Source organism: Falco rusticolus, chromosome 12 (assembly GCF_015220075.1).
Source record: "Falco rusticolus isolate bFalRus1 chromosome 12, bFalRus1.pri, whole genome shotgun sequence".
NCBI lineage: Eukaryota > Metazoa > Chordata > Aves > Falconiformes > Falconidae > Falco > Falco rusticolus.
Window position 1 is genome coordinate 30,236,474 of NC_051198.1, and position 71,480 is coordinate 30,307,953.

Consider the following 71,480-nt stretch of genomic DNA (forward strand, 5'->3'; position numbering starts at 1 on the left):
CCATCTGCAACCTTCAGAGCTCAGCAAGATCCTCAAGGCTGCAACTTCTCCCTGCTATCTCTGCTAACATGACAGGACTACTCAGACAGCAGAAGAATAATGATGCTCTGGGTATGCACTATTCCAGACAATTTCAAATGAGCACTGTGCTTAAAAAACCACATCTTATTATTTAAACTTTCTATAAACAAAGCAACATGGCTTGCCTTTTCCTTGTGATGATGCAGGGCATACAGAACGGCTAAATATGCAACTGCTGTTTAATTCAAGACCCAGACAGTGCCATTAAACATATTTTGTTGTGGAGCAAAATTACTTCAATAGCAAATTGCATTTGTCTCTCATGAAAATGCAACTTACAGTATTATTATGGATGTTGCTTCCTTTTGTTGTTGTTGTAGGTGTTAGTCTAGCTATATAATTAAGGGTCTGTCAGTCTTTTCATTAAAATCTTTCCATTTTTCAGGATAAGTCAGCCTTAAAAAGCTTAATGGGTGAGCCTCCTCCTCATGAGCCAAGTAGCACTGTAACATGCATAGCTACCTGAAAACGGGAAAAGGAGATGGTGTTTCTAGGTTCTCAGAATCATCAGGACACCACCAATCCACGTACAGACAGAATGTGTATAGAGACCAAAGTCTATATTCTCCTACATATATGACATTAATGAACATTTTTCCAGATGAGTAACTGCTAAATTGGTAAATCTGTATTAACATACAAACAGATTGCTGCAAATGTAAGCAATGATTTCAGTAGTTGTAACAGATTGCTGCTATTTAAGTGGTAGCTTCAGTAATCTCCCTGTTTATGCGGTAATAATGACTTCAGAGTTTATCAAAATAACATGCTTTTGTTGCCAGCTTTCCTAGGTGCATTTTTGCACTGTGAGCAGATCTCCACACACAGCCGCCTCTCCCTCCCCTCTCACAAGCTGAAGCTTCAGGCCCCCGCCGCAAGGCGGGCCCCTGGGCAGCCCCTCAGGAGCCGGGAGCACCCGCCGGGTTCACCGCCCGCCCCACCTACGCCCCCGCGCCCGGCGCGGCACCGGGCCCCGCACTCGCACGCAGGCAAACATGGCGCCCGCTCGGGCGGGGCCGCCGCGCGCCGGCCGCGTCCCCATGGCAACGGCGCCTTAAGGCGGGAGGGCGGGCTGGTGGCGGGTGCCGCCATGGCTCACGGGAGCCCTGTGGTGAGGGGGAGCGGCGGGGCTGGACCGCGTCCCCGGCCCCATCCTCACCCCACCACCCCCCCGCGCCGGCGAGACGCAGGGAGGGGAGGGACGGGATGGAATGGAATGGATGTGCCCGGGCCGGGTCTCGTCGCCATCGCCTCAGGCGGTGTCGCCCCGTGGGGGCCGGGGAGGAGCGGCCGCTGGCCGTTCCCTGCAGCGGGCAGCACAGGGGTTGCTTTAAAGCCACTATTTTTGGCGGGCTTGTTAAGCAAAAGCCCCTTGTGGGTAACAGGATTGCGACAGGGCCTGGCGTGAGCCCCTGGGGAGCTCCGGGGGGCAGGGAGGCTGTGTGGGCCTGGCGGTGGGGCAGTGTGGCGGCCCCGGGCCGCCCTGCTGCCGGGCCCGGCCTGACCTGCCCCCTCAGGCCGCCAGGGGAACGCGGGGAGGCCTCGGGCTGCGCTTTGGGCCTTGTGGTACCCTGGAATGGGGCATTGCTGACCCCCTCCCCGCTGCCTACCCTGGACTGGGGCATTGCTGACCCCCTCCCCACTGCCTGCAAAGGAAAAAAAAATTTCCGATGGGATAGTCTGGTTCATGGCAAAGGGGCCTGTGTGTTAAAGGGATAAAACTGGAGTGTGGGCGTCTCAGAACTGTAACCATTCCCCTCTTATTTGGGAGCGTGTAGTGGGATTTTACAGTTGCTGTGTACAGTTTTTATATAGGATAATAAATATTTGTGCTTCTTGTAGCTTGGCAATCCTGGGGAGGGGAATAGGCCTGTTGAAAGATTTAAATTCAGTTTCTCTTCTGGATTAACAATGAAGGCAAAGCATTTGACATATGGGCTAGTCAACATCCTTTAGTGTCATGGTACAAGAGTCAATTTTTTTTTTCCTTGTCTTCTTAGTGTTCTGAAGTGTGGTAGGGCAATTCTTGGAGATCTCAAACCTCCTGTGAGAAATCATAAATGAGTGTGGTTATTTCAAAGTAGTGCTATGTTGTGCTGATAGCTTTTTGCAAAAAATGTAACTTGTTACTTCTTAATAACTTCTAGGCTTTTTTATATTGTCTGCAGTTTACAACAGCTTTAGAGCAGTAAAACATTAATTTGATATTGAGTTAGAAAAAACGTAAATTACTATCCTGGAATCTTAACTTCTATGGTTTCCTAAAAATCTCAGCTTCATCTTTCACCTTGTGTAGGCTATTCTGGTGGTAATGATAGTCAAGATTGATTGACTTTAAATTGCTAAAATCTTACTATCTTACATTTGCATCAGAGTGAATGTATCTTGAAGCTCGTATGTCTGTTGTCCAGGTCTGACTGGAGGATTAGGATTTAATCATGAATATGGGCAGAAGAAGGAATAAAGTGTTGTGCTGGAGTCCTGTTATAAGATGAATGATATGTGTTGGTACCTGTAGTGTTAAATTTCCATGGCTAAACTACTCTACAGCATCAGATGATTATCACAAAGAAAAAATTAAATCTGTTACTTACAGAGGTTACTTGCAGGTTACTTACATTATGCTTCTGATAGAATTGGCACCCTCTCATTTTTAGTAGCTTGTATTGTTGGTTGGCCTTTAAGTTAGGGGCAATGACGCTAGAATGATACTAAGTGGTTTTAAACTGATGTTTTAGACATACTTGTTTGAAAATGCAGCACAGCAGTTGTTTTTGTAATATATCTAGGATTTTCTTAAGCATTTCTGTAGTCTGCAGAAACCAATAATTCCAGGCTTGAATTCTGTATTTTTCCAGGGATGTCAGATTTAAAAGAATGAGTGGACTTGCAAGTCTTTGCACTTGACAGAGTATTCAGTTTATTACACTGATCTGTGCATGCTGTTCATCTTGTAACAGTAGTTTATGCAGTGAGGTTAGGCTTTGTGCTGTCATTTCAAATGACTTAATCTTCATCCTGACTTTGAAAATTTTTTATTTTTTTAATGTAGCATAAATTATACAAGTCCGTTATTGAAGATGTGATTGAAGGTGTGCGGGAACTCTTTGCAGAAGAGGGTTTAGAGGAGCAGGTTCTGAAAGACTTGAAGCAGGTTTGTTGGGTTCCCCTGCATCAATAGAAGTTGTATTATATTTTTTTTTCTTTTGACACAATGTACCTGTCTGTTTCTTTGCCCTCCCAAACAAGCAAACTTTTGCCCTAACTTATAGTTTCAAATATCCTGTAAATGATGTGTTGGGCTGCTGGAAGCTGAAATTCGGTAGTGATTGTTATCATGTTTATTGGATAGAATCAGTCAATTTACTCTTGCAAAAACTAGGGATACCTGATTTTCATTTTAGATGTGGCTTGTTTTTTAAAGCTGATATTGTTGACCTTAATAATAATCTTTCTGCAGCTTTGGGAAATAAAGGTGATGCAGTCTAAAGCAACAGAAGGCTTCTTCAGACATAGCCATCGTTCTGCGCAGTTTGCCCTGCAACTACCGCACAGTTTTCACCATGTTCTGCAGGCTTCAGCAGGTTAGATGTTGAACACAACAGATGCAATTTAAGAATAGCTCAGTGATTCAGGAATCTTCTTGGAAGACTTGAAGGTGCTGCAGTAATCTTGGTTTGTGATGCTTATGTATATATCTAGCCTGATGGGGAACAGTAATTATTTGAAAACAAAATTTGACCAATAAAGGACGAAATAAACTTTGATAAACTAATGCAATTATGTGCACGTGCTCTTGATCTGCTGCTTAATTCCAGTAGCAAAACATGAAGACAATTTTAGTCTTCTTGTCTGCAGTCCAGAAGCGTAGCGCTTCAGCTGCAAATTTACCAGTAAGGTTAAGCTTTCACTTCCCCTTTTAATGTGTGGCATGATGTGTGCAGAGGTTATATGCATGGTTGTGCCATGCAGCTCTGCTGTCGTGTTGGAGTTTAATCTGGTTCTGCATTTGTTAAAATGTAATCCCTTTCTTAAACTGAAGAGTAGGAGGGTAGTCTTTCAGTTGGTTCTATTAAAAGCAGTATTCCTGTTGCAGAGAAGTACTTGACTTTCACACAGCCTCTGACATCACAACCTATTCTGCTCAGTTAAGTCCAGCTGACCGTTGTGGTAATGTTATGGTAGAGTGTAATGCTTAGCTGAGACTTCTCCCACTATGAGAGGCCATTAGGACTTTTCCCCATAAAGGACAAAAAAACATACGAGATGATGTAATGAAAATCTGCATCATAGTACACTTCAGGGTTGGGTAGGCACTCTTCAGTCTGTGAGGTTTTTTTGTGTTTGTTTTTGTTTGTTTGCTTGTTTGTTTTTGTTTTTTCCAAAACAAAAGTTGAGTGGACTGATTTTGGAGACGGGTTCTTATTTATTCCGTGTGATTACAGGGAATATACTTTTGCGTTTGTTTGCTGTTAGAAGCTTTATATTTAATGAGCTTTACCTTGTTGCTCCCAAAGTTTTGGAAGGGCAATACTAAGCCAAAACAATCTGGTGAAACCAGTGAATTTTTTCTTTTCCTTAAATGGGATTTGAATTGTCCTATATGCTAGAGATTTTCAAAGTAATTGGGCTACCTAAATGGTTTGCTTCTTGAAGCCTGGGGAAGTTTTCCCTTTGCTTATCTTCTCCCATTCCAGTCAGTATTGAGTGCTTTTGAAAATCCCACCGTACTGTTCCTAGTATTAGCACCACCGGATTTGCTCTGGTGCAGAAAAATACTTGCACATTTTCTGCATGTTGACACGATAATATGTTTTACATACATGTTCTTGGTCATGTTAAAATGGTAGCATTGCACATCTGTCCTTCTAGCTGATGTAATAAATAGAAATAGCATGCTTAATTTTTACAGTGCAACTTAAACATATCAAACAGTTAAACGGTAATATTTGTAGAACAAAAAAACCCCCAGAAATCACTAAGACCAGCTTCTAGCAAAATTAAGTTTGGGGTATAACCTCTTCCCCCTGAGTACAGCATAAGCTTCAAGCAGCATAAAAGGAAGTGTATTTAAGAGCCTTATCTGGATGTGCTCACTTGATCTCATGAGTATGAACTGAAGTTAGATTGCTTTAGTTTCAGTTGTGCTTGCTGTAAATAACTGAAAGATCAACTGTGTCCAAGAAATTAATGTTTTTGTGAGGTGCTGGTTTGTTGTTTTTTTTTTTTTCCCCTCCTGTATAGCTTCTCTAGTCATCCCAGCTGGCAGAGGTTTCCAGCAGTTCACAGCAGCAGACCTGGTATGTAACTATAGTGACATTTTATTTAAATTTTGAGTATTCTGAATTCTAAATGATTGTTTGTCAGTTGTTAATAGGCTTGAGGGGAGGCAAGTATGAAATATTTTCCATGTATAGATGCTTTAGGACAGCATTTCTCATGACAGTTTCATCTGTCCAATATGGCATAGTAGGCAAGGGAGCAGGAGTCCTGCTGAGGGAGAATCAACAGATGAAGAAACAGTGCTGTTATTTCTAGCCCTTTTTTATTTTTATTGAAAACAATAAAAAAATTAAGAGTTTGTAGAGGGAGAGCTGTAACTCTGCTGCTTAAGTATGAGCAGTGAAAAAGGATGAGGATCTGCCAGTTGGTTTTGCAAGCAATGCATCCGGAAGTGTGTTGGAAGCCATGGCTGCATGTATTTAGCCAATAGATGTATAGTGGAAATGCACATCTACAGATATTTTTTTTTAAAAATTTTTTTTCTTACTGAGTTTTAAAATAAAGCACCGCTGGGAAATGCTAGCGTTACTGAAGCTGGGAGCAGCATTATGTGCAAGGCATAGAAATCATCCAGAAGAAAATGAGAGGCTTATAGAGTTGACAGGTTCTGAACTCTGGGCATGGCAAGATTTGTTTGGGGAGGAGCTATTAATTGTCAGTGCTTGAAGTTATTGAGTGCCTCCTGAGCTTCAAGCTAACTAGTTTCCCAAGCTGAAATACGATATTGGGAAGGTGTTTGTGTAACATCCAAGTTACCTGATCTAAAAACTAAATTTCCCCAGAACAGCTAGTTTGAAAGGGAGCCGTATATCCAACTGTTTGGTTTCCAGGAGAAAAAGAGAATGCAAAGTGACTTCGTAGGCCTAGGCAAGGAGTCTATGCAGTGTGGAGTATGCATAAGCTCAGGTAAAAGTGGTTCTGAGTGGAAAAACAACTTTCTGGATGGTGTGTACTTTGAGGGCATACAGGAAAGTGTTCTGTTAACAAAAAGGGAATGTGATAACTGGAAAATAGGAAACCTTAGGGCAAGTCATTATCCTGTCAATACAGAATACTCTTTATCTTTCTAAATCTGAAAAGTCTGAAGCAACTCTTCAGTAAAGATGATCACAAGAAGCCCTCATTGGTGTTTCATCTGAAGATGTTATGTGTGACATTTAGGGCCCTAGGAGATAAAGTATGCACTACTTCTTAATAAAGCTCTTGTTTATCTAGAGTGCTTCACAAGTGGGTGCAACTCTTACTCTCCCTTCGGGCATTGCTTATCCTATACATGTACCAGCGGGAGTGACGCTACAGACAGCATCTGGTAAGATTAAAGAGGGGATGTAAAATGTTACAGTGCATTGACTGGATGTGGATATTGAAAGATGGTCCCAAGTACAGCAGATAAAACAAATGCGAAGTTAAAAGTGTAGGTGTGTCAAGCCAGTTGCCCTCTTCTTTTGTAGTTTGTGTTTGTAATCGTTGCATGGGAGAAGTAATTACATTGATTAGTTAATGTGTCAGTTGTGTACACTTGCAAGATCAGTTAAGGTGGGCTGCCAGGTGATGCCATTTTTTTGTTTTACAACTGCTTACAAATGTGTTACCTGTGTCTGGACTGACAAAGGATTTCCTCCTCTTATATAAAGGACAATCTTCATGTTTTGAAAAGGTAAAGACAGTCTGGTACTTCAGAATCAAGTTGATTTTTTTTTTTTTTTTTTAATTCAAATAAAATACAACCATCCATTAACCTTTTTACTCACACTCTTTTGCTGATAAAACTGCCTGTACAAAAATGTGCTTGTACTGCTTAGGATGTGGTAACTGGAAGGTTTATTTCAGTCACAGACTGACTCCTCAAACAGCTGTTCTTTGAGAACTAGTGTCACTAGATATCTATTTCAGATATAATTCCTAAGGTTTTGAGACATATAGGCTTGTGTCAGTGACTGTGGGTGTGTAAGAATGTGCTTGGGGAAAAGAATAATTAAATGAAATTGGCAACTTGGCTTTAGCAGCTTAACTCTAGCACTAATAATAACTTTAAGGATTCAGTATTTGGAATGGTTTTTGTACAAAGAAAGGCTAAATAAACTAGGAATTTTTAATTTTTTTTTTTAACTAAACTAGGCAGCTCTTTTTAGAAGGAGGGGATACCTAAAGGTCCTTAAGAGTGAACTGTCCCTGTAGACGTGGAATAGTTTACTGTTTCATCTTGTATTCCTTAGTTTCTGAAATTACATGGAAGTAAATTCAAAACAGGATTTTGTTTTTTAAATCCAGTATGTAATTTACTGAACTAACTGCTACAGGGTACTTGGGGGACAAAACCAGAAAGGGATATTAGACATGATGGTCTGGATGAGAGCTCTGACTCAAAAAGCCTCTGAACACTTAAGTTTCAAAGGCTGAAGTTGTGCTTGGGTGAAGTATTTCTTTGTGAACATCTTGTTTCTCATAGTTTACCTGGGTGTTTGCTGTTGGTTATTGGTGGTAACAGGACAGTGGCCTGGATGAACCTGTAGTTTAACCTGCTGAAGCAGAATTTAACTCTTGTCTTTGCAGGGCAATTGTATAAGGTAAATCTGCCTGTTGTGGTTACACAGGCTGCAGGAGATGCAAGTGTTCTACACCATCCTGTTCAGCAGGTGTTGCAGCCCCCTGGGCAACCTTCAGTTCTGCAAGCCAACATTGCCAGTGTTGCTCAGGTGAATGCATCCTCTGCCCAGGCAGATGCTGAGACTTTGCAACCCCAGGAGACTGCTATCCAACAGACCATGGTATTTCAACCAAATGCCATGGAGAAAAACCACCTGGAGAACTCTGCCAGCACTACATTGGTCCAGCAGCCTTCTGTGAATCAGCAGCAACTTGTAACTAATGCAGTGCTGAATCAAAGTGCAGACTCAACAGAAAAATCCCAGTATGGCAGTCTTCACACAGCTGTGTTTATGCCAGAATCATCTGAAGGTTTTTTTCCCACTGAATCCTTGGCAAACACCTCAAGCAGTGTTCTGCTGGATGTGGAGGGGCAGTTAGACATTGAGTCTCAGGAGCTGGTGCAACAGCCGGTGTCTGATGATATCATTGACCTGATTATCACAGGCAAAAGTTTGGACGATAGTGCTGTTCTGAAAGACCATGACGTCATTGCTTCCTCTGACAAGGTAAGGCCTTTTATTTCTCAGCTGGTGAAAATACGTTGGAGATGGTTGGTAGAAGTATCGTAGGAGATGTGATCAAACACACCTGTAAGTAGCACCTCTAAATTATAATAATAAAAACTAACACCATTTTGAAGTTCATTCTTGAGCTTCTTTTGAATAGCAGTAGCTGATTACTTATTTTTACATGAAGAATTTGTCACAAGTATTGCTGAAATACTGGCATTGAGGAGGATGTCAATCTAAAAAATGCTGCAAGTATAATGGGTAGATATAATATGTTCTTAGACTTATTAACTATTTTGAGGGATAGTTTTTTTTTGTGACTGATCAGATGGAAATGACCCTTTGAGAACTTTGTGTCATTCTGACACTGAATCTGCGTTTGGATACTGGCCAGTTGTGGGCAAATTTCTCTTGCAGTGTCAGCTGGGATTAGTTTAAATTTGTAATGTTAAATGTGTGAAGAGCATTTAACTTTCATTGAGAATGCATGTTGAGTATGAAGAGTGGCATTTGATAAGTGAAAATCTGCTGGAAGGAAATGCATTTCCTTGGGAAAAAGTCCTGAACAAACTAGAATTTAGCTAGAGCTGTGTGGAAAACTTGAATGATTTTAATTAACAGGCCACTTTCCTGACCTCATCTACTTTTTGTTCTAGAAATTATTTACAGATGTTTTAAGTTCAGGCTGGTTTGCTGACTTTGAGTTGTAGTGCTTATATGTGATTGAGGCAAATTTATTAAATGCAAATTTAATGACAGTAATGACAAATGACTGTAAATAGAAAGCATGTTATGGTGCTTGTCTGAACTTTGATGGCAGGGTGATGATAACTGTAGTAAGAATAGAAGGTCAAAACAAAGTGTTATTTTCTTGAACTAGAAAGTGTATGTGGATGTGAATTAGATGCTACAGTAAAGATTTAATGAGAAACTAAAGATGGCTGAAAGCTTAAAGGACTTTTATGCTCCTGTGAATGCTCTGTTTAGGAATTCTAGCACTTTTATGAACAGTAACTTGAGGTACTGAAATATTTACTGTCTCAGCTTTTTATATCTTATTTAAACAAAGCACTTTGAGTTGAGGGAGAGAATGAGATCATCTTGATTTTTATTTCAAAAAGGAAAAAGGCTATTTTTGGGGATGGGTGAGTAGCTAGTTTCCTTTTTTTAATTTTTTTCCCCTTGTTTTGTTTTTGGAGCTGTATTTGCAATAGGAATTCTAAAGGCCTGGTTGGTCATTGTTGTCTTAAAAAAGTTGTTTGATTACGATAGTGTTTAAAGAAAGGTCTAAGAAAATGTCTTGTTATATTGTTGAGGAATATGTGGCATAGAATCCATTTAAGATTAGGTATAAGGACAACGTTTGCAAATGTACTCAGAGTTTCCAAGTAGGCCAGGACTTGAAATTCTCATTTTAGTGCCCCAATCGTGTTGTTTTATTAAACAAAAATATCAGGCTTTGTACTGAACAGTGAAAGCTGTATGGCGTTAATTCACAAGCTGTCTCTGGTCTCTTTTATTCCTGTCAGATGGAACCTACTGAGCAGATGGAATCTAATTTACGATCAGAGAAGGATATCTGCAGTGACATTGGAGGCATAATTCAGCTAGATGGTACTGGTGATGTTTCTCCCAAGGAAGAAATACCATATACAAAAGATAGGGAAGAGAATGAATTCATTGGCATTATTGAATCAGAGGATCTAAAAGCTCTGGATGATGAGGAAGATGATGATGAGGAGTATGACAGTGTTTCAAACACAGAGTCTAGCAGCAGTGGTGGTGATAATGAAGAGGCCCAAACAGATATCGTTGAGGAGGTAATTTACTTTTAAGCTTTTTGAAGCACATTACAATAGTATATCTGTCTTTACTGTTGGAATTGTTGCATCCAGAACAATTCCTGGTTAAGTTTAATGCAGAGAATGTATAGTTCAGTTGCGTACCTCTTGAGACATGTGGGTACTGCTCAGAAGTCACTTGAGAGCTCATTTTGAGAAGCATGGACAAATGAAAGAGATGTTGAGAAGTCATTTTTATTGGATTAATTAAAAGACTTAATTAAAGTTATAGGGTAGAACCTTGGCCTCAGTGGAATAAAGTACCGCTTTTTATTTAAGTAAGATTGGGATACAAATCTATGTTTCTTCGCCTTCTGAAGGACACGGGATTAGACAGAGAAGGGAACAATGTGATACAAGTACATGTTTGCTAGGAAAAGGCTTTTCTTAAAGATGCAATTTTGTATCCTAGAAATTCACAAGAGAATCAACTTGTGGCATCTGGGCTTCAAATAAATACCAGTTGATTAGTGTTCTATTTACATGGGTCAGCTTTGCCAGTTAGCAGGCTTGCTTTTTGACCCGTGTTTTTGCTCAGGGTGGTGTTGTCACTGAGAATGTATGCATGTAAAGCTGCTTATAAATGAGCTTTTTGCAACATGGTCTTAATAGCCTCTGGGTCGTGATTTTTGCAATGCTAACCTTTTATTGTTCTTGTTATGTTTAATGTCAAGTATATTCAATGCTATTCTGAAAGAATGTATAAAATAAAATTTTAATCTCTAGGACCCTTTAAATTCTGGTGATGATGTCAGTGAACAGGACATTCCAGACTTGTTTGACACTGACAATGTGATAGTTTGTCAGTATGACAAGGTACAGTATATAGTTTTATCTTTGTTTCTTAATCATTCTAAGTAATATCTTCAGCAAATCCATGTCTGGTTTACTACCAGCGCCTTTTAAAGAAAATCTAATGCTGTAATAATTGTGTTTAAATTACATCTTCAGCTGACAATAGTCTGAAGACTTACCTGCTGCTTTCTGAAATGAGGATAATCAACGGTTTTTTAATGACCTATTAAAGGTAAAGAAAAGGGGTCCAAATCTTGGCAAATTAAGATCTGGAAAGCTGCATAAGCTTAACTTTCAACTTTTTAATAATTACTTTTAAGTAATTTCAACAGCTCCATGTATGTATGTATGTATGCATGTATGTGTTTTCAGCCATGAATTAAGACTTTTGAAATGGGTAACAGAAAGAGGAGTGTGTGTACTTTATTCTTCACTTTTTGTCTTTTGAGGTGCTTACTGAGAGGTTTTCTTGTCAGAATTCTGTCCTGTCTGAAAAACAAAAGTTGTTAAGGGGCGTTTTGTTCTCCTCCATTTTAATGTTTAAAATTCAACCTTGTTTTGAACTCTTGAAGATCAAAGTACTTCTAGCCCTGGTATAGTTTTGGATGGGTATATGCCAGTAGTTTAAAAGTTGACAAAACAAACTGCATATTTCATTTTGAAACAAATCTAGAAAAATATCTCTATAGTTTGCCTAAGAATGTGCCTTGGCTTTCCTTCTTTCAAAAGTGACTAGTGATGATTTTTTTTTTTTAATGCATGTTCAACTAGGCCTGCCTTTAATGGTGTCTGTGTTTTAGGAAACAGTGAAGTGCTAAGAAAATTGTCTTTACTAAAGCCTAACAGATGGGTTTTTCTGAAAGTAGTTATTTTGGAAAATGTAGTTATAGGGATGTGTGTAGAAAATGCATCTGAAATTAAGCCATAGTGTCTGTATTGTATTGAAAATGTACACAAAGTTTTGAAGCTTTGTAACTCAGTTTGTTACAGATGCTATGGGTAGTGGATATTGTTATCTACAGCAAGTTTTGTCTGTAATAAGCAGAAAAATTGGTTGGAAATTTAAAAAACTAATAGAAAGTTCAGGATGTCTTCAAGGAAATTTAAAATCGGATGTTGCTAGAAATAAACAGTTACAGAAGTTGGAGGAAGATGTTGGTGACTTCCCCTTTCCTATACAGATTTAGTAAAACACATAGGCCTTGTAGAAAGTAGATGGAAAGAGTTACCTATTAAATTACTTTGTTATCTATAAAAGAATGCTGTCAGCAAAATTACTGTCTTGTTTCTTTTTTTTCCCTCCTTTTTCTTTCTGGACTTGAAAATAGACTGAGGCTTAAAATCAAAGGAATTTTCTAGGGATACTTAAAATTCCTTCTTTTAGTATTAAACAGAAACTTTCTGTGGTATAGATAGTTTTGTAGGCCTTTAAAAAGAAACAGAATATGCACATTCTCTTACTGTTTTATATGGTGTTATTTGCATTTTAAAGCAAAGTTTTCCTGCTCTTAGCCTTATCCTAATGTCTCTGCACACAATGTTGCTTTGCACTGTGCGCAGGAGAAGAAACACTGCGTTTCAGTTAAGCCATACCAGTTTGCAGGGTGCAGTATGTTTTGGGACTGGTACACTTGTGAAATTGCTCTGTTATAGTCTTGTTTTCCTGCTGGTGTTGAGATGACACACAGCTACTTGTTTTTTATGTTTTTGTTTTTGTTTTGTTTGGGTTTTTTTTGAGAGGGGTGCATGTGCTAAAGTTCAGGAGGTTGTTCCCTTGAGAGAGCAGGGAGTTCATTATAAACAACTGAAGTCTACTGCCTCTGAATATTTGTGGTGTGCTCAGTGGCAGTGTTTCACATGTTTTGGGCTACTGGGGTTTTAAAATAAAAAAAAAGGCTTGTAAACAAGTTGCTCTTAAAAAAGACTTTTTTTAATGGCTGTCTAATATGTATTATATTGGGGGGGGAATTGATTTTTTTTTTTTTTTTTTTTCATCAGATACATCGAAGTAAGAACAAATGGAAGTTCTATTTAAAAGATGGAGTGATGTCCTTTGAGGGTAGAGACCATGTTTTTGCAAAAGCTATTGGAGATGCAGAGTGGTGAAACCTTACTGAAGTATGTACTTTAACTGTGGCGTTATTCCCTTATGAACCTCCTGTGAAACTACTAGACTTTCTATTGTTTTGCCATTAAACAAAACAAGAAAGCTGTGATAAAAATATGCTAAATCAGTGTTGTTAATACATGCAGACTAAAACAGTGTTGTTAGCTACTTAGCTGTCTTGGCTGTTCTCTGATTATTTCGTTATGTTTCCAGTTACTTTGTAATAGGAGTGAATAGCTTTAAAGACTGAAATGTTGAATCTGTAGTAATTCAAGAAAAAAAAGTGACTATGTTTAAGTAAATTTCAGTTCTGTTGGTTCTTTGAAATAAGAAACAGTTGTTGGTGATACTATGTCAAAGGCTGCTGAGTATAAAAAAAGAAAAAAAAAAGCAACACCTATGCAAATCTGAAACCTGTGGTTGTCTCAGGTGTGTACTTTGTTCCCTTTCCTTCCACCCTTTTTGTTGATGCTTTGTGGTTTTTTGACTTCAGCTTAAAGGCAGGCACTTTAGATGTAAGTCAGGAAACGTGGGTGGAAGACCCTTGAGCTCTCAATATGTGAGAATTATTGTTGTTTATTCTATACCCTCTATGTCTGCTGAGATGCTATGAATAGTCTGATTTAACATTAAAATGTGATTTATTTTCACTGGCAATGCAGAGTCATTTAAGTTTGTTTCTGTATATATCCACTACATTCTGGGACTACAGACCAGTAAGCTGTGAATGATACAAATTGTGCATAATAATAAAATGTCATCTCATACACGTTTCTAGCAGAGTTGGTTTTGTGTTCCCTAAATATACTTTGCTTAGCGAAATGTGTGCAAGCCGTGCATGTGACAGTAGCTCACCCTGCCATGAGAACCGCATTCCCAGCAGTCTTCAGAGTTAGCTTTGTGTTTCTTCCTCTAGAAGTAGAGGTCAAAAAGAAGGTCTGGGCCCTCACCCTTCAGAGCTGCAGCTTCCCCCTGGCTAGCTCCTGGTTCTTGGAGGGCAGCATTGGAAACAAAATGGTAAAGCCTCTGCCAGGCTGACTCGGAAAGGGGAGGGGGGTAGGGGGAGGATTCTGCCACAAGGGCAGGGCTACATGCAAGCATATGGCACCCCTTCCTCCTGGCTGCGGCTTTTAGGTCTTTTTAGGTCTGCTGGAAGAAGACATCTTGAAACATTTTGGTTATCTCTATTCTCTGGGAGGACACAGAGGCCTTGAGAAAAGAATGAAAAGGAAGGGGAGAGCTGGAGAGAAGGAATATATGGAAGAAATGGGAGACACACACACACACACACACACAACCCTAACCCTTGTTCATAATGGTACAAACCCTTGTGCTGATGGTGTAAACAGAGGTGCTTCCTTCAGGAGGTAGGTTTTTAACAACTATTGAGTTTCTTGCATGCTTTTTTGATGTATCAGCTGGTGTCCAGTATCAAAGACAGGACACTGAACTAGGCGGCCTGACCCAAGTGTGGCATTTCTTTTGTCTTTTATAGATACTGCTGCTGGGATGTGAAGAATTGTGTATTCAGAAAAGGTTAAAATACTTGAGTGTAATGGCTGCTTTTCCGTCATTCAGCTGACCTGTAGATGCACTGGTGCTACACTTCAGACCCAGAAATGCACAGGAAATGCAGCTTTTGCCACATGATGGATGGCTTTAGATTTCAGCACTTTCTCACAGGCTCCGAGGTGTTCATGCTCCATAAATGTGTACGTTATGAACTGTGGGACCATCTTCAGCTTGGGCAGTACAGTGATGCTTCAGACAAGACTGGAAGCAGAAGCAGAGTGGCGCAGGAATCCATGGGACGTGACTGTAAGTGCACCATCTGCTCAGCACCATGCGGGCTCTGAATGTTGCTTCTGAGAGCAGGACTTGGTTTTGGTAGTCACTGTAAAATGAAGTGGCTAAAGAGTACCTAATTTTTAGCTCGTTTTAAGGATGGGCAGCTTTTCCCTCTAGCTTTATCTGTTTGTGGTGTTAAAAAGACTGCCTCCACATGAAAGGTGAGGGGTCAGAACTCTGAGTGTCCTTATAATGGCCCATCTCCTGTCTCTCTGTTCCTTTTCAGGCCTCATTTCGGTGCGAATAGGTGCAGAGATGTGTGAGATAAAAGTACTAGAGTAGGAATTCCCCCCCCCTATGTCTTCTACACTTTAGTAATTCATACTTATTACATACTTTCTACCAGTTAGCATTGTCTGTCTTTTTATTCCATTCTTGAAACATTGTTTATGCTTTAGAGTTTTGCAAGTTAATTTTTGACAGCTTGCTGCAACCTCTGTGCAGTTGACATATGATACTGGTTATATAGGCTGCACGTTTGGGACTGGAAGTATTTTTTAACACTGGTCTCTTCCTTCCCAAACTTCTTGCAAGTTTTATGGGTTGGCCACTGGTGGTGTTTTTCATCCTCTTTTGCTTCTTCACAAATCAGGTGCACTGTCAGCAATTAAAATCTGAAAGGACTGTTTGCCATCTTTCCTCCTGAAGCTTTGCAGACAGTAGGCACAGCTGGCTGTTGCTGCTGGTCAAAGCTGACCTGCATCGAAAGGGATGCTGAAGATGGCTTAGCCATGCCATCCAGCACCCCCTGGGTTTTGATGTAGTTGTTTTTTCTAACCCAGCACCTTCTTGGTATGAAGGAACCTGAAGGTGGGCTACACCCAGTGCCTTCCTGAGCTATTAAATACTGAAGCTTTGGGGATTAGAGTAGGGTTTTGCTCTTGCTATCTCAACCCTTCCCATGTTTGAGAAAATGGCTTCTGAATTAATAATCTGCAAATCTTCTGGCTCCTTCCAAACTACATGCAGATACTCCTTGAGAATGCTTGCAGTGGTTTTCCCGGTCCAGAGCTATGGGCTATTTGGACTCCTGCAGCAGGACCGACTTCCGCTGTCTTCTGTCTGCGCATACCAGCATTGCCCTACTTGTTTCCAGTGTTCTTGAATGAACATTAGCAAAGACAGCTTTGAATAAGACACAACTAAATATATCTGAAGGCAGGAATTTTTATACTGGAAAAAAGTGTTTCTCATTAAAATGTAAGCTCAGTTTTACTAATTACTGTAGCCTACGATTTGAGCAGTAATCAGATCAGAGTGCTTTTGATCTGAATGGTTTATATAGGAATGCTTTTGATTGCAGCTGCTTCGTAGTTTAGCAAACACATTGCTGCAGATGTGGTGGGAAGAGATGTGTAATACCAGTTATGGCCATCAAAGATGCTTCAGTAAATGGCTGTCTAAAACTTTACACCGGTAAATGTAAGTTTACCAAAAATAATGAGACAGAATAACGCGTATAACTTGTATGAGAAGCTTTAGCATGAATCTAAATCTTTAATAGTGTTGCTTTTACTTGTTTGCTTACTTCTGTGTAGAAAAATTCAAAGTACATAAACTGTATCTGTTGTTTGTGGGATTTGTGCGTATGGTGGTGTTTTTTTTAATTGCTAGTTATTTTCTAAATGGTAGATTTCACTCAACTTACAGCAGGTACAATCCCCACAGCTGTCATACGTCTTTGCTGTTACCTAAGCAGCATTGTAAGGCAGGTACTGTCAGTTGTTGCTATTTAGTTTCCTGATACTACTATGTGGTAGGTGGACAGGAAGGGTGTGCTTGCAAGCTCTTGTCCTGTTGACACATAGTGTAAGAAAATCAGTTAGTGGCCACTCAGGACACTGTTTTGCCGTGTCCTAAATGATATGCAGGATTCCTCCATGTGCTGTGCAAAGAAACAAGTCTCAAAAAGCAGTTTTGAGATGGAGAAGCCTTAGGCCAGGTAGATTTATTTTTATTACTTGATTCCTGCCGCTGCCCCGCCCCGTGTCTTTAGCTTTTATTATAGTTAGGTAACCTACAGTAGTCCCACTTGCTTATCTGCTGAGCTCAGGAGCTGGTGTGTGTAAAGTGTACAAAATGCATCATATGGAATTTTTATTCATTGCTAAACCATAGAGCTTTAACAGTCTCCTCTGTTTTCGATCTTGCTTTGTTCCCAATGTGTGCAAACTGCTCGTGAGTACAGCTATGCTGAGATCAGCTTTTATACTGATTGAACTCATGGCATTAAGCTGAAGATAAGAAAGGGTCAGAGATGTTATTTTTAATTAAGACAATTATGTTATTTCTAATTAATACAATTATAAGCTAATGATAAACCAGTCACTGTACAAAGAATCACTTTCATTAATGTGAAGCAAATCTAATTTGCAGTCAGCATTTTAGCAATAAGAGGCGTGCTTTGGAACGCAGAATAGTTTATTGCTGTCGCAGACTTGAAAGCAAAGGACTCATTTGAGAAGCAGCATGTAAAAAGTTTAAAGCGATTGCAATAATAGATTTTTCTTATGTATCACAGTCTGCACTTTTGGTGGCCATCAAGAACTATTAGGCTGTGACTGTTCCGGAGTAAGCACAGATTTTACAACTGCACTGCTCCATGGAGCGCAAGGGAGGCGTGTCTTATACCAGCTGAGGATCTGTCTTCAGATACAGTATTACATACAGAATGTGATCTAAGATGCTAAAATTTTGAGCACAAGCCCAAATAAAACCTGTTTGCTTTACCTTCTGTGAACCATAAACTGCCACATGTAGGTCTCGTGCTACCACATTGGTTTGATGGAACATACGCACTCACATGTTCCTCCCATCAAAGGCAATGTAACCGACCTGTCAAAGATAAGCAACCTAAGAGTAAGCTTGATTTTCAGTCTGCAGCTTTTCCATCTGTTTTGCTCACAGGACTGTGAACTTTCAATAACTAAGTGCCTCGTTTTCAGAAGACCAGGCAGTGCAGAATGCGCCTGGGGCAGGCTTCCACAGGGATCCGGCCTGGCATTCCGGGCAATCTGCAGCTTGTCACCCAGTACAGATTGTTTGGCCTGTATGATGCAGGTAAGTGCTCACACATCTGAATCTCCCGCTTCTAGATCATGTGGTGTTGGCTCATGGTGGCATAAGGTTGATAGCTTATTTGTTGCAGATATGCTGCAATAACAAAGCAACACTCAATTTTTACTTAAAATAGGAACACAGCTGTGAATCTGGATCTCCTTACCATCAGGCAATGCGTAGTGAAAGAAAAGATAGATATTTTTTTTTAATGGGAAAAGTAACAGGCACTAAAAAGTAACTACTCTGCTTCATCAGCTGGGAATGGAGTTGGACTGTGAGTGCTGAGGAGTCCTCAGTGCATCCTGAATGCTGCTGGCTCTGGTGATGCCAGAGAGTGGACAGATGAAAAGGATGCAAGAGACTGTCCCTGGAGAGAAAACAAGGCAGCGCTTACCTGCCTGGCAGGGAGCAGCTATTCCACTGCCGAGAGGGAGCCTTTACAGCTTACATGACTTGTGTGTGCGCACGTATGATACAAAATACAGTCCTGTGTGCAGCAGGAGGTATCTTACAGCTATTGCAACTCTTGTGATTTCCAGATCGTACATGGTTGTGCGTGGGTTCATTTTTTTAAAAAGTAAATTACCTACCAGCTCAGACTGAGATCTGATGTAAACTGCAAAATTGCTAGTAACAAAGGTTCAAGCAAACTTTTCGCCTTGGTGACATCTTTACAACCTGCTGCTTGAACACTTTTAACTGGGTGTAGGTGGCTATGTAATTGGAATTTTCTGCTGATGAAATGAAGGGAGGCATCTAGTTTAGTGCCCCTTTCTTTAACCCAACAATGCCAGCACAGCTGATAGGAATGGAAAAACAAGGCATGAAAGGTAACAGACAGGCTTTAAATACTCCAGGGGAGCAGATCTGGAGAAAAAGGAGCTAGACTGCAATCACTGTTAACTTCAGTACCTGTTAACTTCAAGAGCACCTTGACTATTCCTGGGCTGCTCTGGTTCCCCCCAAAGAAGAGTTTTGCCTAATAGTCACCTTCCATGCCTACTGTTATGAAAGAAGAAAAGATAAAATAACTGTTCTGATGTTCAAAGTATTATGTTGCATGAGAGTTATTGATTGGCTTTTTTATTTATTGTGAAATGCTCAAGATATTATAAAAGAATCCCTAGTCATTACAATAATGAAAACTGGCCTTGCAAAGTGCCACATCTATTGGTGCTCCAGTTTAATTTTCATTGTAGGGCTTGTCTCATACTGCAGGTACGGCTTCTCTAAGGCTGACAAGAGCAGCAGTGCTTGCGAGGCTTTGCTGGGGGCTGTGGCTCAGCTGCCATTCTTGCAGTTGGAGGTATAAGCAGAGAAATAGTTCACCTTGTAAAGCTCTGCTCGGCTCTTACAGCAACCGAGCTTGCTCATCAGCAGAAAGAAATCCCTTCGAAATGCTTTGGTGAAAATTGCGTAGAGGAATGGGTTTGCGCAGGAGTTGACGGGGTAAAATAAAACCAGCAAGATCTTGGAGTTTGTCACGGTGATAAGGGGTACTTTAAAGGCAGCGGATATGGCAAAAAAGGAGATGGGGGCCATGCAAGTAAAATCAGTGAAGATCAGTACCGCCATTCTCTTGGCGACCTTGGTATCTTTATTGGCAGCTACCAGCTCTGGATTCTGAACAGCTATATAAATCTTAATGTAGCAAGCACAAATGACAATGAAGGCAATGACATTCAGCACTAAGATCAGCAGTATGTAGGCTTGGGAAAGACCCGTTTCAATATCCATGGGCAGGCAAATGCTGACCTTCATGTAACTGCTGACCCCCAGGAGAGGCAGCACTGCTATTAAAATGGAGAATATCCAGCCACCGAGCATGATGGGCACGGCATGCCTCAGTCGTAGCTTTCGATCCAGCTGCATGGCGTAGGTGATCGTGTGCCACCTTTCTATAGTGATCACCGTCAGCGTGTACACGGAGAGCTCGCTTGCAAACACGGTGAAAAAGCCGGCAGTGCTGCAGCCGCTGCCTGTTTGCCAGTCTATGGCATGGTTGTAGTACTGACCGCTCGTCTGGGCATCGACAGAAGCGATGAGCAGCAGGTAAAGCCCCATGCAAAAATCAGCGAAGGAGAGGTTGCACATGAGGAAGCGAGGAACCGTCAGCTTGTAATGGCTCGTTATCAGAACGAGGAGAACAGTGAAATTGCCAGCAATGGCCAGGATGTTTATAAACCAGATCAGGACTCGGAGAAAGCTGTATCCCAGGATGTCTTCACAGGGATTAAATGCATCTGGTTCCGGAGTGCATGTGAGTACTTTAGGATGACAAAAGTCATACTCAAAATTGAAGTCTGCCATTTCGCTGTCATAGAAAATGGCTGAGTAGCTGTATGGAGAGTTTTCTTCACCTGTTGCAAACGGGTACATGCTATTTTCTGCTGACCGCGGTGATGCGTTGTAAGAGTCATCTCTGTAACTAAAAAAAACCAACAAACAAATACCCACCCCCACAAATAAAGTGAACTATTTGTTACATGCTGCTCCCACTCTTTTGCAAAATACAACAGGTAACAGTTGTGTTAAAAACAGTTACTTCTTACGGGTGTTTCTACAGGTTGGTTACATATAATGAAGCCTTGTTAGGATGCTTTTTAATTTGGGGAGCAGCCTTGGAGAGCAGCAGGACCCTAGTTGCATCCATGGGAATGCTTTCTTATGCAACTTACTTACAAGTAAGTACTTTATCTTGATTGCCTTGTAAGCGAGCCATTGTTCTCATGCTGCCAGCAGACTGCAGTTCAAACTGTAGTAACACTCAAATTGATGAATTCTAGGTTTGATGCATATAGGTTTATCAGTTATAGAAGCCAAACTAAAATAACTGAAGGATTGACTATGAACCCTTACCTCCCTTAGGAAAGCCACTTAGCGACCAAAGCCCTGAGACTACATATGATTGAAGTGCTGAGGAATTTGATGTTCGCAGTATTATAAAGCAAGGCACAGGAAGTGCACGGTTAACTAGATAATGTTGATGGATAGGAATACATTAAGTTTAGACTGGACCCAATGCCTAATTATAGATGTTTTAGACGTTTAAAATAGACCTCTATAATCTGTAGGTCATCAGTAGTGTGGAGATAAGCCTACAAAAAAAAGTGTTTTAAAAGCAAACATTATCCCTTTTCATTCCCTGTCAGAAATATTTCACAGCTACCCAGCCATCCTGACTGTGAGCGTCTGGTGGGCAAACACTGTCTGCACTGGGAGACTGGGAAAGCATCTCTATGGAGGACAACTCTTCAGAGCACCAGTAGCTTTGTGGCCACTTAAATACACACTTAACTGTTGACATCTACTGAAGCATGTACATTCAACTATCCTTCTGGAGCAGGGTCTTAACTGGCAAGTGAAGCTGAGCTGCTTTTCAGCTCTTCCTGTTGGGCAAATGACTTCCCAGTGTTGTCATTCTCTTTCTTTACATAAAAAACTGCCCAGTATCTTGCTTTTACTTGCCTGGCTTAAACTGGAAGAGCAGGGAAGATGTTTGACACTATTTATAAATAAAAAATTATTGTGATTTTCTGAGAGGCTATGTACATGACAGCATGTTTACAAGCTGGAATATTTTGGTATTTTTGTGGTTGGTTTTTTTTTTTTTTTTTTTTCCTAATAAGATCTTAGGACTTTCAGCTGATTTCTGCTGTGGTTCCCAAACTCTGCAACTTGCAGCTGTTCAGCATGCATCATGACCTTCCGTTTGCTTAAATACAATGTCTGCTAAAAGAGTTGCTGGGACTGGGATTTACCAAAGCAAAAAGCTTCAGGAGCCAATAGACTGGACAGACTATTAAATGTGTGGTAGGAGTGCAACATGCTAATCCCCAAAGCAAGGGGATTACTCCAGTGTAGGCACTGGCGATTTGCGTGATGATATTCCTCACTGGGGTGTCACTTCACTTGCCTTTATGATGTGCTCTAATGCTCTGTGTTTACCTCCTTGCCTCACCTTGCTTCTCCCCAAAGCCACCCCCGATAGAGGCAATATATTCTTGATCTAGTTGACTGGTTGCACTTTGCCTTTTTGTAGTCCTGAAGTGCTTCAGTTTTGCAGTTAGGAGTGGAGCAGACAGGACTGTCAAAGTGAGGCCCTCGGAGGAGCTGCAGGCAGGCAGCAAACGAGAAATGGTGACAAGAGAATCAAGGGAGCTGCTGCTTTACAAAAGGCAAAAAAACCCCACAAACTGCAAGTTCAGGAGGCCTCACCACCCAGCAAACAAGATGATGCCCCACAAAGTAATCTTGTTCATATTTCAATGAATCAATCACATTTCAGCTGTACTTAGCTCTCTGGAATTTTGTGACCAGAATCTTGTTTTTTCTAGACTTTACAATGCTCTGACCCCACGTCAGAGACTCTCCCGTTTAGCTGTAGGGGGATGAACAGCAGGAAATACGTAAACTTCTCCATTTAATACTGGTTTGGAGTCAGTGTCATGCAGCATGGCCAATGCAACAGTTTTGATGTCAGCCTCTCTCACTGTCCTGCTGAATGCTGTCACGCAGGACTGTGACGATACAGAAAGGCACGTTTAGAAGAGGTAAACCAATTGCACGGGGTCATTACACTTCTAACTTGGGGGCTTTATTTCAACCATGGCAAACTGCTGACACACAGACTTCTAATTAGCTTTTCTGTAGGCAAAAAAATATTAACAGTAGCAGCTCCTCTTTGAATCACACAAACAACTGCAATTATCTCGGAGCATGAAAAGTCTCCATGTAGGCCGTTAACTTTCTTAAATATTTAATCACTGTTTTGAAAGTCTTTCAAGGATTCAGAAGAGAAGCTGGAGTGAGTAAAGCTCATAAGTTTATGGGTTTTTTTCCTTTCCTTTTGAACATCAAAATCACAAGTCTTGGTTTAATGATAGTAAAATTACCACTGTGCAGCTTGTAAAGGTGACTGAATCAGCAGCAAAAGACATGCTGTTCTAGAAAAAACACATGAACAGCAGGAGGGGGAGGTCTGTATTTGCTGCTTGCAGCATCTGTATGCAGAGAGGTACTTACAATATTTCGTTAGCTGGTTTCCTCATGCTGCTTTCACACTCTTTGGAGAAGTTGTCAAAAATGGAAAGCAAGGAATTTTGTCTGAAAGAAGGATGAAAAGCAAGTTGAGTTTCAGTCTGGATTTTGGCCAAGTTCCCATTTTCTCTGCAAGTGGTCTTTGCAGGCATGCAGGGTAAGCCAGCGTTGGCCTCCTGGCAGTGTGAACGTTCACGTAGACCTCTGGAAGTGGGGAGGAGAAGACTTCAAATACTGTGACAGCAGGCAGTACCTCAGGGCAGGTAAAAGGATGGTCTTTCAGCTCGGTTATTGTTTATGATGTATTTCTTACAGCGAAGTAACTTGTGCTGGAATTAAAAGGCATGTTTTGCCTTATGAAATAATTGTACTGAAGTGGGGCAGATTCTCCACCAGCGTGAACGGTAGCGGTTATGCTGGCTTTTAGAGGAATGCATGTTAACAAGTGCTGGGAAGCTGGCCTGACACTCTTATTTTAAAAACTGTTTGGGATCTGGAGGTAGACTTTACATGCTGGAAGTAAAGCAATTTGAAAAGCACGAGTTGAAGGATGACGTACTTGGCAAAATCTCTGGTTTTGAGGCTTTGAAAGTATGGGCCAGGCACTCTAATGGTGTGAGTGGAAATGGCTTCGTCTGACCTTGTTGCTGTGACAGCAGAAAGAGCCAGCAAAAACACTAAGCTCTTTTGTGTGCTCTTAAGAGGATCAGACACCTGGAAGCTTATGGAAAGTTTTAACTATAATGAGAGAAATAAGATTCCAATCTAAGCACCTGTGTGATTAGTTATACATAATAGCACGGAAACAAAGTTGTTTGTTCTTGGTAATTTTTTGAAGATAAGGTATAAACAGCTTCCCCCCTGCCACATTCAGGCGAGTGGGAGAAAGTCCAGGGAAGTGAATGCTACCTTCCACCTCCCCTGCACAGCTCGGGGAATGAGCACACAACTGTACCCCAGAAATCTCAAGAATATTTGGTCTGAGGACTGTATTTCCCTAACGTCTGTCATGCTGACTTCAGTGATGCTGCTTGCCTGGTCAGATGTAAGTAAGACCTGGTGACCTTATCTCACCGATGAGAGGGTCCAGTCTATAGGTGCTATGGAATAGAGTATGGGGCAGGGGTAGCAAAAACTGGGTGGAATGACTGTGTAGAATAAAGACAGGACAACAGAAGGGGGTAAAAGGAGACAGAAACAGGCTGCAGCTGCGTGACCATGAGAATGCATAACCACACAAAGGCCCTTCCCTGTGTAACCTGGGAAGGTGAGGTCTCCAGTCTCCGTGGGCTTCTGCTGCCATCACTAGAGGACAAGGAAAACAGCCAGAGGTCTGCCTCTCATTCCTTTGTAGCAGCTGGTCATATAGAAGATAACGTCCTGTTGCTTCTACCTTTTTTCCAGTGGCCAGGGCTGTGCAGACAGGTTAACGCAGCACTGCTCAGAACCCTGCTGATGCCCCAGTTAAAAGGCAGTCTAGTTTCCTGATCTGCAGGGGTTTTTTTCCTCCCAGTTTACCAGTCACTAAATACAAGAAAGTGTCTCACTAAAACAACCCTATTTTTATAGATCACAATCACGTTGCAAAGTCAAGCACCTGAAAATTAATATAATATCAGATACGTATAGTTATCTTCATTACAATGAATAATTTTTTTTTTTTTTGGTCCCAGAATTGCTTCTGCATTTAATACGCTCAGAGACATAATCTGGGACTGAATCAGAGTTCGGTAGCAGTGGAAAGCCTTGACTGTAGAATCTTTGCTCTATTCTTGCAGAAGGAGGAACCACTTAGGAGAATGAAGGAGTCAGAGAAGCATAGCATCACCCCTGATTTTAAAGGATTGGATTCTACTCCTGCCTTTGCAACGCAGTCCTGATGCGATGGCATGCAAGTGGCACAGGTCAGGCTTCTCACTCAGACAGCTCAGTATGTCTTTTCTGTAGCCTTCACTTGAGACAGACGAGAAGAGGCATCCTCAGAGCTTCAGCTAAATTCATTTGGAGTCGCTTTGGCTGCCTAAAGTGAACTGAAGGTTGATTTCTTTCAAAGAAAAATGCTGAAAAATTAGCTCCAGTTGTCTCTGATTGACTGCCCCAAATTAGCAGACGCAAAGTTCTGCTGTTTCCATTTGTGGGGAGAACAATACTGTCTGTTATCTGAAATGACTGGAACTAAACTGAGTAACCTCTTTCTGGAGGCTTCTGTCGGGTCCTAATTTTGGTGGGTAATTGAAAGCCTGCCTTTTCTACTAGCTCATCCTATCACCTGCATTAAATAAGCTACATAGCTAAAGGTTACAAGGGGGTTTCATTTTTTTTTTTTTTTTGGGTTACATGCTATTGATGGAGATCTATCTTCCATATGCCAGTAGGGTTTTTAATTGTTAATGCTAAGAAAAATATAAACTTGAAGCAAACGTAGAATAATGTTCCTGCTAAAAGATACTGAGCACAGGATGGGATCCGTTTCTGTTCTAAAATAAATGGGGAAAACTTTGCTGGCTTTAGCAGAGATCTGTTCTGGCCTTGCTGTGTACACAGCTTCCTTGTAATGGGAGTAAGGACAGTCAAATCTCATGAGCTGAATAAAGCAGAATTGCCATTTTGGAGCTTCTGAAGTACCGCAGTACAATTACATGCTATTCAGACTTACTTTTCTGTCCTTAGATTTCGAAAAGCACAGCAGTGGCTGGGGTACGTTAGAACGGCTCCCAGAAGACTGCTGAATTTATCCAGCGGTGGCAGTCTCTTTAACGAGTAGGATGACGTTGCATTTAAGACTTGAATGGCCTCGAGCCCGTAACTAGGCAGAGACTCCAGCGCTGTTGAAGAAATATCCCTGTGAAACAGAGACAGCATTCTCTTTCCTTTTTGTATGTATAAAAATACCACCAAAGCATGACAGCAGGTAACGGCAACTTGTCCTCTTTTCTTTTCATAGGTATAAAAATACCACCAAAGCATGACAGTAGGTAACTGTTCTTCACCAAGGTCTAAATCTGCAAAGCCCCTTCAGCACCTGATACCCAGCTCAGAAACGTGGTCTGTGAAACTACAGAGCAGCAGAATAAGAGCATCCCCGTAGCCCAGGATCCCCAGTGAGGCAAGGTGCTCATTTAATCCTGGGGAAACCAACCCCCACCACATTCCCTGACCGCTCAGAAAGCCACAATGGAGTGAGGGCCAGCTCTTTAGGCCAGGGCAAGTGGGCAAATGTGACTCTCCAGCCAGCTAACAGGTAGGACACCCTCCTGGCGCTCTGCTTGGTTCTGAAGGACCGTTCTAGGTGTTTTCATTAAATAGTTATTAATTAATAACACGTAAAAGAATCCATTGTTCTTGCCAAGACAAATTTAAGCAGTTCAGCTTAGCGTAACTTCAGAGGGGCTGTTTGTGCGAGGAAAGGCCATCAACATGCCTGAGGATTTTCAGCATCAGGCTGTTAAACCCAGGGGCGGGGGCGAAAGGCTGTGGCTGCGGCAGTGGTATTTGTGATGCCACGTACTGTAAAGTATCAATAAAAGGATTCAAATGGCATGTGCAGCACAGAGTGTTATTTATAGAACTACCCATTGTATTTTATTGCATGGAGTTACAGCCAGTGCAGCCCTCCAGTAAGCACTTGGTTAATAAATCATGAGGATGATAATATTGTGTTTTATTCAGCACAAACTTATAGCATGCAATCAGCTAGTTCACTTTTATAACCGAATTCTAAGATAATATATTGTAAAAACATAACTCATCCTATTGAAAGACAAGTGAGTTTGCGATGTCAAAAAATAAGGCACAGGAACAGGATCAGGAGGATCTGACACAAATAAAGCAAAGGCTGAAATATCTAAGAGGCGGAGGTCAATACCAGCGCTCGAACCAGCTGATATGCATTTCTCACGGTGTGAACTGAGCCTTCCGCCCTGTATTTTCGTGGCATTTGGTTGACCTGTTCTCATTTTACAAGCTAAGGGAGGAGATCAAGTCTCCTTCCAGACCGCAAGCCCGCGTTTGCCGAGGTGACGCAGCCTGCGTGGCACAGCGCCGTTCCTATAAGCCCAGGTGACTGAGCGGTGGGTACTCACAGGACATCGGGCCCCGTGGCCCCTCTCAGGGCATCGTTGTGTATCCGCCTGAGGTTCTTATTGTCCTTCAGGATTCTGTGGAAACAACCATTAACTCTGTATTTTAAAATAATCCTTTTCTGGTTTCTTCTTCCTACCGTATTTCAATCCTTTCTCCCACCTCAGTGGTGGTTGTTACAATACCTCACCTGGGAGCGGTGGTATTTCTCACGCCACCTCTCCTTCTGCTGATGCTGTCAGACCATTATTGTCTATGCTTAATTCTGATAATTTCCAATTTCTCCTGACTTAAACCAGGGACAACCAGTCTGGTTCCTTCGCTGTAGTAGCAGCGCACAAAAACGCAGCAAAAGTTTCACCAGAACAAAGAGGCTTGTCCCAGAGCGTGTGAGAGTGATTTAAAAACTATTGATGTTTCCAGACGTAAAATGTAGGCTCCTCAGTTTGGGCTGTGGTTTCAGGCTTTTACTATTGCTGCTAAGTTTAAGGATTTATGAAATTTGATTAAAAATGATGAGTTTTACTCCTAAAAACTGCAGCGTCCTGAGGGATGCTGTTTCAGGAAAAGCAGTAATTGCTGCAGGATTAACAACTGAGTCATGACACAGAAACGTGCAGTTTTCTAACAGGTATCAGGAAATGCAAGATGGCCAGTGAAGCTGAAGGAATAGCTTTTGGCTATACTTGAACTATTATTTACTAGTTAAAAAAAAAAAAAAAGTACCGAGGAGGGGAAAGATACTCACAATTGATTCAGCTTTGTCCCGTTGAAGGCATGGCTGTGGATATCTTCAAATCCATTTTTATACAATTTGCTGGGGATTAAAAAAAAACGCATAAGGGAAAAAGATTTGGAAAAGACGAGATTACATACTACAGCTTTCAAATCTTAATGCTGCATTAATTTTAATAATTAGATGGTCTGCTTATAAAGAACAAATTTAACTATTGCATGACTTACGTTAACTCTAAAATTAAGATAAAACTGCAGCTTACATTCCCTAAGCACCTCCCTGTTTAGCTGTGGAGGAGAACTTCTGCTTACGTATGGATGCTCCCTGCTCCGAGAGGCTCACCTGTGCCTACCTCGAGCTGAGATCCAGAAATGAGACATTAGTTCCAGGTAAGCTCCTGACACACAGGCAAAAACCTGGATTTTACAGTGTCAGCACATGTAAATGGGAGATTGCAAGGGCTAGGGAAGCGTCAGATGGAAAGCGACTCTAAAGCCTGGAAGATGCTCCTGGACAGACACATTTTCCAGCAGCCCAAGGAACAGCTTTGCAGAGTGGCAGGGGTGAGTCAGGCATCATCCAGCAGTCCGGGAGCGATCAGCTCCTCAAAGTACTGCTGCCAGGCTGGGGTTGTGCTGCGGAAGCCTTGCTGTCCCCTGTACTGCGCAGGGACACTTGCTGTCACCCTGGGTTCTTGATTTGCCCGTCCTGGCGCCAGGTACCCAAAGGCTGGGCTCTGCTGCGCTGCAAGTCCAGCTCTTTTCCTTCATTAGGAGATCTAACCTGTGGGTCTGATTTGACTGAGAAAAATCCATTTGTGATATTAAGTTCATTTTTTGCAACATACTTTCAATATAATAATTTGTATATAGTGTTTTTTCCTTAATATTAAGCCCTAACAGAAACTTTGGTGCAGTTTATAAATCAAACAAAATTTCTCTTGTTGCTTTCTCACTTGGTTTTGGGAGAGCAGAACCTGGAGCTATGGAACCTGCTCCCAAGGAAAGCCGAAGCATGGGCAGCCTGGCTATGTTTGCTAGGAGAAGTCTCTCTCAGCGCAATGCTGAAATCGGTGACTTCCTTAAAAACCACGATGGCGTCTAGGATTGATTTTTTTTTTTTCTTTTTTTTTTCTTCCCCATCCTCATGAAACACTAACTGTTGGAAAGACTAAATTAGCTATTTGTAGTGCAAAGTATTACTGCAGCCTGACTTTACACCTTCATAGATTACTTGTGTTTCAGCAGACCGTGCTGCAGCAACGGGAATTACTTCAGCTAATTACAGTTAACCGCATGGGGTGGAGTTAACTTGTAGCTCTACAATTAGGAAGCTGCTGATAAGATAATTCTTTTCTTCTTGCGGTGAGCTCCCTGTCACAAAAGGATGGGAAAAAAAATGGCTGTTGGCTGTTTCCTGACTTAGACTCCCTCTCATTTAATACACTTTATGGTTATGGTAAAAATTTTAAGCACCTTTGTCCATCTCTTGTATGTTCATTTTTTTTGTGTGCTATTAGCAGAAGCATAATTTGCTGAAGTTATTTTGAGAACTTGTTGGTAGGGAAGAGGCTTATAGGATGAAATGATGCCCTCATCTAAGCGATTCCTCTTTAACATCACGTAGGAGTTGTCTTCAGTCCCATATATGCTCAGTTCCTCTAATGGTTTCAGAAGATTTTGGTCAATGCATAAAGTCTGTTGCAATTAGTCATGCTGGCACATCAGCCTGATGATGAGCCCGATCCAGGCAGCTGTGGTTCTTGCTCACATGCACAGCAAATTTGTAGGTGCAAATATTCACAGAGTTTTACACGGGGGGGGCGGGGGGGGGGGCTGGTACATGCTTGTCTCAAGGCAAGGCTCCCCAGTTGGGTGTGCGCTGCCTTTTAAAAATCAGTCTGGTCTGCAGAGGTTGGCATTGCTGGCCACCACGTGGGTGTCTGTGGCCACCACGCGAAGCAGGTGGCTGCTGCTGCCCTCGGTGGCTCGGCTGGCCCTTCCTTCTCGGGGGGACTTGGATTTCAGCCGTATCGTGCAGAAAGGCTCAGCCCGTGACTTTTTTTATATATTTTTTTTTTTTTATTTCAGCCCTTCTCCGTGGAAGTTTCTGGGAGGACAAGGCTACTGCAAGGTCCGTACATAGTTTGTGCTCTGATGGCAGGTGACACTTCACCTTGGCTTCCTGCTGCTTTTTGTCTTCCACAGGGGGTGTCTCGCCTGGCATCGCACCCACCTGTTGCACAGGCGGCTGCAGCGACGAATCCACAGTTTGCTAAAAGGAAAGTTGTGGGTGCGGAGACTCACGGGAATCACCGTAAGCTGAGTCAGAAGAAGTGGGGGTAAGACCAAGCATTGCTGCTTCATATCGATTGCTTCTCTTCCTCCTCTTCAGGGGGACCCGGTACAGCTGAAGCTCAGGAGCATCAGCCTGGCTGGTCCCTGCAAGCACTGTTTCAAAACCGACATCCCTCAGGGAAGAGGAGCAACTTTGCCCTGCAGCAGCCGCAGATCTTGGAGTTTTTTGTCCTGTGGATGGTATTTTTTAAAAATAACATTGCATGAAAGATGAAGGTTTGGATTCCTCTTCCTGTTTTCTTTCCCAAGTGAAGTTAGCTTCTGGATAACCCCCTGCTCATTAGCTTGAAGGATACCCCTCTGTTTCCTAAGCTCTCAAATTTAACTCACAATACAGACATATATTGTATGGGGCTTAATTTCAAGATTTTTACAAAGTCAGCCTGCTTCCCTCCAGCAGAAGCGTTATCCTCCTGGACGGAACTGGAGCTAGGATTATTTTACTCACAGCGTCAGCGATTCGTTGTTCATCCCCTGGAAAGCATTCTGCGGTATAGTTGTCATACGCAAGTTATCACAGAGCTCCCTTCAGGAGGGGGGAAAAAAACCATAAATAAATCTTTTTGTCAGTGATCCAGGAACAAGATGGAAAAGACTTAGAGCTGGGTTAGGCTGGGTCTCTACTTACAAAATAAAATGAGCTTCTAATGAGAAGATCTGTGTCAGGTCTGGAAATTGTCTTATTCCAGTGTTACAGATGCTCCTAGAGAAAAGCATAATTCCTATTTACAGGAGAAAAGGGTGGATGCAACAAGAAGCCAGCTCGGAAGCTATGAGTTGAACAGTGCCTTAAAAGGTGAGTGAATTTTTAAGTATGTTCCACCTGTGTGTGTAAGGCCTGTAAAAATTAAGTTTTGTAGCAGCCTCAAGCAGTGTCCTGGAGAAGCAGTGTCTGTTCTTTCTACATTAAGCACAAAGAAGAGATTTTTAGTTACCCCTTTTGCAAAAGTTACCTTTTCTGAAAGCTTTATTCTAGACACAAACCATTACCAGAACTAATTTGCAGACTTTACTACTGTTTTGTCCATTACTGCCCTACTTAGCTTCTTTATTTTCTTGCCTATTGAAAGACCTCACTATTTAACTGCACGTTAAAGCTACTGTAAATGCTGTATGTATTTCTACCGTACTGTCATGTGTGAAAAGCTTTTTTCCTTATACTTTCCTCCTTTAGAGGGGGAAAAAACCGAAACCCTGAAAAGAAACAGAACTCTTTCTTACAAGTACTTTAGCCTTGGAAGGTTTCTGAACGCTCCGTCCTCAATGTGTAACAGATTTTTCGTGTTCAGGATTAATCTGTAATGAGGGAAAAATATTTCAGTATTATAACAGGTCTACATTTGGGAGGGTCCTGAATTCTGCTTGCGATTGGCTTTGTCAGAAAACAGTCAAGCATAGAATATGGATAGGGCAGAAGGCTGTCCTTTCTACAAGTATACCACGTGGGCGTTTCCAGGCACTATTGCTAATACAAATGGCCTGCCCTTGTTAGGTAGCCGACAAGGTAACAGCTCTCGGATTCTTGTGGTTCGCTGAGCTGAGATGACCTGGACTGGATATCCCTGCCACTGGTGGGAATTAGCAGTTTGCTGTTGTCTGCTGTTCTTTGGGATACGCGTTGTGGGCTCGTGGCGTGCATGATGCAGTGAGCTTCTGCTTTACTGCAGGGGCTCAGGGGCGCGAGCGTGCTGCCACCACGGCTGTGCCTCCAGCAGGTGGGCTGGGAAGTGGGGCTGAGCAAGGAGCACTGTGGTCAGACCCTTTTGGCTCATCCCTTGTGCCCATTGTCTTACTGATGCTCTACCTAGCTGGGAAAAGCAGTTCCCCATCTGGTTTCACCTTTAGAGCACCGTGGACTTCTTTAGAGCAGTGGCTAGTAGCACCAGATGCCTGCTTAGGTCTGCAGAAACTGGGAGATGGACATCAGTGTGTGAGAAATACCGTTTGCTAGTGGTCGCTCAACGATGGGCAGACCCTCTCAATTAAGGAGCACTTTCTGCAGCTATGCAGTCTACTGCACCCCTATATGTTTGCATAAAAGGCCAACAGCCATAGCCCAGGTACCTCCCTATGCATAATTTACAAGATTCAAAGGTTTGAGCACATGAAATTGCAACAAGAGGTCAAATTCAAGAGTGCCGTTGACCCCCACCTACCCTGACCACCTACTGGGAGCGGCCTTGAGCGCAGCTTGGGACAACAAGCCCTTGCAGTGGGAGGCATGTGGAGCATTCAAGGTTCAAACCAGTTTTCTTGCTGCTCCTGTAGCTTTTCAACGGTCTTGCTTAGCTTTTCGGGTTAGGAGGACAAGCAAATGACAAGCTATCCATAAACTGTAGATGAATTCATGGGGTCAGATCTTTTATTCCTTCCCTAAACCCACTATTGATTCTAGTGGAAGCTGGACCCGGTCAGAGGTGGACAAATCTGCATCTCTTGCTTATGTGAATAACTGGCTTCAATGGAGTTCACACATAAGAGAAAAAGGAGATGGATTTGTCTTCACTCAGTTGCACCATTTGTAAGCCACTCGCTGATCATGCTATGTGAAAAAGGCAGTAATGAGATATTGAATCGGATTTATAGTTTCCAATTTCACTAAATACTTCAGAGCATTCTCCTAGTCATTACTTCTAACTCTCTCTCTCAGATGCCTGTGCTATGCAGGTCAAGCTTAAATCAGTACATGTTCTGTTTGAGTAATATTTTAGTGCTCGAAAGAAGAGCTATGCATACTAAGCAGCTGTATTTAAATACTGTAGGACTTTGAAAACTGCATCTTCAAAAAGGAAGATTTTTCTCATCTGTTGTCATCTTGAATTATTTCCCTGCTCAGAAAGCTCGGCAGTGCTGGCAGAAGTAGATGCAGAGCTCTGCTCCCGCCGTTGAGCTCACTGAAAGCACTGGGACTTTCTACGCTTGGATGTCTCTGCATGATTTAGATCTCCAAGGCTAGATCTTACAGAGTGCTCGCTATTTCATATGGTACTTTGGAGAGAAATGTTTCTCATCACAGATCTAAACCAAAGCCAACTGAAGTAATAGAGAAAGATTTGGTCCAAGAACACTTCTCTGCAGACTGTTCATTCCTTAATGATCCTAAATCACTATATGGATGACTTTTTTTTTTTTTTTTTAACTGATGCTTACATTTCAGACAAAGTGGGAAGGCTGTCAAATGCGCCCGCTTCAATTCTCTCCAGGGAGTCGCTCATAGCGATTTCACTGTAATGAAAAAGGCAGACACAAAGCAATACGTTAGCAGAAAAGGTACCAGAAATCAACTTTCCCCTTCGTATTTCCCTTTTTTTTTAATCCTTAGCTGTTTGGCCCTCCCCCTACCAATTTTGTTTGGCATTGGTGGCCCTGCCTCATCTCGTGCATCCTGAGGGCCGGTGCCAGCTGGGTTTGAGAGAGACCAGCCTTTTGCTGTCCTGGCAAAAGGGAATTCCGGCCCTTTGGAATAAGCATCTCCCTAACAGCCAATCTCCATTTTCTCACTAAATTGTAGGTAAGGTGGTGACTAAGGGCCAGCACCAATGTGAACAGAGGGAGCCCAAGCCTGAGAGCCTCTGACTCCTATCGTTGGTCCCGCTTAGTGAATTTATTTGCGTGGGCAAGGATGTAGATAATGTTCACAGTGCTTCATATGCTATTATTAAGTCAGGATGATGGTCATCTAATCCACAGATGCAGAAATACACAACAATGTGTTCTGTGCACTAAACAGTTTTTGAGTTTAAATGCCATTTCCATTGTGTGCATGCAGACTGAAAGGAAGTGGCTATTTTTCATCATTACACTGACCAGCGCTGCCTGGTTTTGTAGGCGCTGTCAGATGTTGATGCTCCAGAGAAAAGGGCCTCAAGCTGCTCCAGGGGAGGTTGAGATTGGCTATTAGGAAAAATTTCTTCACTGAATGGGTGGTCAAGCATTGGAACAGGCTGCCCAGGGAGGTGGTGGAGTCACTGTCCCTGGAGGTATTTAAAAGAGCGTAGATGTGGCGCTTAGGGACATGGTTCAGTGGTGGCCTTGGCAGTGCTGGGTTAAGGGCTGGACCCAATGACCTTAAAGGTCTTTTCCAACCTAAATGATTCTGTGATTCTGTTCGGCATGTGTACTTAAGAATAACCCATGCTGAACACTGAGGGTAAAAAAATCCATTTATTTGATGCTTATTAAATGCCTGCTAGATTAAGATTTATGCGGCCACACAAAACTGCCTCTGTAAATAGTATATAGTGATGCCTATATAGGGGAAAGGTCTTCAAAACAGTGCTTTTCTTGACAGAACTGACTGGAAGGGCACACAAACTAAGCCTAAGATTACACACTGTCAAGAAGAAAGTACTTTCTAAACAACCAGCACGCATCTACAAAATCAGAGTCAGTATCATCACAGTCCCGAGAGCTAATCTTATTTCAATTATAATTACAAGAAAGCAATTCCTTTTGGTGTTGATACAAAAACCCTTTGACCAGAATGAATTGTGTTTTTCATCTGTAGTGGCAAAGGGGGATGCACGTTACCAATCGTATATGGCACATGTATATATTTCTTACAGAAATACTCATGATATTTCCCATAATTGGAATTCAGTGAGATTGTTGGTTTTGGTATTGCATTAGTTACTGATAAATGAAAGATGGATGTAGAACAAGCGGCCTGCTGGGTGCCTGATCCTCAGGGACTCACGGGATGAGAGGCATCAGTGCCTCCTCGCAGAACTTGAAGACTCTTTCAGGTCTGGGGTCTGAAACGTGGTCCTTCCGTGGGATCGCTCCTGTCTGCCACTGGCTTACCATTTACATATGTCGGAATGACTTATGGCAGTGAGAATAATTTATCATGGGATTTGCAGATTATGATGAGTTGCCAAATAGATGACTCGGAGATTTATAATTAAAAACATGCATTTTTCAAAGTAACACTGAATCTTAATAAAATTATGAAGTGTTCTATAGATTTACTTCAGACAAATACATCGATTTCTGTGCTGTTAATTTGGAGAGATACATTAAGAGGGCACAAAGAAATCAATTAAATTCTCTTTATGGAAGAGAAAAAGTCAATGAACGGAACATTCTCTGTGAAAAACAGGATATGCAGGCAGTTTGGGGAAGTTTAGCCTTAAGTCAGACAGGTAGGAGAAACTGTAGATTTAGCTGGTCTCCCATCTGAAAGTGGTATGTTCTCGTTAATCATTCAGACGCAAGTGAATGCAAGAATGCAGCACCGTTGCATCGTACTATAATATTTGATTGCAGTGGAATACACGCAGCAGAGTTTTTAGCTTATTTTCTTCTTGCTAGAGCTACAGGAATACGTAAGTTTATAATTTGGCCACGATTGTTTAACCAGTGAGCGCTAAAAGCTAAAGGAGTCCAGTTGAGTCTATTCAGGCATTTACATTACCCCCATCCTTCAAGTCTGGCTTCAGGAGTGAACCACAAAAGGGTTTCCTACCTTTTTTTGTTTTCTTGAAAATAGATTATGTAACATCTAATACATATATTTTTTAATACCTGATGCGTTATGTGATTTTGATAGGTGAAGAGATGTATAAAATGTGCACCTTGAAAAGAAAGCAGCATCATTTGTGCTGCTGCACAGGTTCTGGGGCAGGTCATTCCCCTGTTCTGCATTGCACTGGTGTGTCATCAGCTTTGTCCTTTAGAGACCACTCAACGCAGATAAAATAAAAAAAATAATAACTAATGGAGACTTAGGCCTGCCATCTTGCAGCTGGAATAACAACAGAAATATGGGCAAGAGGCATCAGACAGGCTTTACGGTCCAAGTCCTTGACACAGAATAGGTACAAAGTCGAGGGAGGGGAAGCGATGCAGACCCAGTGTGAAAATTACAGCACTCATGAACTGACAGATCCAAGAAAGGGTTCAGTCCTGCTGCCCCCCTGCCAAGCTTATCTCTAGGTGCAACATGCCAAAAAAATTTGTCTGATTTGGGTATTAGGTAACTGTATAATCACAGAATTCCATAGCTGTCATTGCTGTGGTAATGTTTGATGATCGAAATCTATCTCCGCCAGTGAAAAGCTCCTGTCATCAGCTACTAAGCTGTACCCAGTTCTCTCTGATATATTAATATTTCATTATGTGATCCATTAAACAACTGTTAAAAAAAAATCACACCTTTTCAAAGAATCTTTTATATACTGCTGTTTATCCTTCCCCAGTGGCTGCTTTTTTTCACCAATAATATGTTTTAGCAACACATTTTCATGTTATTGTAAAAAAAGGTGTTGTTTGGGATGGAGGTTTACGGTAGAATTTCTAGCAAGAAATTAAGGAAAAGCCTATGGAAAATGTTGTCAACTTACATGATGAAGGCATCTCTAAGTCCTTCAAAGGCATGTGATGGGATTACTTTTACAGGGAGATGAGTAAACGATCTGAAAAGAGAAGAGAGGGAGGAAAGGACTGTAAGGTACAGGGTTTCCTTGTTTATAGGTCGTGCCATTACGGCAGGGAGAAAAACCAATACAAGCATAACGCCACTTTATTTTGCCTGCAGTTCTGTGCCCCTGGGGCCTGATCCATTGATCTCAGCTGAACAGAATTCAAAGGATATTGTGTCAGTTCCTTAGCAGCATAAATCTGAGACTAATCACCATCAAATTAATAATAATAATAATCATGACCTATTAAGCAAATTAATAGCCTGATGGAAGTGGGCTGCTACATGCACAAAGGAAGCTATAGGCTATTTAAAGTTAGCTCCTCAGAAAAAGTGGCTTTCACGTAAAGCTTTCTTTATAAAACAGTATCTTTGCATTCGCTGGACTGGGTTCTCCTTCTAGCCGTGTCCCTGCGATGTTGCAGCGTGGCACTCTGAATTCACTGGCGATGCTCTGGTTCTGTGTAAGTGTAGAAAAAATCCAAATCAGGTCTGATATAGTAGCTTTTATTTTTTTTTATTTATTTTAAAAATAAATTTCATTAGTGTGGTTAGTTGATTAAAGCAAGTGTATTTTTTTCCTTTTTAATTTTTTTAGTTACCCTGAGAAGTTAGTAACGATGTGGGAGACAGATCTGCATTTTTACCCTTCCACCCTGCATGTGAATCACAGTACTTTCACCAGCCAATTCATCCAGCCATGACCACACTTTCCCTGATAATGGCCACAGGGAAATATTTAGCGTATTTCAAGGCATTATCTCTGTGCAAACAGATAATTGCTCCATTTTGCTTTATAATTACAAATATCTAGCCAGAGACATTTGTTTCCCATCCTTAAAAACCCCTTCAAGGTTTTTTGACTGAAATGTTTCCATGCTACTCATATAGCCTGCTTTTTTTTTACCCCATAATCCTTTATATGAAGACAATTAAAAATGTTTATCAACTTTTATATATACATGTATATATGTATTTTTTATATGTACACACCTATATCATGCCCACACAATATAATGGGAGGCTGTCACATGTACATATGTCTTGGGGTTATAAATCTAGATGCACTAAAGATCCTGGCAGCCAATTCCTAGCGATGTTCCAAACAGTCTGTGTGATTTGGGGCAAATAATTTTGTTTCCTTGCACCTTGGCTCCCTGCCAGTAAACTGGGAATATTGGTTCTTCCCTGCCTAATAGGGATGTTGTAAGGACATACGTGTTCGTGCTGCTGTGGGTGGGTCATACCTGTTTCTAGCTGGATGCTGGAGCATTGTGTTGTGCGTGAGGTTTGGTTAAATTAGAAATGAAGCAAAGTCCTGTGCCTTGAACAATGTATTTGCCCCTGAGGGCACAGACAGGTAGAGATAACCTGCAGTAGGGTTTGGTACTGTGAGCCAAAAGCAAAAGAATTTAAGGAAGAAGTAAAAAGTAGAAACTGAGAAACTGCTGCTCTGTAACCCCGGCAGCAGGAACCTCTCGTATCTGCACCATCAGCTGTGACTGCTTGGAAAAAACCACCCCATACTTTTTATGAAACTGTTTGCAAAAATGTTCGAAATTTACAAAAGAAATAGAAACGTGACTGGAAGTGCAAAAAGTAAACCCAGGTCTTGGCTTTTAATTACATCAACATTATCAGTCCAAGAGCCTCCTACCTCCCTGTGCCATGGCAGTGAGCAGCGCGGTGGCTGCAGATTCCCATAGTGGGTGGCTCAGAGTGCCCTGAGTGCCTGTCCCCTGCTCCCTGCCTGCAGAAAGCCTTTGGCAACGGTGCTTTGAGCTTATGTGATTAAATTTAAGTGGGATGACCCAGCACTTTTAATACGTACTGTCGTTAAACTGCATGATGGCACTTAATCTGTTCTGTATTTCAACTTCAAGCATCTCACAAAACAGCAAGAACAAAGGAAAAGGGCAGTTCGTAGTCAGCCTTCTCTCTCCATCCTCAAAATACTGGTGGAGCACGCATAGACACTTCCACATCGATAAAGAAATCTGAAATTCACCAAAAAGGTGAACGTTTCCATCCCTGTTCTTGTCCACTTTACCTTTGTGGTTTGTGTCTCAAAACCTGCCTGTGTTCAAGGGAAACACGTTCACTTAGATGGGTCTTTATCTACTTACAACACTGTAAGAAAGAAGCAAATCCTTTATCTTGCCAAGCACAATCCAGCCTGTGTATATGTATAAGAGTTTAGGTTAATAGAGTTTTGAACTGATTGTTGCAGGCTTAATTCTCCCCAAAGTGCCGAGTAGAAAGAGGCCTTATCTCATGTGTTGAAGTCTCTGCTGTGGAACATGACTGATGTCTTTGATAACACACAATGAAACTCAGGCAGGTACCAGCAGGAATTAAATATTGATTTCTTTCAGATAGCACTCAGATTGTCACACTCAGATATGACCAGTTATTCATCTCTCAGAGCTGAGGAAGCTTTTTACAGGAAAAAGAAGGAGCAAACTGGGTTTTACAAAGCTACAAAGCTTTTATACATCTCACTTGCCCATGCTACTAGCCCGACTTCTATGGCTTGTGGAAGGAGGGGCGCATCCACCTTTAACACAAGTTACCAACGGCAGTTTGGAAAAGTGTTGTTAGTTAAAGGATGAACTTTTCCACTTTTGAGAAAACCTGTAATGTTTCTTCCATATTTAATGCATCACAACTTGTACGCTTGTACTGGCTCCTGCCGTTCAGCAGCTGACGGTACCGTGGCCCCAGATAACTGCGGGAATTTTCATCCTTGGAGAAAGGATGGGCAGAAAGGAGCGGGGAGCCCGCCAGCCTTCCTGGCATTTGCCGGCCCTCAGCGTTTCTATACATCAGGCTTGGTTTTCAATCAGCATTTCTATACACCAAGCCTGGTTTTCAAGGTACATCAAGGCTTGAAACGGCCAAGCCAAGACTATCCAGGAACATCGGGAGAGACAGGAAGAGCACCCAGACTGGCCAAATCCTGTCCAAGCCTGGTAGCAAAAATACTGTCCTCTCTTCTTTCCTGTATTTTTATTTTGAAATCATAACTTTAGGAACAGATTTTTCCCAAGCAGGGATGGTTATCTTCCTGTTACTAGGAATACTGGGGCCAGTAGGGACCATCTGAGCAAACCACCTTCTGCTTCCCCTGCTGTGAATGTATAGATGGAGCAGTGAGGGCTCTCTAGAAAACGTTCATGGGGCGGTCTGTCCCAAGGACACAGTGGCATAAAACCACAGTGGTCCTGGTTTTGCTTCTGTGATATAGCAGAGGCAACTTGACTCAACTTGACAACAATTTTTATCTGTTAAAAGATAAGCTTCTGCTCCTGTACTACCACAGAGGCTCAAGCTCCGGGAGAAGCTTTTGAGAGGTCTAGATGCCCAAAGACTCAGGACCACCGAAAATCTCTGTGTTACAGAATTCGCCTTTTGCAAAAAAGTGATTAGTTGAACTGGTAATAAATAAAAAAAGAACACAGGCCCTATAGCAATAGGTATGAATGTGCTACTGTAGCTGTGTTGGCTGTTATATTTTAGTAACTCTATTTTACAGAATTACTAATATTTCTAATGCCCCAAAAGTGAATGCATAAGGTAGACTCTTGCTGGGAGCGGTGAACTTTTTATTCTGTGCTGTCCTTGGGCTTAACTCAGAAGGATTTGGAATACTGATTGAACCCCCACCATTTTCCTAGGATTTTTATCAGCTTCTGGGGCAAGGTAAAGTGTTGGCATTGATTTTTAAAGCCCTGTATATCGGGCATTATCTACCTGACATGCGGCCTGTGATGCTGGATATATCACGCAAGCAGCCAAAGAGTCCCTTCTGTGAGGTGATGATGGGAGGTACACTACATCCTACGAAAGACACTTTGGCCCTCAAACTGAATTCCGCTGTCAGTCCCAAAGAGTCGAATATGCCCCCACTGAAGACATGGTACAACTGTCTACTTCTTCAGGCTTTTGCCAGAAAGTTTTGGATTTGGTGCTTGGTAGTTTGGTGCCTGATCATGTGCCAGTCACCCCCCTGCAGAGGCACAAGATCAGGTGCAGCAAAGTGAACCTCACCATGAAATGAGGGTTTTGAAGGGGCAGCAAGATATTAGGTATACGATGCCTATTACTGTACAGCTGGTGTTGGGTGTCCATCCATTTAGACTTTGCTAAAACACCCAAAAGTACATATGCGCTTTCAAAAGAAGGAAAATAATTTTTTGTTTCCAAAAAATAACGGTGTATTAGAGATTATTTTTCTGCTGAGACAAAGAAGATGCACAGCTGCTATAGGCAGAACGGCATACAAAGGTGTCTGGAGAGTTGGAGTTTCTATAGTGTTTGTGTAATGTCCAAATTCCAAATGGGAGCCTGAGAAAAATATGGTCAATTGAGGACTGTATAGAACACATCATTCTGCAAACTGTGGGAGGGCTAGTCGTTTTGAAAACTCTTCCAGCAATAACATGACATGGCAAGAATAATGTGGGTGAAGAAAAAAGGCTGAAATTTCCTTACAGGATATATACTTTGGATATAACCAACTATCAAAAGTACATTTGGAAGCACAGCTCATTACAGCATCAGGGCTTGAGTTACTCAGGTGTAGCTGGAGTTATATGTTGGTGTTTATTTTCTTGCCTGACCATACTAGTAAGAAGCGCTTTTCTGAGGTCTGCTTTCTGTGTTATAGTGGCACCAATCGAAGGACATGGACACCCAAGAACTGTGTTGGAACAACCTGGAGCAGCATTGTTTTCCCAAAATTATTAGTGCACTTGCAAGCACTATACTGCAATTCCCCTGGTGCACACAGGTACAGATGTGGCTGCAAGAGGACAAAAGTAACTTTCTCTCGCTTGGTTTCTCATATGCAGAGCATGCACAGACTTGTGCAGGGGGAGAAGAGAGTTAAAAAGATTGGTAAAGTATGGAAGGAGCTGGAAAACCTGGAAGTAACAAAGCTGGGAAAGCCATATGAGTAAGAGAGGGGAAAGAGCAAGAGAGAGGGGAAGAGAATACTGTGAAAATCAAAGGAAGAGGTGAAAGGAAGTAAAAGAAGTTTGATAAGAACTAAAAAAAAAAGAGCAAGAATACACGTACACCTGTAGGATTAGCGACTACGTCCATCGGTACAACTGTATAATTGTATGATGAATGTAAGCCTTCTGTTCAAAAAAACCCCACAGTAAAAAGAAATGGAAAAGTAATGGTATAGTTCCAGGTTCAATACAAATCAGGTTGGATACGGCCTGGAAGTAGAAGGAGTTGAACACGTCTGCAAATGCAGACCAAAAGACAGGGATTTTTTGCCATCTAAGCGTAAATATTTCCTCTGGAGGAGTATTGAGCAGAATCTTGGTTGAACTCTTTTCTGCCTGTAAAGTTGGTTTCTACAGCCAGCCTAACAGCTAGGCTTTGTGTGCAGCCATAAGATCAAATATTATATTAAAGGTTGAAGGGAAAAATTCTTCTCTTATTTTTGCCCACCATCTCACCCCACTGATCTGGGTGAAGCATAACTGGCAGCAGCCATAGGCCACAATCTGTCTTAACCTGATCACTGAGGTTGGGATGGTGTTTCTTCTTGGAGTGATAGATGGAAAAAGGAAAAAAAAAATAGTATCACATTAAGTGTAGAGCTTTTGATAACCTTTCTGGGCTGTGATATGCATCATCCTAATAAACATGCTAAATCCCTGCGAAAACTAAGCTCCCCATTTGTTTCTGCTGCTGCAGGGACCCTCAGTGTGACCGACCCACTGCCTGCTCTGCGTGTGGTACGAACACCGCGGGAGAAACGTGCTTGCTGCGATATATATAAGAGTCTCTCCAGCACCCACAGGCTCTGCTTTCTCTGGCACTAAGGTAACACAGGGATACGGGGAGGAAACAAATTCTGGACGGAGATTTTTCTAAAAAATTACTTTGGAGGAATGATTTACAGGGTTCTAAATTAGTACAAGTTTGTATTTCTTGCTCCTATCAATTCTGGAGCTAGGGCGAAAATAAAGAGGAGATCTGGGTTAGTATGATCCCTGGGGAATTTCAAGAGCATGCTAAATTTACAAACAAATCAGATGAAAATGGAAAACACAGGCTTTGTTACCAAAAGGGGCATAATAAGAAAACCCCAGCTCAATTCATGCAGAGATAACCAAGGGATCCTAGAAATGGCAACTATGCTATCCGTTGGTTATCTAATTCCGTATTTAGACGCTGTTATTGTTTAGCTCAGTGCTGTAACTGAGCCTGTAAACAACACACCACCACTTGAATCCCTACTCCTACCCAGTATCTGCTCGACCCTGAGCTTGGGGTACGGTTTGGGAGTGGGGTACGGGAATGCCTGTGATTCCCCGTTGTTGTAATTTAATCCTAATTCCCAGAGGAGCGTTAGGCAGGAAGATAAAATGGACAATCCAAGAGAGATCCAAACAGCTGTCCAAACTCCCAGCAGCTTTTCTTACTGCCAGAGAGAGAAAAAATGATTAGCCACTAACTTGTCAGTGAGCTGGACCTTGGGAAGCGCCAACGAACGAGAACTGCTATGATTTTGATGCTTTAATATAACACTTTATAATTCATATAGCACTTTAATTATAATTAACATAGCGTTTTAATTATAGTGCTTTAATATCTAATGTGTGCAATCAATATATAATTGCACGATATATAATTAATATATAATCGCACAAGCTCTGCGAGAAGAAGTCGCAACAAGTCCGAGGGATTAGTGAAAGAAAAAAAGCAAAACAAACGCCAGCGCCGACAGAAAGTTTAAGACCGAATATGAACCTTTGAGTCAAGTTTCTTTAAAGTTACCCACGCCGCCACCAAGCACCGTGTTCCCTGAGGGAAAGGCGGCTTGTGCCTGCTGCCACAGCGGGGGGACACGGGGTGGCTGCGCGCACACACCCCCCCCCCCCCCCCCCGCTCCTGCCGCGGGCGCTGCGCGGAGTGCGGGATGCTGGCCGTGAGCCCTGCCCGACGGCTGCGCGGCTTCTTCCCAAGAGCAAAACTCAGCCTCCGGGCCCCCGCCTGGCTTGCAGTTCCCGGGCAGCCCCCCTCAGCCTTCCCAACCCAACACAACCCCCGCGCCCCCCCCCAGCTCCCCTCACCTCCGCGGGATGAAGGATGCTCACAAGCTACCGCCGAGCCGGCAGCGCTGTGCAACGCGCTCCGGGAGCGACGGCAAAGCCGGGCTGCGCCTACTCCCCCTCCCCGCACCCGCGCAGCACCCCCCGCGGGGGTCCCCCGCGGTACTTACGCGCGGGGTGGCGCGGGGAGCGCCCCGTGCGGCGGCGGCGGGCAGCGCAGGGCGCCCTGGCTGCAGGCGCAGCGCGGCGGGCAGCGGTCGGCGGCCGCGGTCGGCAGCGGCAGCAGCGGCAGCAGCGGCAGCAGCAGCGGCAGCAGCGCGGGCAGCATGGCCAGCCGCGCCTCGCGCCTCTCCGCGCCTCTGCGCCCCGGCCCCGCGCGCGGCCCGCCCCGCTCCGCCCCGGGCGGACTCTCCGCCCCCGCCGCGGGGGGGGCCCGGCCCCGGGCCGCCCGGGGAGCCCCGAGCGCCGGCCCGCAGCACCCTGCCCTTGGGCTGCCAGTGCCGCCAGGGCTGCGGGCACAAGCCATGCTGCTCGGGGCGCCGTGGCGGGCGAAAGCAGGGCGGCGGTGCGGGCTCTGGAAAGTTCCGTGTGTCCGGCTGTGAACTGCCTTGAGAGTTTGGGTCTGGGGGAAAAGGTGTTGCATCTCCCCTGATGGGATAAACGCTGACTGCGCGGATACAGCAGCCTCGTTAGTGGGTGGGAATGGTTTGGATACAAGTGTCCCTGTCAAACGCTCTTCTGTGGCTCCACGTGCAGTTGCTGCGTCACTGATGAAGGATTATAATTTGCCTGCGGAGTGATCGAAGAGAAGCATTTCAGGGCACGTGACTTGTTACTTTATGATCAATTGTACCCTTTGCGTGGAAGAAGTAATCATGTTCTCAGGCCTACTTATCTTCACAAAGGTCCATTCATTCTGTAAGGGACCATTTTCTGTCTAACTATCATTATTGTTGTTATTATTTATTGCTACAACTCTAGCTTCTAGAAGCTGTAGTTAGAAATCAGGACCCTATTTACAGAGTGATGGAGCAACCCACCAAAAAAAGGTAATTGCTCCCCAGTGTAGGTTTTACAAACGAAGTATAAGGGTATGGATGCATCATCAAAAGCTACCTCCATCTGCAGGTACCTCCTGGAAAACGTCAAAGAGTAAAGGAGGGAATGACGGCACAACTCGGGTTGTGCCTGAGACCGTTCTAGCTGTTGCTTTGAAATCGTGGAATCAAACAACAAAGCCTTTTGTAGGTCTCGGTGTTTAGGTCTAAAAGGTAAGACAGGAAGAAGGTGTGTGAGGCGTGCGGGGTCCAGGGCATCCCTGCGTTCTCAGCGGGGGCTGGCAGGTGGAGATCGTTAGCAAGTGCTGAGCAATTCCTCTGGGCTGGCCTGGACAGCACAACCTGTGTCCATCCGGATCGGGAACTGGAACCAAGGCTTGCCCAGGAGGGTAGGGTGGCAAAGCCCTGCTTTGTTGTCCCTCTCAGGAGTGCTGCTGTCCACTCGGCCTTCTTCCTTCAGCATCATTCGCTCCGCTTTAACTGAGAGTGATTTGGCTTTTATTCTGACCTTGCAATGATTATGAGGTGCGTTCCATCACTTCATCCTGCTCTGCTTGGCGTACCCTCTTCCTCCACCACCACAGCAGGGTGGCTCTGATGGATGCTCTACCTAATCACAGCTAGCGTGTGCCTTTGTATTGATGTGCCCTCCTCCTGCCCGCCTCCCCATCACCTCTGAAGTCAAGGAAAGTGGTGGGGTTATGAAAGTGAGGGACCACCTGAACCGTGCCAGCTGACAAATGTAGGGTAGGATTGTGCCCTTGTGAGGACCTGCTCATGTGAAGTGCAGTTTCCCTGAGGTCCGTCTGTGTGGGTACTGCTGACCCTTTCCTGACACCCGGCTGCTGGTGTCATCAGCCGTAGCAGGTTTCTGGGGTCCTGCAGCTTGGTTTCCTACGGGAGGAGCAATCAGTGAGGAAAAAATCTTGGGTTATTTACATGTGCTCATATACATTGATTTCAGAAGGAGACAGCCAGAGGGCAAGCAAGAAAGTCCTGTCTTGAGACTCTTCCTGGCGAGCCACTGGCTCCCGAGGAGCAGTTTGGTTGCTGGATCGACTGCATGCACGCTTTACGTCAGGTAGCAAACTTCCTGCTGCCAGGTAGCTTGTCCACAAAGCTGCCAATACTCCCAAAGTCAGGCAAAACAATGCCTCTTAAAAAAAAATTAAAAGGACGATTTGTTTGACAAGCCATCTTGGAAGAGCATGGGGAGCAGCGGTTGCCCCCGTTATCTGCAGCGTTTGGTGGTCTGCAGGATTTCACTGGTTCTCAGATGCCTTTGAGAATATTACTAACGAGGGTGCTAGAGCAGCACGTGGCGTCTGAGGACACGACCGCTCTTCTCGCTGTGGTGCCTGCCAGGAGCGGTCACACTGCTCTGCCTGCATCACACACAGGCGGCTGGTCACGCGGGGGGTGGGGACGGACACGGCACTGCAAACAGCCCCCACGGCTTTCTGGGTTTGCAGGTGTCCAGTCAGTTTGCGATGGCGAATTGTACGGCGAGGCTGACTAGCTGAGATCCAGCCGTCTGGGGGTAACGGTGGTGTTCTAGGGGGTGTTGGTGGCGGGGCGATATTCAGCCTGCCCTGAGATGCGTGCAGCCCTGGAGCTGGCTGGCTCAAGCTAGCGTGGGTCTGAGCTGCAGTCTGATCTTTGGCAGCATTGCCAAGATACCCCAGGCCATAGGGGCATTTCTCTTTCCTTACCTGCTTGGCTGCAGTATTTTGAGCTCCAAGTAAAGTGCCGGTGGCTGTGAGGTGTTTGGTGACCTAGGGCTGGCTCACCGAGGGCTGGATCTATGCTGGTAACGAGGCATACCAGATCTCTGAGCCTTCCCTTCCCCCTCTCAGCAAGTTTGTCAGAGGACAGGAGAGCATCACAATTAGCCATGTAATTATAAATCAGTTCGTTATTGAGGCATCTTTACGCTCATCTGTGTACGGAGTATATATATCTTGCGATCAACTACAAAAGCCATTTAATAATCTCTAACAATCATACATCCTTAATTGCATTCAGCCCATTGATCTGCATTCAGCCCATTAATTCACCTAAGCTGTCATAGGGAATCTTGTACGCGTTGTAAGGAGAAGCAAATTTCCTGCCCTGAAAGTGCCCCTATCCCTGCATCTCCCTCCCCAGAAACTATCATGGAGAGTTGTTATCCATAAATATATATATTTTAATATTTTTTTTGTATTTACATATATATATATATATTTAAATATAAACCCTACGTTTTGGTGACCTATTATTTTATCATACCTGAATTAGAATTGTAAGCACCCCCCTTTGTTTCTGATGGAAAAATGTAGTCATTAGGCAGCCTGGCACATCTGATCCTGAGTTAATATCTGTCCAAAATGAAGTAGTGATGATGTGTAAGTATAGGCATGTACGCACGTGGTGTTAACCTAAATTCACAGGTGTAGGAATAACAGCAGTTCCTGTGTGGAGGAACCTTATATGGCTCTGTAACTACACATGCAAATAGTTTCCCACCTATATTCAGAGGCGGCTATATAATCGTAATGCATGGCACTACATGGATTTTACAGTTCAGGGAATCGTCTTTATTCTGGCAGTACTTAAGTGGGAGCTTAACTTTGATGGGTTGAAGTTTCGCAGAAGTCGCAAGGAATTAAAGATCCTCCTGATGTTATTCTTCTGCTCAAGTGCTGGCGTACGCAGGGATTGCTCTACACGTTGGAGCGCTTTCCTGAATCCTTGCCTCAAGGCCGCCGCACAGAAGTGTACGTGAGCCCTTCTGCACGCAGGAATTGCGGGAGCGATAACAGCGGCCAGGGCTGCAGCTGTAAGCTGTGGGCTTGTTCTGCAGGGGTGAAAAATGTAAACAGGAAAACCCTGCGGTCCTTACTTCAGCAGATCTCCCACTGACCTGAAAGCTGGGGGAGGGTTGATGGAGCAAGGACTGGGTGATCTGGCTCGGAGGAGCTGGGAGAAGGTTTCTGCCATCTGGCAGCAGGGCTGCAACCTGTCGGCCCCCTTTGCTTGGGAGCAACCCAGAACTTGCACTCATGGTAGACCCAGTTTAGCCCAGTAATTCTAGTTTCCTATCTTTCCCTTTCTTTCTCAATTATTAATCTTAACATGCCTTTTTATAGTTCCTTGGAGAAGTAGTGCCAGTGGAATACTCATGCGTTAGAAAAAAATTGCTTTGGAGATAGAGAACACAGCTAATTACAGTGTTACAATTAACTGAATGCCCTTAACAGAGTCCGAGGGGGGAAATCATAGTGCAGCATCTGCTATAACATATGCTTTTCTAGTTTCCAGAAGATAACAGTGGGCACGTATGCTGCCACGGATTGCGCTTTCTGCCTGAAGAGAAGAGCAGCCCGCAGATGCTCCAGGATTTCTTCCACCCAAACTCTGTTAGAAACGTCTGATGCTGCATACATCTGTCACGATGAGTTATACTTTCTTGGCTTGAGACTCCTTCACGCAGCCGGGCTTATAGCGATGCGATGGTAATTCACATCCCATCGCTGTTGAGTGCGTACTTCATCCTAAGGGTGGGTGCACTGAGAAGGGTGTAGAAGTAACGGGCAGTATGGCGTCGCGGGAGTTTGTGCTCAGCTCTGAGGTGCTTCTCATCATTCACTGAATTGCCTTGTAAAACAGATGAACTGCTGCTTTCTCTGTGGGTTTTGGGTGGGTTTTTTCCCCCACTGTGGGACTGGAAAGCTGAAGTGTTCTTCTGTGCACTCTTTAGTGAACTAAACCTAAAATGGCTCATTACTTTCTATCCTATAGATTAACTTCACTTTGTCCAAAACATCCCAGAATAGTTGTAGCAGCTCTGCTAATACCCTTTCAACGTGCTGAACTATGGCAATTACAGTCGAATTAGAGCTGACAATGACTGAGCCAGCTTAGTGAAAAACTGCTTCAGATTTAACACAAACCTCTTGCTCCTTTCTATTACTTCATTTTCTTATCACGTTCTTAATGTTTCACTGTCTCTTGCCCTAATCAGGCCCCGAACTCCAAAAAGAAATGTGTTGGTAAAGGTATTATTGAAAAATACATCACTACAGTCACAAAGCAGCAAGTAGTAACTAACTTTGGACCACATCCATCCTTCTAAATACTGATTAATGAGGGGGTTGTTTATAGAAAGGGAGGGGTCTCTGTTATTTACCCAATTACTTAATTATCAATTCTTCCCAACTTGTTCCGCATCTTGTACTATGATCTGTGGCAGCTCCTGACCAAAAAAAGAAAAAAGAGAAAACAGTGATGAGATTTTTGGGAAGGGCTTTGGCCGGGGTGTATAAACCTGTGATTTATTGCCAGTAATGCCTGGAGGCAGGATGCTGAGGGAGAGGGAGTCCGTGGCTCCTCCATAAGCAGCTGGAAAAGAGCCTGGCTCTGGTGGGGTGTTTGTATGAGTGTAGCTCTGCCCCAGGGCTTTGCTGTGCATGCTTTCAGCGTAGTGCTAGAGCTGTCGGTTCTTCAGGAATATGATGTCATACGGTTAGTGCACGCATCTTTATGAATTAAAGGAGCGTGACCATCTTGTGAGCATAAGGCATCCTTACGTGGAGGCTGGGAGTGCGATGGGGACTTAACCTGGGTCTCAGCAGTGGGACCAGAGCTGCCGTGGAGGATAAAAGTAAATGAGGGGAGCTGAGGGAATGGGGATTTTTCTCATGTGGGCCATGATACATCAGTTAAATCTTATTTATAACTGTACATGAGTGTACACTTGCAGGTGTAAAATGAACTAGTGGAGTTTCTTGTTTGCAAAACCATCTGGGTGCCTGGGAGGGGCACTGAGCTGAAAAGGCAGGCAGTGAATTTATACATGTACATGCTATATAGAAAAAGCCTAAAGGCTGGTTAAGGTTTGAAGCAGGACGAGTTGTAAGCTTTACTCACTAGATGGCAAACCCCACAGCCTTTGATCCAGTAATCCGTATGTCAATTGGATCATAAATGCAAGAATTAAGCACCGTGTAGTTTTTCAGTCTCTCCTCCGAAGACTTTCTTTGACATTCTTATTTATCCTTTGTCTGCTGTCTCAAAACGTCAAAAGAGGGTGGTACAGCCATTCGCAATCAGGCCTGAGCCTGATTCCTCTGCCGCTGTTAGCGTGTATTATGCACTGATTGGGAAACTATTTTAAAATACATGAAAGCCATCACGAGAAATGAAGGAAGCCCTGCACTTCTGTCTGTTTGATGCTTACCTCATTGAGTTCAGTAAGAAGGGATTATTAAAGACATAAAATCTGTCTCTTTATCAGGAGCTTAAAAACACTCCAAGGGAAACAAAATCTGTTGTGCTTAGCTGCTGTAATTTAAGAGCCAAATTCTGCTCTTGTTTGTAATGGCATAAATTTGAATTTGATTGAGCTCTGGGTTAACATCGCTGCAAATGAGATCAAAATGTGACTTCAGGGGTTCATAAGGTATGAAGCAGTTTTGCACCTGACCTTGTTCATTTTAGCCGTGTGTGTGCTCTTACCGACTCGGTACTTTGGCACGTCACCCTGGGGAAAAAAAATCTTTTCAGTGGCCCTAGTCAGAATGGGTGGTTTTGATTCTAATGCGAGATGTGGCTGGATTGGTAAAATTCCACTGGGATATCTACACTTTGCCATTCCCATCATATTGGAACACTGCGTGAAAAAATAATGGCAAGCTGCCTAGATCCTGAGATTTTGGTTCAAGTATTTCATGGACTTTCAGGTTCAAAAGGGCTGCAATTACATTGAGTTTCACTTGCTCCATAACGCAGGCTGGCTTGTGTGATTCTGACAATGCCGAGATGGATAGGGGAGAGTCTAAAAATACTGCAGTAATTTCAGTAATTAAATATTGGTTTAATAGTTAATAGAAGTTCATTATATAAAAATGATAGCTCGCAATCTGTTGATAAAAAAATCAGAACTGCCCATACTAAATTGATTAAAAATTACTATTTTTGGAAACATTATGAAGTGGTTTGGAAAGCAGTAAATAACATTTCTGTGAGTTCATTAAAGTAGAAGTTCTTGAATTAGATGAATATATGTAGACAGATAAGGGGAAATAATTCCAAATCTTAGTGTTCATTTCCAAAAGGAATAGTGTTAGCCATCCTCAGCTTGCTCACTTTCTTTACCTCTTCCATTGACATCCAGTAGGGTTACGTTATTTCAAGGTCAATATTTCCAAGGGTGATTCTGTCCAAGGGTGCAGGACATTGTGTAATTGGCCATCAGTCAGAAAATGCGTTAATACTGATAAAGCACTTAGGAATGTTTTCTGCTTGTCCTTATAAGACTTAAGAAGTATACAGCTTCTTTTTTTTTTTTTTTTTTTTTTTCCTCAACGACAAATGAACGGTTTGTCAGCTGTTTAGGTAATAAGGTAGAGCAGGCATTATGTTTTTGGAGGAGATATGCGTGTGTTGCATTGTAAGGCCAAAATCCTCATCCAAAGCAATCAAAAGATGAATGTTTTCAACCATCTTGACAACCTTGAATATACAGTGCTTAGTAGCCTTAAGGAAAGATTATTTTGTAAAACCTTTTAATGATTACTGGCAGGAATACAAAAAGGATGAAAGACATTTTGATTTACACCAGCATGAAGTGAGATTGGAATCAAGCTGTAAATGACAGGTGTTTGCAGTGTATTTATGACTAACTTCATCCTCTTTTTTTTTTTTTCTTTTTCTTTTTCTTTTTTTTTCTTTTCCTGTAGTGCTTCACTGGTGTGAATGGGTAGGTAGGTGTCATGCTTGGGAACAGGCCCAGGAGGTGACTGACCTCTTCCATGTCTTACCTGGGTTCAGCTGTGACGTGTTTTTGCATAAGCTGGTTGAAGAGCTGCAGCTGATGCCAGACTTCCCTGCCCAGCTCTTACCAATCCGACCCCTGCAGCAGCAGCTGTCTCCAAAGTTTGGTCTGTAAGCTTTTAAATCTCCTGGAAGGAATTAAGAAACCTCCCAACAAGCGGTCCCAGAGTATGCCAACTGTATAAAGACCCACCAGAGCAAGTGAGGGAGCTCTGGGCAGAGACCCTAACGTGAAGCCCAGCTTGTGCTAGAGCAGGGATCCTGGGGGCAAACAGCTGCCGCTGTTCAGGACCCGGAGTTGTAAATCTCAACCATGTTGGGGAAGAAGCCCTAGCAAGCTCGTTCTCATCTTTTATGGAGTCTCCACAGGGGGAAGAAATGCTGCTGCCTGTATGGGAGGGGGAGCCTGGGTTTGGTCCCTTTTCTGCTCTTCGGGGATTTTGGACTTGTGCCTCCCACCCCCTGGATGAGTGGTGCAGCTCTTGGCTGGGGCTTGAGCACCTGTCAGCTGCTGCTGTGCGGAATGGAAGGTAAGAGGTAATTTTTTTCTTCTTTGTTTAGGTTGCTATAACTTTTGCCTGCTTTTATTTATCTCTATAATTTCTGATTCAGATTAGCTGAGGAGTCTTTGCTGATGTGGTGTTATTGCTGCTCCCTGTATTTATGATTGCTAAGGTCCTTCTGAGATGTGTGTTCTGGTTATCTCCGCAAGCTTTTTCAGTGTGGCTGAAAGCAGAGTTCCAGGTATTCGGTGATTAAAGGATGATAAAAGGTTCCACTTACATCCTTATGTGCTCTTCTCCAGCTGACTTCACACTTTCCTTTAGTTTCTCAGTTTGCCTACTCAGAAGTCAGGACACCTGGTATGGACCTTCTTTCCTTCCCTAGAGTTAGCACCAGATGAGAGCTTGATCACTCACTCCAGGGCTACGTTCTGTGAATAGCCTTCATATAATTGCCTCCCCTAATTAGCAGGGAGATGGTGTGCTGGGTAGGTGCTGCGTGTGCATCCAAAGGGTTTTGATTCTCAACCCAGTGTCAGGCAATGGCAAAACTTCCCTGGCACAGGCTGCCTCTAGCCGTAATATGGCAATGCCATCTTAATTAGCTCTTTACTGGCATTGGTACGGTTCCTAAAATATTTGTTTACTAGATACCTGTCAGAAAGCTAGGGCAGGCTGCTTGTTGTTGGTGTTTGGTGGGGTGGAGGGGACTGTGGGGCCAGAACAGTGGTGGGTGCCACTGGAGGGTGGGTGCAGCAGGTGCTGCACGGTCACAAGGCACTCGACTGCTTATTTTCTTATTGTGCTACATTCTGACTTGTTCTTCCAGTAAGTTTAGCCTCCTGTGGATGAAAGGCATTTTTCTTCAAGCTCATGGGGGCCAGAGTCTTCTTTGAATACCAGCGAAAAGAGAATAAAATGAGTCCTGGGGTAATGGCTCGCATCACCAAAGCCCAGAGATGTGAGGAAGGGCTATGGGTGACAACTTGGTGCAGCGTTTCTTATTTATTTATTTGTTTGGACTGGGACTCATTGTCTACTTTATATATTAATTTGGGATGTCCCACTTCCCTTCTTGATTTCTCTTCTCCCATGTACAGCGTCTCAGGGGCACCTTCTCTGATGTGTCCCAGATCCTGTCCCTTGGCCTCTGAGTTGTAAGAAGTTTCTGTTCTCTCCCTAAAGGCAATCCTTGCGTTTGTGCCAGCAGGGCTCCCCTTGGCACGCTCCAGCTCAGCCCGGTCCCGTTGCTCCTCCCGTGGCCCTGCCAGCCCAAGATGCCCAGACAAGCAGGTCTGAGGCCAGCGGGGCTCTCCCGGTACGCCCGCTGCCTTGCCAACTGCAAGCCCTGGCACCCACAGGTGTCTCTTTCTCACCATTTCTAGCCCCAGCACAACCTCATTCCTGACTCCTTTCAGTGCTAGTTGCCTCTGCCCTTGCTCGCCTGCTGTCCTCTGCCCTCACCGCAGCCGCAGGTCCGGTGCAGCCCTGCTGTGCTGGCTGCTCGCCCTCCCACAGATGAAGCATGTGTGGGTGTGAAGGCGAACTGGAAAAAGCTCTGGCTTAGGCGGCCAGCAGTTGCTGCGTGCCCAGATCACACAGCAAGCACCCTTTGGCTCCACTCTCCTGTCTGCACCTCGCTCCTTTTGGCTCAGAACGAGTGTTGGACTGTACATGTGGCTGCCAGAGAGGAGAACGTTTTCCAGATAAAAAATGAAGCAGAAGAATATGGATGAGAGAAATATCAGAAAGCCACATCATGGAGCTTTCTCTATTTTCCTTTTTTTCCTCCTTGTTTTCTCAGGTGTGTTATGCCTGTCCCAAGGACCGGCTGGCGGCAGAGTCCTGATCTGTCTTTGCTGTCTGAGGGCACTTCTCAGTGTAGCTGCTGAGTATGGGGCCAGGTACTATCAGTGTAGGATGCTGTTTGCTTTAAGCCTGTACTTTGGCTGCTTTGGGTTAAAATAAACAGGAACAGGGTGCACCACTTGTCAGTTCATATGTAATTGCTGCAGCCCCACAGGTGAAATTCGTTCAACACATCTCTCTTTTGTGAAAAATGTAGAGGTCAAGATGGTCCCTTTTCGCACCTTTCCTCATTATTTTTGAGCTGTGTGTTGCCTATGAGTAGCTAAGAAACAGGGGGGGGGAGTGAATAGTCTCTCGGGGGGGGGGGGGGGGAGCTTTACTGTTTTGATCTTTAGGATATGGTCAAACATTTATTTATTTATTTAATAAAAGAAGGAGAAAGCATTCCATACTCCTTATGTATCCCATGAGCCCTTTGTACAGATTTGTATTCTGCTAAAGTGAGTAAGGGGCTCAGAATGAAAGCAAGTGCAAATACTTTAATTTGTCATGAATAAAAACTAAAGGAGAGGGGTGATTACAATTCTAAACTATATAAATTTATGAGTATTTGCTAAGGGAGGAGTACTGTAACAACAAGGAGTGATTGCCTTTTTTTATTCATCCCTGATGTCCAGGATGTCTTTCCATTATTGAAATTGCATGGATGTAAGCAATCGCATGAAAAACAAGTTGAGTGTGCTCATAGGGCTGAAGTTAAGGGGATGAGTGGTGTAAGTACAGCTACGTACGTGTCTGTGAATCCATGGAGTAATAGCTCCTGTCTTGCAAAGCCGTCGCTGTTCAGATGCAATTTTACTTTTACACAGAATTGTAAAATTGATGCAATTTAGGTGTGTGACAGAGACGTGTTTGAGTTATGGGTGACCAAGGAAGCTTCCCTCTGAGCAGTCACTCTTTAAGAGAGTGCTGGTTTAGTCAACAGGCTTGGTGCCAGCCCACATCTAACCAGATTTTCCTCATGCCAAAGCCAAGGCAGATGGCTTGTGAGAAGCGGCTTGCAGGAATGAAGGAGAACAGCCGGAGGTTTTCACTGGCTTGGAAAAGCTCAGTCTTGATTTGGAAATTGTGTTCCAGAAAAGAAGCACAAGCTGCTTTGGGAGAAGAAGGTAGGTCTGAGGCTGTCCTGTCCACTCTGCCTGATGCCTAGGGATGTCACAGGAGAGCTGGTATTACTTCACTTGTTCCATGTACCAAAGGTGCAAAGGGAAGATCCCCCCGTCATCTGTCAAATCCAGATAGTGTGGACCTAACTTGATCGTTTCCCATGGGACCGTTTCATGGGCGAGCATCGTTAGTGTAGGTGACAAGTCATTACCAGGTGGCAGCACGGTCAAGTCTGTGGGCTGACTGGAGGGTGTGACTCCACATACGTCCTGTCACGGTCTGACTGTGGTGAGTGTTGAGAGGGACCTGAAAAATGCCAGGCATGGTTCAGTCTCACTGAAATCACCAGCACTCGATAGGCCAAGGTATAGGCTTATCTGAAATGGAAGAGTTTTTTGGAGCCCTGTGACACTTATAATACATCAAATGGAAAATTAGGTCTAAATTCAATACCTATTTTCCCGTGGCCTTTCTTTGCTCATCAACACTAAAGCTTTACAACTCTGTGGCTTGGGGCCAGTCTTTAATCTGTTAAGCTTTTTAAAGAGTGAGAAATGCACAGGGCAGAAATGTGAAGATATGATGTAAAATAGGAGTAATGAGCTTTTACTGACTTGCACCATTCGCTGTCTCTGAGTTACGTTTGTGATCCTGTCGCCATTCTATTCGGCGGTCACAGGGCTGATGGCAAGAAACCCCTTTCCATAGCTAAAACAGCAAGGTGTTCCTGAAAATGGGTCCTCCAAATGCACTGTTTCCATGATGCTGTTGGCATTGGTGATGTTGGATTTATCCCTAAACAGGTGGAAAACCAGTAGCAAACTTTTACATAGTGCTTTTACATTTAGCACTTCCGCTACTTTGCAATCCTTAAAGCATCCCTCTTTGTAGGACAGGGTTATTGAAAATGAAGACCTGAGGCATCTAGAAGCCAAGCCGCATGGGCAGTTTGAGTTATGCTGATTTAATTACTGTCCTTCCTTCTTTTACAGGGGTAATTAGTGATTTCTGGGTGAGCTGGTACTTTGGGTACTCAGCTCTTCACCCGTAGGCCCAGAGATCATGCAGCAAGGAGGACACCAGCAGCTGAATCTGCTGCAGTCCATTCAGAGTAGACCGTAGGTTCATCTGGTTCTCATGTACTCAATTTCCCAGTTTGCTTGTTGAAGTAAGAACCCGGTGTTTAGGTAATTGCTAATGATCTCCTGCCCAGCAGGCCAGGTTCTTAATTCTGTGCTCAACAATATTGTGTGGTTTTGCACAGGCAGAACACACACTGATGGGAAGGAAACCTGTGCCCAAATAAGTTCAAAGGAGTGGCCAACTCCGGAATATTTGTCTACACTCATAATTTCTTACAAACTATTTTCTGTCTATGTATCTGCGTATTCTGTAAGGAATAATTCTGCACTTTAGCATCCTCAGCTCTCTAAGTGAGTTTGCTTCTCACTTTCAACTGAAATACTTTGGAGTTAAGGCACAAATGAGATTACGCTTATACGCTATGAGGTAGTGTTACTACTCTTGCAGTAAGAAAAACTCAACACAGCGATCTTGTGAGACAACATTTATGATGTATCTAAATTTAAATATCTCTAAATCCATTCTAAATTCTGCTAAGGGGGAAGTTGTGATTTCTTGTGTTTCCTTGACTTCCTTGAATTTTTTTCTTTCACCTTCAGATCTTGTCATAATATAAAAGTTGCAAATAAAGGCACAAGTTTAACAGTTTTGGCTTTTTAGATTTTTTTTTTTTTTTTTTTTTTTTTGCATAGAGACCCCACAGTGCAACATGCCTTAATTAGTGGAAAACAAGAATGGATTGCATTGCATAAAGTCCCGATGAATATTGTCTTAGCAAATTAAATCTGATTTAATGCTTTAAGCCAAAGAAATATTTGCATAGCTAATGAAACTGATTAACTTAGAATTAATTTGCAGCGTTTAGTCATACAGCCTAAAACTAAAGTGATGTTAGTAATGTGTTGATTATTATTAGTACTCAAGATAATCAGGCTTGCTAGATGATTAAATGTAAATACATAGTAAAAAAATTGGTTCAGGTTAATAAACAATTTCAAATAGGAAAATGCCCCATGACGATAAAGTGAAATCAAGGAGTGTTAATTGTACAAGTAGAAGTTAAGAAGCTGGGGAGAGCACAAGTTCCCTCTTGTCTGCTGAAAGCAGGTGAAAAGCTGCTGCTTTTCAATGTCCCTTAGATTTGCTAATGATTTCTTTGTGATCTGTGGTGCACTTGTGCCTGGGAACAGTCAGTATGGGTCAGGGACCCGGCGTACCCAAGGGCTGTACAAACAGATCTCAGCAGCTCCTGGGAGCCTGGAGGAGACTAATGGGTGGAGGCATTGGGCAGAGGAGATGGTTTGTGGGTCAGTGCCTGTGCATGTGGGCAGCAGGGACCTTGGCTCACCAGCAGCTTAACCCTAGCTGAAGCTTCTTTTTTTATTTATTTTTTAAATTTATTAGTTCTGCAAGCCTCGTAGCAAAGTTTTGGGATGGGGTTGCAAGGAGTACCACATAGGGACTCTTGGAGATGTGTAGGAAGTTCCCTCTCCATGGGAGAACACATGGAAGTGCATTCTTAAAAATGAAGTGGTTGTGGTGCTGAGGTGGTATCTCTCACCTGTAAGGATGCAGAGCTTGCCAGTCAGTAACCTAAAAGAGATGGCTCCTACGCCAAGGTTATTTATCTGCTAAAGGGCATGGAAAGCAAAAACCAGCAGTTAGCGTTTGGTAGGATGGAGGGGCACCTAATGAAGTACCTGTTCCTACCCTGTTGTGTAGAGTAACTGAGGACAGCTAAGGGATCCTCCATGCTATATGATTTTTGAGGCTTTTCATGGGATTTCTCTGAAGTTTGGGGTTGCTGCAGCTCTGTGGCAGCGCTCCGGGCTCAGCCAGTGCATCCCGCGGGGGGGTGCTGGGGGTGGTGTGGCAGGCTGGCCCCTGCTGTGGGCAGGGGTGAGGGGGGCAAAGGCAGAAAAACTGATCTGGCCTTTAGGTTTCTGGGTGTCTGAGTTTAACCTCGCCTGTAAGTCTGATTTTTATCTCCAAATAAATAGACTTCATGGCATGTAAAAAGGGTAAAGCTCTGGCTGCACATCTGATCTTTAGGTTCGTGCTCTGTTGTGCTGTTTATGGTATAAAACTGCCTATTTCAACAGGTGGCTTTTTGTGCTTTGAATTGTCGTAGTGTGACAGTCAGTTCAGAGTTGACCAGGCAATTTCTTCACTCGGTTGCGCTAATGTAAATACCAATTAAATGAACGCACAAATTTGTTTTCATACAGCTGTGAGCAAAATTTGACCCAGAGAATCATCCACTGACCCCACATTGGCACATTCTTATGTTTTCTCTGTGAATTAGGAATGGAACTATATCAAACCAACTTTTTATCCATCAAGAGGAGGCCTGGGATTGTGTTTTCTGAAGCCTTGCAAGTAAGAGTTGCTTTTCTGTGTGAGTTTTCTCTGACTGTTTCTCAGGGTGGAGGGTCCACAGAACTTATAAACCAGAAAGACAACACCGCGGTAAGGCAGATGTCCTCTTCTGGGTCTGAGGAAGATGCTGGCTTTGGCCAGCTGACTCTTGTGGCCAACGTGCTGGAGTCTACAGCTCATGCTGCTCGGGCAATGTAAAAGATCGTGTGAACTTTCCTCATCCACTTCACTGTGAAGGCTGCAGTAAGCTTTACCTATGAGGCCAAAGAAAAAACAATGGCTGTGTGATCTTTTTTGCTTCAGAAGGTGAGGTGGGAACAGGTGGTGCAGCAGAAGGGTGACAACAAGCATGTGGTGTTGCAGACACAGTCATTTGCACTCTCCATCTGTTTCTTTGCTGCTAAACTACTTGCTTCATGTACCATGACATCTCCTCATCGTGTCGTGTCTCCTTACTGCTTTAGTGGCTTAGTGGCTGGGTCTCATCCCCCCCCTGACTTTTGCCCTCCTTCTGTCTGAAGATGTGTGTGGTGTATATTTTTCTTTTTTTTTTGCTTTCTTTCTTTCTTTTTTTTTCCCCTCTCTCCTCCCTTCTTATCACTAGATTTTTGGTTCAGATCATTTTGACCTAATTCTCTCCTTTGACTCCTTAACGCAAAGTTTTGCAATGCCTGTGGGTTATAATTCTGTCTCTGTTATGGCTGGTGAAGTCTCTTGATAGCCACAAGAAAAAGGCTAAATTTAACTAAGCTCTGAGCAACCATTCTTGCACAACACTACTGTGAACTGCAACTCCTTCTGATATCTCTGGGACCCTTTCCTATAGGATAGCATCCCTATTTCCCCATAATTTGCTGAGATCCATGGCTGCCAGTAGGTAAGCGGCATAAACACGGGGTTTGTAGACTCGACAGTAATGTTATGCAACTCTGTCATCTCTGTAACTTAGCAGGTGCTCTGGTCCCTTCCATATCATACAGATACTCTTCTTGCTCAGTATATCATCCTTTAGAGGTGACAGCGCTATCTTCCCAGATAATGTGAATGCATTCATGGGATGTTTCAGGAACTGATGTTTCTTTTGGCTGTGGTTTGTGGTTTTTTTTTTTTTTAATGTAAGTGAAGAGTGACTTGTAGGTGAGTAAGGAGAAGGAGGTGCATCCTGATGCGAAGGCAGATGACCCAGATTGTGTGGGCATGTCGTGTGGCTCTGCCTGATGCTTTGGTGTGGTCATCTTTGAATCTGTCATCTGAATTCTTCTTCTTTATCAAATGATGGTAATACCTCTCCCTTGGTGCCGTCTGCTTCACATTTTTATGTTATGTTTTTTAAAGTAGGTACCACAATGATGCCCTAGTCTCTGCTTGGATATTCTAGGCACTGCTGTAATGACAAGGCTTTCATACCTCATGACACATGTCCCACCAGGTTCTCTGTGTCCAGGAGCCTCATGGATGGCTCTGGGGAGGGCTGGGGGGACACCTGTGAGCCCTGGAGGGGTACCACACAAGGTAACCCCACTCTGTGGAAGGATATCATATTTGTAATATTGTCCAAGTGCTATCACAATATATAACGCACATGTACACGCAAGTATTTAGTTCCCAAGGGGTATTTGCATTTTGCTTTTTCCAGTAAAAAGCAAGAGGAACCATAATGATATCATTTTAATTCAGAGCAGAGTCAGGCCCACTGACATGTTCAAGGTATTGCCATATTTGGGATAATTCTGTATCCTGATAATGGTATTGTCCATAACCTCCTTTGTTGCCTCCGTTGCTGCATAAAAGATCTGACCTCATACTGTGTTTAATGCAAGCGAATCATGTTTGTAACATGAGTTTCCTGCTTATAGTGTGATAGTATTCTTGGTCAGCATTGCTTGATGTCTTACAACCACATTGTATGTCCATTGAGGTGATTTATTACACCGCTGCTTGGATAGTAAGCACAGGTAAACAGGTTCTCTGAGAAGATTTAAACTGGGAGGACAGTTAGTGTAAAGTCTAACAGAAATTCATTGCACATCACAGATGGAGCAGATGAAAAAAAACTCCACCAAAATTCCATAACTGCAGACAGCAGGGAAAGAAAATCCTAAATTATCAAGATGCAATGCAAACCTGTTGCAGGATGCCACACAAATGTCTTGGGGTGGGGTGGGTAGATAACTAATCGATTCTTTAAAAAAGTAGATGAAAACTGGGTTTGGTGACCAGCTCTTTTAAAAAGCTTCCCAGACAAGGTGGGGACAGGTAAGGAAGCCGGTGTGCTTATGTTTGGGTGGACAGTGAGTGGTGACTGACTGCAATGACGTTTCGTGTTCCCAAACCCTGACACAGATCTACAGGCTGAGGAGCATGTGTTTGAGACTTCCCGAGCAGAGAGAAATCACGTGAAGCTTCCCTGCAAATCGCTCCACCATGAAAAGAAGTAAGTGTCAGCATTTTTTAATTTGTTTGCTTTCTTCCTGCTCTCCCAGCTGTGACCCTGAGGACTAGAGGCTTGTTTCATGAATGGTGAGTTGAAAACCACATCAGCTATGGCAAGATTTGCCATTTAGTCAATCAAGATGACAACACTAAATTGAAAAGGAACAACAACAGCAACAACAAAAGGCTCTGGCAATGAGCACAGACGAGGAAATGTAGAGCCAGCATTGGTTTTCAGAGCTGCGATGTGCCATCGGGGTACAGAAAAGCAGGGCAGAGCCAGCAGAGAGTCTCGGAGCTGGAGGGAAGGAGCATCTGTGCAACAGCTGTCAAACCCACAAGGTTTTGAAAGAAATTTTTGGAAGTCTGGAGAGAGCTACAGTCAGTAAAGCTTTGCCAGTTAATCCTGGCTCAAGATCTTAGTTGTACTCCTTAATTAGGACTCCTTTTGCTTAATGAGGAGCTCTTCCCACAGACTGGTTTAACCACAGCAGTGAACTTGCTCTTGGTGCAAATTGATCGTGGTAGCCAGGACTAACTCACCGGAGTCAGCGACGCCGGTGTTTAACATCAGTGCTGCATCTGCCTCGGAGCTTTTGGCTAAATCCTCTGGTTTTGTTGCCAGCCAGACTTTGAGGGAGAGGGAGATGGAGCAGCATGCTCAATGTAATAAGGTTAAAAAATGTTCATGAAATTCTTTGTCTTTAATCCTGAAGAATTTGTGTTTATACTATTCTGCCTATTAAGTACTGAAGCCACCCCAATAGCATTGATTCTTGCAGGGAATTGCAGTCGCCTGCCTAGAAGGCCTATGTTTAAAGGAGAAACTTTGCTTCACAGGTAGAATTTAACAGTTACCTTCCAGCTCTGATTGTGCTCTGGGAATTTAGGCACTGAAGTGCCATGTGCTGTCAGTTTTCCCTCACCCTTATACAAGCCCCTGTTGAGTCCTTCCTTTGTAAAGGCTTGTTTCTAACTCAGTAGCTGCTTATGCAGGGAGGAGAGATCTTTTCTTGCTTCGTGATCCCATCACTTGCCTAAAAAGAAATAAAAATGGTTTGGTGTCTCTTTCATTCTTCTTGCAATGCCCAGACAATAGATGGACAGGTTTTGTTGAGTTCTGGACAGATTTTACCCACTTCTAAAATGTATATAATGCTCACAGAGATCATGTAAACCACTATACTGACAGCTGCGTTAAACGGTGTCTGAATTCTGACTGTCAGCTGGCTGGGTACGTATTGACTTCATGTAAATAAACGAAGGCTCTTCCCAGAACCTACCTGTCAGGCACCTATAGCGTGTGGTTCCCTCTGCTGCACCCATTACGTGGGCACCCACTGCGTGTGCCATGGAGGCGTCCAGACTAGATATTCCCAACACATTTGTTTTCCTTATTTACATGGAAGTATAGAACGGATTCTGCATTAGGAGTGAGTTGCTTTGCTTGGGTGCTATGAGCAGGGTTTGCATCTGTGCACCAGAGCAGATCAGAGGTGGCCTTTGCATTAGCCGGTAGCATGCCTGTGCTCAGAAAACAACCAACAGATAACGCGGCGAGAACTTGGAAGCAGAAGTGTCAGTGGCTAGAACTATACTCCTTGGTTTGCTCCTGGCTGTTTGGCATACCTGCAGCTTTCTTGCAAGTCAAGTGTATTATCATCAAAACGGGGACAGGCAGAGGTCTCCCTTAAGACTTGACTCCTGCTTGAGTCGTAAAAGGCCTCCTAAGAAGTGTAGTTGTAGTTCACTGTAAAGTCATTTTATGTTGCCAAAGTAGGAGATCTTTGACGTAACTGACATCTTAGACCTTGTTTGTATGCATGCAAAAAAAGGCCTTGAGCACAGAATAGGTGACAATGAATAGTAATTAAAAATTGCCATCTACAGAGATTTGACATTTTCAGTTAAACTGGATTTTCATTTAGGATGTTTATTATAATGAAATAGATTCATGCCCTTGCTAAAGATCTCTATACCAATCATGAAACCCCTGCTGATACCACTACCATGGCACATCAAAACATTGCATCATTTTGAAGTCTGCAGCAGGTGCATGTGTTTGCTTGGCTGCGCTTGCTTCCGAGGGCATGCGCTGCAGGGACAGATGAGAAAGTTCTGCTTTACTGCTGCAGGCAAATACAATTTGCCAAGGGCACAAAAATTAACTGGCAAAGCAGGCTGAGACACTATTTCTTTCCATACTGAAAGGAGGAATGTAAAATCTCATGCCTGTATTTGTATGCTTTGTAGATATGGAGGGAGGCTTTGGTTGCTAAAATTTAAGAAAAATGGGACAGTAGCTGAGAGCTGATGTGGTTGGATCTTGTTTCTACAACGCTGTTGATTTCCTCAATACAGTAAAAGTTATATTATCATCATAATGATATATAAGTAGATATATTTATAATATGTAAAAACCCCCATGGTAATTGCTTTTTGGTAGCCCATATCTTTGGCACTGTGGAGGTTGGATGGTTTTCAGTGAGGGGAAAGTGGCAAATGATTGCAGTGACTGGTCAGATAGGACTGTAAATTGTTGATAAAAATATTCCTCGCTTGCTGGGCGAGCAAGGTGCTTGCCTGGGCTGGCTTCACAGCGCCCGGCTCCTGCCCCAGGACTGCAGCCTGCCACACTCCTGCCCATCCACTTGGCAGGATGGAGGGTGGTAGGGCTGTTTCCTTCCTGGTGGCAGTTTTGGTACCGACCCGGGGAGCATCCATTTGTTTCCAAGCTGCTTTCTGCCTTACTTTCACCGTTTCCATCCCATTCACCACCTTTTTCTTCCAGGGTAACATACATGAGGCTGTGCTTTGCAAAAACGGTCTCACATATACAGGACTTGGGTATGTAGTCCTTTTGGGGCAGCTGAAGCATGCAGAGGCAAGGTTTACTTACAGAAATCCAGTGGAATTCACTGCTGCAGGAATTGCCTGAAGTCAGGTTTAGGAAAGAGAATTAAATCTTGAATATTTGATGTCCATAATGTGGTGGTCATTTCCACATGCTGGAATTGGATTGGAAGAGTAACAGTTCATTTTTCAACCTGTAAAGTTATGTGCTTTGGCAGCAAAACTGGGTGAGTGGAATACACGGTTGATGTATTACATTGGGTTTATGCTTATTTCATGCCAGCATCCCTTGGAGGATTTCCAGAGCACAGTTCTTGCTCAGTAACAAAGGGTGTAGCATGAGTACCGGGTCCCTTACAAGTGGTATTCACTTTGCTTTTGAGCATTTTACCATTTCTGCTGCTAAGGGCAGGATAGCGGGTGAAAGACTTCAGCAAACCCTGTTTCTCATTGATGTCTTGTCTACAGTAATCATAGCACTTCAGTTTGAATTACCGTATTTTTTTTTTTTCCCCTCCCTGAGAAGATTATAAACTACAGAGCATATTGACTGGAAGAAAATAGTTGCTAATCTTCTGAAACTAATGCTTAATCAGTGATGGAAAGAAAGAAACTAACTAAAAAGCTTCATCTAGCTAATTAAATAAAGCTGGTTATTCTGCTGGAAACAGTTAATGAACCTTAAGTAATATAATTATTTTCAGAATATTAAAGCAGGAAAAAACTGATTACTTATTTAAGACTAAATAATTACAATGTATTCTTCACTAGAAAAGGTTATAGATGGCAAAGACTAAATAACCACTATGCTTTTGATTCTCCATAAAAGGGTATTTTGCACGAGTTACGACATTTGATATCTAGCTTGTACTGAATTTTCTTCTTTAAGATAATCTCCCGTGATCTCTAAGGGAATTTGCCTCCCTTGGTGCCTCTCATTATTCTCATTTTTAGGGACCTGCAGTATTTGATTGCCCTTAAAATCAACTGTGATTGTATTAACGGTGCAGAAGGGATGAAGTGCAATGATTCTGATCACGGCAGCGACAACCCTGAGCTTAGCCCCACGGTCTGCTCGGCTGCTGAAACGCCTCTGGGACGAAGGAGTTGGCCTCAAGGGCTGAAGTCCTTCCTCTTGGCTGGAGCTCAGCTTGCCTCTGAAGTGTTGCACATCTCTGCTTCGAGATTATGGGCGAAGGGGCATTTCTTTCGGAACGGCAGGTGGGAGCCTAATTACCCCTGCTAGTGCTGGGACCTCCTGTCCTGGCCGTAGGGTCTGCCTAATGCTGGGAACTTTGGAAAATCCTACCTGGCTCTGTCCTAATAATCATCGCTGTGATTTTTCTCCCCTTAGTATCTGAAAGCTAGCACGCGGGGTGGTTCCAAAACCACAGCCACCAACCCCCCTGGACTGGGGGGAGCTCCTGCAGGGCTGCTCTCCTGTCCAGTTCCAGACAAATGACTTTTATTTATGATGCACATCCCTGAGGAAGGGGCAGTGCAGAACAGCCTGTCCTAGGAGGCATCCCTAGGAAAGCATCAGCGTTTTCTGATGTTTTCATCAGCGTTTTTTGTTTTTCATCAGCATTTTGATGTTTTCAAAACCGTGGCATTGCTGTCCTCCTTGCTGATTCCAGAGCCACCCCTGCTCCCTACCTGGAGGCAGGTGGAGCTCAGCCCCAGCATCACCCCAGTGATGGGGTCTGCTGTCTTGTAAAGGCTCTTTGGCGAGGTGGGAAGGTTCCCTGGCCCTCCAGCTCCCCCTTGTTCATCTCTGTGGGGGTCAGGGTCAGTCTGAGGGTGGAAAACCCCAAAAGCTGTATCTGTTGAGAGGGAAAAGGACTGGATTTCCACCTGCCTCCCTAAGCCTGAGTCAGCTCCCTTTCCCATCCAAGGACATCAGATGAGAACCTCAAAGAGCAAAACACATTCTCTTGTTTTCACTCCTTCCACTTATCCGAGTTATATTCGGCGTCCCATATCACACATGCTCTCAGCAAATGCTCCTTTCACTTTGCCAAGAGCAACCATCCTAAATGTGGATCTGGCTCATATGATCATTGAAATAAACATCACAGGCATTTAAAATTATATCCTACACTTGAGAGAGACATGCTGAGGACATAGAGAAACAATAGATTCAATTAGGCTTTTAAAATGTGACACATCTATTACATGTTCCATTACTGCTTTTAAAAAGTCTCTGTTTCTGGATAATAAATCTTGCTATAGTACTACCATTTAATTAAATGGGTGTCAGCACTGGGAACAATTAAAATAAGTTTATGCACTTTCAGGGAAACCCTATAGCAAGATACAATAAAATGAAAAATTAAACCCTTAGTGGGTTTGAGCTGCTGCATGTAAGAAATTTGATAAAAACATTTCAAGAAAGTAGGCAATTTTACAGCGGAGTACGTAGTCTGTTCTGCCTAAATGGTTCCAGCCCCTGTCCCCACATTTTTGCCACCAACAGAAGACCCCAGATGGATGTCTGCATCCATTTTGCTAACAAGCAAAATCAATCCCTGAGGAAAAAAAAGCCACCTTTAACGCCTCAAATAGGAGTGAATCTCACCTAGCAGAAAGTGTGCATAAACAGAGGGGGGGGGGGCGGGGAAATAATCTCTCTATTCTGAACAGTGTCTGAGCAGCCTCAGCCAAGAGTTTCTCTGCTTGGGGGATTTAGCATCTGATATCTGAAGGCCAATCTGATCTTGGGGTATAGTTTGTATAGTAACATATGTGAGCAAATGGTGATGCTTTCTTAACTAGAACACGATACAGACATTTTATTGCATATTAAACCCCATTTCGACATTGCATCCAACACAGAGTTTTTTACTGTGTTTCCCTCGCTCTGCTTCGGTATAAATAAGCAGCCTTGAAACGAACATCAAAACTAAATGGCATTGAATATAATGAAACAGCATTGAGTCTAATGAAGCAGAATTGCTATGTAAACAGGGATGCTTTTATCTCATCGGAATTTTTATGTCCTTGCATGTCTCTCAGCTACATTTTTGTAACCTGATTCTTAGGAAGTGTCTGATATGTCTTTATGATTGTTAACAGAGACTGAGACGGTGCTGTGACGTGTGCTTAACAGAGTGCAGTGAAAGTAATAGCAAGTGTGCTGGTTTCAAAGCAAAATGTTCTTTGCCCTCACCTTATTACAGGGGGGCTGGCTGTAAAACTTGGTAACCTTGAAACACCACTAGGTCTCCTAAGAAGAACGGGTTTCACGCAGCCAGGGCTCTGGTGAAAGTGTCGCTTGGAAGCCCCCTGCCTTTCAGCATGTGAGCCCGTTCCGTTGTCTTATAACGTCTTTGTCCAGATACCCGCAGCGATAGCATAAGCAGTAACAGCAAACTTTGTAATACTTGCTTTGGGCTGAGAACCATGCCAGCAGGAGTTTTCACTTTCCTGCTGGAAGCCGCACCAGGGTGCTAGCGGACCTTCCTTTGCCAGGGAAGGGTGAAACACCCAGCCACTGCTGGGGCATCAGCTCTTTGTCACCTCAGAATGTTGCAGGAGCTCTGAGAAAGCTCATGGTTCTTCCACTGCAAAGAAAAATAACTAGTGAAGGCCTTCCTCAAATATACTTTTTGTTATCACGTTCTTTTGACTCCGTACCCTCAAGTCATACACTTAAATATATTGTGCTTGCACCTGAACACCTTCCCCTTCCTCACCGATATGTGCTGTTTGCCCTTTTGTAGCCTTTCCAGTTAATGCGCTGCAGCTCCTCGTGCAGGAATGGGGTTGAGCAGAAGCACGTGAATAAACGCTGCTATTCAGCAGCATTGCACGTGGAGGAATTTCTGGGAGTACATTGATACGTGAAGCCTGTTCAAATTCTCCACGCCCCACTTGAACTGAAAACCAGATGATGGCAAGGTAAATTAATATTTGTTGGTCTGAAACGTAGTCAGGGGAAGAAATGGAAGGAAACCATTGTGATATCTATTGCTGTAAAGTGTTGTCCTTATAGCTTCTTCATCTGAAATAGCACTAAACCTTGCAGTTGTGGTGCTGTTCCTAAGCATCTTGCTCATGGAAGTTTGTGCTTTTCCTTACTGAGAATTTCTGTTTTATGAAAAATTCTACCTTCAACCTGTTGCGTTTTTCTGTGTGCTGCCTTTCAACCTGTTGCATATCTCTCCATGCTGCCTTTTAATGGGTGCAGCGCACAGAAGAGCTATTGTGTGAGATTTTCCATATCTATGTGTTTATAAAGGGTGAGGACTTGGACTTGTGTCTTCAAATGCTTTTCTCAGCAGCCAGGTGTTGCATCAGCTCTGCTGAAGAAATATGCATCAATTAGCTGGGCTTTCTAGTCCTCTCCCATGGGTTGTTGAGTCTCTAATCAGAAATTTAGGGGAATGGCTAGCTGGCCCAGCTTGCAAATATTGAAAAACCTCAAAGTAATGTGGCACGTAACTGAAGTCACATAAAGTTTGGGTATAAGGAATGAAGCTTCTGACACCTCATTTTCATTACGAAGATGGTAACGAGAATGGAAAATGTCACAAGAATAATTCACTTATGTTTGGTCTTTTGTACTATAATTATCTAGTCCTCCTTGCTCTGGGCTCCCCTTTTCCTGCATAACTTTTAGAACAAGGTGGGTTTGGCTTTTAGTGGTCTAATAAATACAAGTAATAGCTTGTGATTTGTTTAATATTTTGAACTGAAAGGTCAAGGGCAGGAAGATTAAAAAGTCATTGGGGAAAATGCTCTCAGTAAAAGCCATCTCTTGCTGGAAGTAACACAGTTTCTTAAGTAAGCATAAAATCAGTTTAAGAAGGCTCCGAGCCCAAATTGGAGCAGAAAGGAGAATAATGTTAGTGCATAGATACTACCAGCTACAGAAGGGGAAGTGAAATGAAAAACCAGGCTGGGAAATCAAACCCAGGATTTCCCATAGGGTCTTTGGAGCACTGATTATGATTTTTTGGTTGATTTTTTTTTTTTTTAAGCACATGAAAAATCTGTCTGAAAGTCAGTGGGACTGAAATAATGATTGAAGTGCTCTTGAGCTGAATCTTTTCAGTTTGGCTTTTGCTAATTAAGTTGGAGCTTTTTATGTCCTTTCCAGGTAAATTATTGCCTATGCAGTAAGTAACTGGTACCCTTCTTTAGGACATGGACCCTGAGACAGGGAATTTGGCTCAGATAATCCCATTCTGAGCAAATACCCACTACAGCAAATATGTCGAGCTTACTGCAAAGTTAGCCCTCTGTGAGGGCAATGCAGTAATGTGTTTAAAGGCATATATATAGTTGCATGCAATGATTTCTGTGAGTGCTGAAGTTTTGTCAGCAAGCACGGTTGTCTTCTCATCTGCCAGCCAAAAATCTTGTTCCTACTGCATGTGTTACAGCATATCAAAACGGGCTGAATTTTGCACGGCCAACCAAAAAGATGTGCTGCTGAGATCATCGGTCTCAACTTTAAAAGAACACGTGTTGTATGAGATTGACTTTTTTCCCCCTCCTTTCATGTATGGGGATTCCTGTGCATGTGCTATGTTTTCTCAGTCTGCATTCTGACCCTTTAACCCTTCCCTCCCGCTCAAGCCTGCACCACGTGCAAGGAAATGAGAGCATCACCAGCTCTCCGCTGGCTGGAGCTCGGCTTGCAAAGCCCCAGGTGAGACTGAACCATCGAGTATTTGATGAAAAGCTGCCGGCTGCCATACAGCAGCCTTAAATTCCAGCAGCTGCCCACGTCCCACCTCCTCTCTTCTCCCAGGTCTGAGGACTCCCTTTGCCTGTTCCTTTGGGAGGGAGATGGAGGAGAAGTTCAAGGGCTCTTTGTCCCAGTGTTTCCCTTTCCCTGGAGGTGCTGCCTGCCCTGCTTCTCGCTGCTCAGCAGTGCTGCAGTGCTACTGCGGTAGAGAAGCAGCTCGAATGATTCACAGCTGCTTGCACGAGTGGCTGAAATCATGTCACGCGTGCACAGAGAGAGCTGGAGACCTGAGACAGATGGGTCCTTCTCTTCTCTCAGGGGCAGTCTGGAGTCTGCACATTTCCCTGGGGTCCCAGACGAGTGTCCTGCTTGCTTTGCTCTGAAATAAATAAGGCTCTTTCTGTCATAGAAAAAGGGATCATGTCTGCAAAGATCTCAACACCTGCTGTTAATTTTGTGTATTCGTTCTGGATGACAATATGGGAGACATTCCTTTAAAATGCCTTCTCTTTATCGAAGACAATGGGCTGAGCAGGCATCTGGTGGGGCTTTCTAGTTGCCTATGCAGTAAGCAGAAGGCAGGCTTTGATCTCTGTGGCACAAGGATGGGAGTGTGAGTAGTTCAGGCTGGAACGTAATTAAGTTTATTGTGCATTTGAGGGTATCTACATTTTTACAAGATAAATCTCTTGTAGCTCTGGTGAACCTGGAAGCACAACCCGGCTGTACGGGGCTGAGAGCTCAGGGAAAAAGCTGTCTTCACCGCTGCTGCAGGTCAGGTGGAGATGCTGTGCCCCATCAGCTGGTCCCACGGATGGCTGAAGGGCACTGATGGCTATGCGTGACGGTTTGGTACTGAAGGTGTGATTAACATCAAGTGTAGTATTTTTCTCTCAGTATTAAAGGTGGAAATGTATCGTACCTGTAATTATCATCGTCTAAGTTAAAAATGTTACTGCAACCGTGCTAGGTCATTCTGACCTTCTGTGGTGGAAAGAGAAAATGCTATTTAGTATTTCTTTTATAGTTTCTTAACCGCATCTTTGTTTCCCTGGGATGTTCTGAGCAGTTAAACCAGCCCTCCCACGGAGCAGGATCATGCTCTTCTTATTTAGTTGCAGAAAACATTTACCATATACTATGGCAAATCACACAATCAGTCTTCATGCTAATCATTCTCTGCTGGAAGCTATTTACGACAAAAACTTCTGAAATTTTCTTACTAGCTGGAGAGCAGAGAGTCACAGCCAAAAGAGTGATTCACTTCAAAAAAAAAAACAACAAACCCAACAAAAAAACCCCCCACAACCAAACCAAAACGGAATACTTTAGAAAACATTTTGAGGATTTCGGATTAGATGAGTAAAGGCTGAACAAAGAGACACTCAGGAATTGCCGCCTTCAGTGGGGCTTCTCCTATAACTCCCCCCCCCCCCCCCCCCCCCCCGATCTAACTCTAGCTGAAGCCACTTGTCTCAGCCTTTATTTGCTCCTGTGCTGCTATTTGAATTATGGCCCTCTGATGGTTTACATTTATTCTGTCACAGTGTTTTCATTGGTAGCTCTGATTTACACCAGCACCCATGGCTGTGCCTGGACTGTGCAGCTCCCTTGTGCCCAGAGCAGGGTCTCCAGAGAAGGTTCCTCTGTCACGCTGCCCGTATGCCCTGTGGTAAATCTTGCTCCTCTGTAACCATGTAACCAGCTGGTTACACGACTTAGAAATCATAAGGTTCTGCTGCATCCTAGAAAACAGCTACTCCGGGTTGTATTTTGTATGAAATACACAGTTTTCTTTTCT

At 43.3% G+C, this 71,480-nt stretch overlaps 2 protein-coding genes across 2 annotated transcripts; one reads left to right on the forward strand and one right to left on the reverse strand.

Moving 5' to 3' along the window:
* The first annotated feature begins 1,171 nt into the window (after positions 1 to 1,171).
* Positions 1,172 to 13,927, forward strand: GTF2A1L (general transcription factor IIA subunit 1 like). The gene is made up of 9 exons (XM_037405749.1): positions 1,172 to 1,192; positions 3,134 to 3,235; positions 3,542 to 3,665; positions 5,326 to 5,381; positions 6,580 to 6,673; positions 7,918 to 8,519; positions 10,052 to 10,342; positions 11,090 to 11,179; positions 13,157 to 13,927. The coding sequence occupies exons 1-9, from the start codon at positions 1,172 to 1,174 to the stop codon at positions 13,262 to 13,264; spliced, it is 1,488 nt and encodes a 495-aa protein (XP_037261646.1). The 3' UTR covers positions 13,265 to 13,927.
* A 5,272-nt stretch (positions 13,928 to 19,199) lies between these two features.
* Positions 19,200 to 36,870, reverse strand: LHCGR (luteinizing hormone/choriogonadotropin receptor). Its single transcript, XM_037405653.1, is given in 12 exon segments — positions 19,200 to 20,462; positions 20,534 to 20,572; positions 20,574 to 20,601; positions 23,199 to 23,279; positions 25,870 to 26,055; positions 27,296 to 27,370; positions 28,042 to 28,110; positions 30,835 to 30,912; positions 31,015 to 31,089; positions 31,608 to 31,682; positions 33,537 to 33,611; positions 36,731 to 36,870. Coding segments are annotated over 12 exon segments (2,043 nt in total). The 3' UTR covers positions 19,200 to 19,340.
* Positions 36,871 to 71,480: the final 34,610 nt, after the last annotated feature.

What these genes read in the sequence shown, in the direction of transcription:
- GTF2A1L (XM_037405749.1), top strand. Translation starts at nt 1,172, where the DNA reads ATGGCTCACGGGAGCCCTGTG. An exon ending in TGTTCTGCAGGCTTCAGCAG is followed by an intron (nt 3,666 to 5,325) that starts GTTAGATGTTGA and finishes CCTCCTGTATAG; the next exon opens with CTTCTCTAGTCATCCCAGCT. An exon ending in GACGCTACAGACAGCATCTG is followed by an intron (nt 6,674 to 7,917) that starts GTAAGATTAAAG and finishes TTGTCTTTGCAG; the next exon opens with GGCAATTGTATAAGGTAAAT.